The following is a 57,140-nucleotide window of genomic DNA, read 5'->3' as shown; positions in this document are numbered from 1 at the left end:
CCTGGCTTTCAGGTCAGCTCTCTATACAATACCATAATGCCTCTCTTTTCTCTATACACATCCTTGAAATATTTAAGTTAAGGTCTCTGTATATCCACATTAGTCTCCTTTGATAGCTCCTCTTTTTCCATCCACAGATTTCCTCATTTGTGTTTATATTAATAAATATATACATGTGTTTGCATGTGTATTTTTTTTAAAGAAATACAATAAAGTTTAAAAAGATGATAAAGGTAAAATAAATATAAGGCATTTAAGGAGGAGGCCACCAGCTGTTGGGAGGTCAGGAAAGGCTTCATGTAGAAGGTGGTATGAGCTGGCTGTGTCCTGAAGGAAGAGAGGGGTTCTGAGGCAGAGGTAAGGAGAGGGTGCATTCCACGATTAGGGGATGGCTAGTACAAGGGCATGCAGAGAGTAGATGGAATGTCCTGTATGAGGAACAGAGAAGACCAGTTCGGTTGGATCATAGAGTATAGCGAGGAGAAACAATGTATGATGAGGTTGGGGCCAGGTTATAAAGAGACTTAAAAGCTAAACATAGGAGTTTATATTTCATCCTAGAAGCAGTAGGAAGTTTGTTCAGTGAGGGAGTGACACGGTCAGCTCTGCCTTCTGTGGGCCTGGCACAGTGCTAAACACTGGGAATAGAAAGACCTTACATCCTTCTTTAGGGAAACAATATATACAAAACACAGGATGTCGCCAAAATCTTGGAGTTGTTTTAGGCTCCTTAATCTATTAAGCTTAAAACTGCACAAAGACTTTGGGGACACCCTGTATAAATGCAAAATAATATTGGGGTTGGAGAGTGATCAGGAAAGGGATCCTACAGGAGGGGGTGCCTGAGCTGAGCTTTGAAGGAAGCTGGAATTCTGCGTGGCAAAGGTGAGAAAGGAGACTCTTGCAGGCTTGGGAGAGAGCCCGACAAAACCGCAGAGATTTTGGAACAACTATGGAATAACTCCCATTCCAACGTTGCCTGGTGTGGGCACAACACAGACAGAGTCCGTGCAACAGAATCAGCACCACATTCCTTTGGCCGCCATACTTGCCGAAAGCAATATCCTTGGTGTTCTCTCGTTTCTTTTGGCAGCTCTTGAGATGCCTCTCTGAGTTGGCTGTTTTGTTATAACTGGGAACTTAAATCGGTGTGTCTGACGGGAGAAGCCTTTACAAGCATTGCTGGCTCCCAGACAGACCTTTTCTGAACACTGAGAAACAACATAGTGTACTGGATGCTACAGTGTTAAACATTTAACAACTGACTCTCCAAAAACACACAAAAGATCCTCTTAAAATTAATCTCCATTATTAATATTTTCTCCATTACCTTATTGAGTCCAATCAATCAATCAACATTTATTAACCTCGACACAACAAATCAAAGCTCTGATTTGTAGTATGAGTCAATTTCCAATGTCTAAATGGAATTCAACAATCTTTTCTCTCCAGCCAGTATGAGCTGGCTCCACCACATCCCGGGAGAATGTTTCTCTTAGGGTTAGAAAAGTAAGAGTTCAAATTCTGCCTTTGGTACTAGCTGTATGACATAGGGCAAGTCATTTCACATGTCCAATTTAATTTTTTCCCTCTAAAGAACAGGAATAATATCCATCTACCTCACAGGGTTATTGTGAGGTTTAAATGAGATAAAGCATATAAATTAGTTGGTAAACTTTAGAAGACCATGTGGATCAGTTATTATTGTGAGTTGGAGGCTAGTTCAAACTGTTTCCTTTGCTGATCATTTGGCAGATTAGTGCCAAGGTCTAAAGCAAACAGAAGACTAAGCTATCATCTCCAGAGATCTTTAAGCAGAAATCCAGTTATTGCAGGGTTTCAAAACCCAATTACTTACCATTTTCCTTCCAGAGACTTCAGAGACCATCCTGGCTGTTTTTTAGGCAACATCTCTGGAGCACTCTGAAGAACTCATGTTAAAACCAGACATAGAATGTCAAAAATTATTAGTTATTTTTTCACATATACATTTCGTACTTCCTCAACTAGATTGTAAACTCCTTTTGGGTGGCAACTGTGTTTTATATTTCTTTATACTCACCTGTCTCCCTTCCCATTCCCCACACCCTTCTACCTGACATGATGAATTCTGGCATGTGGCAGGTGCTCCATAAATTTTTGTTGATCAATTGATATTCTTATAGAAAATATTTTCAAACAATATAAACTTTTAAAATTTAAATCTTAATATACATTCCTTGGTCTAATTGGAGGCAACATGTCAGGGGCTTGCAGTAGGTAAGGGCTTAAAAGAGGTTGTTAATGTAAATGTAGAACAGCTTCTCATGTAGATTTTGACTCATCATTAAACCTTTTAATGTTCCTTGGGCTCAAAACTTGAATTGGCCAACATCATGGTCCAGTACCCCTTCTTCACACAACACAGGTAAACACAGCGAAAATCACCCTCTTCACTGATGCATCATGAAGAATTTCATCTGAATCACTATCATGCTCCTTCCAAAATAAACATTTGATCAAGAGCAGCAACTTAGGTAAAACTATTATTAGTAGCCAGATGTTCTATTTCCTCACGCTTTTTTATCTGTTGCTTGCAGGAAGCCACAGTGTGAAAGAGACAGTTGCACGGTTCTCACATTATTACCTATAACTATCCTGATGCCCCCGAGCTTGGCTGTTCTGGCTTTCTTAATCGATAATGACAGCACATTGTATTGAAAAGAGTATTCAAGTAAGAGCTGGGAAATTGGTTTGAGCTCCAGGTATGGTACTGTAACCCAGGTTTCAAGCCTGGAGCATTTTGCATAAGAACTAAGAGTGTAACCTTGGCCAAGTTACCTCATCTCCCTATGTCTCAATTTTCTTGCTTGTATGATGAAGTGGTAGGCCTCTGCTATCAGAAAAGCCCTCTTCCAGACTTGTCTATTTCTGTCGAACTCACCACCATTCTTTCAATCTTCCACGTTCATAGCCTCAGCACTATTTTTGACCCTGCATTCTCAACCCCAAGTTGCCAAATGTTATCATTTCTACCTCCACAACGTCTCTCCCATCTTACTCCTTCTCTCTAACCATCTTAGTTCAGGGCCTCCTCCTCTTTCACCTAGATGATTGACTCCCAGCTGGTCTCCCTGCCTCAAGACTCTCCCAACTGCACCCTATCCTCCATATTGCTGCTAAAGTAACTTTCTTTAAGCTCAGGCTAGTCTTCTAGTCAGTAAACTCTAGTGGCTCCTTATTGGTTCTAAGAAAAAATATTAACGCATTTGTTTAGTTTTGAAAGCTCTTTTCAGACTGGCCCCAACCTATTCTTGTAGATTCTTCTTCCTGAACTCTTCTGTTCTAGACAAACCGGCATGTTCTGTTCTTTCTGTTCTTCCCGTGTGATTCCCTCTCTCTCACCTCGGCGCCTTTCAAGGGCACACGTTCCCTCCTCACCTCCACCTCACTTAATTTCTCTTCCTTCAAGACAGTTCAAATACTACTTTCTCTACAAAACCTTCGACCTTCAGTCCCTTTCAGAAAATCTTTTATTGAAGTACTTTGTATTTCCTTTCTGAATATCCATTCTATAAATATGCTTCCGAATGCACTTATCTCTCCAAGTAAAATACAACCTTTTTTGTAAGTAGGGATTGGTTCGTTCTTGGTTCTAAGTGGCTAGATGGACAGAGCTCTGGGACGGGAGTCCAGAAGATGTGAGTTCAAACATGGCCTTAGAGGCATGAACCTTGGCAAGTCACTTAACCTCTGACTCAATTTCCTCAGCTGTAAAAATGAGGATAATAGTAGCACCTACGTCCCTGGGTCATTGTGAGGATCAAATGAGTTAATTTTTGTAAGCATATAGCATAGTGCCTGGCACACAGGAGGTGCTTAATAAATGCTTGCTGTCCCACTTCTATCTCCAGCACCAAGCACAGTGCATCCCACATAGGGCTGCATTTATTAAACGCTTTTTGTTTGACTGAATGAACATGAAGGTTATTTGAGGGGTTTTTCAAGAGGAAGAGAGAGCAAAGGATTTCTGAAATAAGTGAGGCTGTTTTTTTTTTTTGGCTCAGCAATGGGGTTAAGCGACTTGCCCAGGGTTACACAGCTAGTAAGTGTTATGTGTCATTCGACCTTATGTCCTTCTGAATACAGGGCCGGTGCTCTATCCACTGCGCCACCTAGCTGGCCCCCGAGGCTCACTTTTGAAAGAGACTTGCCCCTGAGAAGCTGAGAGGTCTCGCGAGAAGGTAAGAAGTCTCAGACCATCTCGCGGGGCTTGCCAAAGTTCTCCTCTTCCCACCTCCCGCCCCTTCGGCTCAATCCTGAGCTGAGGGAGCTTCCGGGTTAAAAGGCCGAAAAAGTGAACCTTCGCCAGCGACCCGGAAGGAGAGCTGCCCTCAGGCCCCGCCCAGGTGCTGGCGCAGGCGCACTCCACCAAACCCCTCCCAGTCCCTCAGCTAAGCTACGCCCCTGACCACGCACCGGCACGTGACCGCAGGCTCAGAGCTTCGCATCCACCTTCCTTCTATCAGACCTAGGCGCAGGTGAGACTGCCTAGGTGAGAAGCAGTGACGGTTTAGAGGGCCTAGGGGAGACTGAGGAGAACAGGGGCAGTGACAGAGGGCGGGAATGAGCCACAGGCTTCTGTCAGAGTTGGAAGGGAGAGGAAGGGGAAAGGAACGAGCATTTCTATCCGAGCCCCACAGCGACTTTGTGAGGTGGGTGCCGATACTATTCCCATTTTCCAGTTGAGGAAACTGAGGCAGACAGAGGCGAAGCGATTCAGTCAGAGTCTTTGCTAGTGAGTGTCTGAGGTTGAATTTCAGCCAGCCACCACATTTTAAGGAGGACATGACAAGTTGGAAACTGTACCAGAGAGGGTGATGAAGATGGTGATGGGAGGGGCGCTTGCTCCTTCCTGCAGGTGTTTGCAGAGAAGACTTATTGCGACGCAGACTGGACTCAGAAAGCTCTGAGCTGCCAGCCCTGAGATCCCTGCCAATGCCTTCTCTTTCTTGAAATCACTTGTTTATTACTTTGTATATGCTTTGGTTTTTCTTTTTGTAAATCCTAGTAGAAAAGTAAATTTCTCAAGGATAGAGAGTGTTTAGTTTCTTTCTATCGCCAGTACCTAGCACATTTCTTTACATTTGAGAGATACTTAATAATAGCTTGTTGAATTGAATTTGGCCTTTTTCTCTAAATCAGATGTCAACTTCAGGCTTACCTGGTCTGTGATGTTAGTCATCCTCAGGATCTGTACATGTCAGATAAATATCTCCTTTCAGTTTTAGTTTCAAGGTCAGTAATTTGACATGGTGGGAACAAAATTTGGTAGGGCCATTTGGAATGTTTGATGCCACAAATGAAATTCTGCTGAAGTATTTTTGTTTGTCTTGAACGTCATTCTCATTTTCAAGTTTTGGTGGATTCCTTTTTATTTCATCTGTATGGAAAACCCCTCAGCTTTTTTATGCACAATACCACACACTGTGTTTTCTCGTTATATCTTCTCACCCTCCTCCTTCCCTTTATGCTTCCCATTTCTGGCTAAATTTAGGGACCAATCCACAAGTTGGATTGGCTTAGAGGGAAAGAAAGGGTCATGTGGCTGTTTCTCTCACAAGCATTTATTGGAAGTTCATTTGAAAAAGCTACATCACCTCTGTGCCTGTCTGGCCTCTCCCCCCTTTTTCAAATCCAGGTTCATGTTCCACCTTTTCCTAGTGACCTTCTGGGACCACCCCAGCTTCAGGTGATCTTTCCTTCCTGAGAGTTTTGTAGAACTTATTGTTTATACCATTTGCTTAGGAATTAACCACATACAGCCTGAAAACTTTTTTTTCTGTTATTGCATTGAATTTGTCATTTAAATCTCATTGTTCTTTTTAGCCTTTCACGGTTTTCTTTTTATACTCCCTCAGCTGCTGTCACTACTATCAAAACCTGCAGTAGATTTCAAGGAGTCTGTGAACTTGGATGGAAAAAAAATGACATCTTTATTTTCACTAACCTTTGGTTTCTGTTGTAATTCTATGTATTTTATCTTATGCATTTGAAAACGTTATTCTGAGGAGTCCATAGGCCTCACTATACTGGCAAAAAGGTCCATGACACAAAAAGCTAAGGATCCCTGATCTAAACTATTAAGTTTCTCAAGGGCAATGTCTTCTTTATCCTTGTACCCTCATAGGATGTTGCCATTCACATAGTTCATAGTTCATACCCAGTTGAGAGAAATGATTATGTCTTTCTTGTATTTAATAACTAATTATTGAATTAGGACCAAAGATTTTCCCTTTTCCTACTTCATCAGCCTCTGTAGGTTACTCTGGCAGCCTTTGAAGTGCAGGGCTGATACTGAGAGGAAGAACTGTCTGGGAAAATATAGATTCTCCCTTTTGTCAGACAGGTGATAGTAACATAGATAAGTCTCTCTGACTAAGACGAAGTGATCAGAATCAGTACCCCAGCCCTTCATTAGAATAGGCCCACCTCTCATTATGATATTCACTCTATTAATTTTTAACCAATCATAGTTGATTTCCATGCTCAGGAACACCCGCTCTTCAAGGGGCATGTAAGTATTGAGTGGGCTCCATGATTGGTTGCTGGTCCAAGAGAAATGGCAAAAAACCCACATTATTAATATGCTAGCATTATTAATAAAATAATTATCCAGAAACGATGTCTCTTGACCTTTTATATATCACACAGTGAATATCTAAGGTCATTTTTTCTGTCCCAATACTTACCTTGTCCTCTTGTCCCTTCTGTTTGAAGACCTATAACTCAAAAGTTAGGAATACTTTAAGTCTTCCCCAAACAAATCTCAGGACTTTCCTTCATTAGGTTTATAAATTATCCCACCTTCTTTGTTGTTCAGAGACCTTTTATTTGCCTGGATAGACTGTATAACATGGATCTTATACGATAGATGTCCTTTGATTCAGCACTTCCAGTATTAAATTAATTGGTAGAAGCAATGTTTTCCTGGTGGAGATAAGAGAAAATGAGGAACTGATGATATAAAAGATAGAGAAAAGTCCTGCTAGTGGAGGACCTTGGACGCTGGTATTCAGTACCATCCTGGCTTTCCTTGAGGTGTGGCCTCACCTCTAGGATTTTTCCCACCTGTGGACAAGGGATGATTAATAGCCACACTGAAGAAGCCACACCTTAGACCGCTGACCGGAGTCATTGAAAAAACCTTTAAGGAAGGGTAGTGCCCTTTGAAGGGTAATAAAGTTAGAGAATCAGGAATTTTAGAGCGGGCATATAAAGAGATAAAAAACATGTACTGGGATTCTCCAGGGCACAGTCTTTGTCCTAGAGGTGAGAAGCCTTGGGGACTGGAGGATGATAGCTGTCCTCACTTTATTTTATTTTTATTTTATTTTTTAGGAAATGGCCAGTAAGACAGGGATTAAAATTATTTTTCTTGACCTCAGTGGGCAGGATTAGAACCTGTGACTAGAAGAGGCAGATGCAGTTGTTTTATACCTTACTTTCGTTTACAGACTGTACAATCTAATGACACTGGCTTTTTTTTTTAACTGTTTCTTGAATATAATGTTCCATCTCCCAACTCTGCATTTTTATTGGCTGTCCCTGATATCTAGAAATCTCTCCTTATCCTCTCCATCCCCTAGCTTCCCTTCTTTCCTTCAAATCTCAGTTAGAGTCCCATTTTCTGCAAGCAGTTTTTCACAGTCCTCTTTAATCTTAGTGCAGTGCTTGGCATATTGTCATCATCATCATAGGTAGCATTTATGTAGCACCTCTTATGTGCCAGTCACTGGGCTAAGTGTTTTGCAAGTATTATCCTTTTGATCCTTACAACAACCTTGGGAGATAAGTGCTATTATAAATCCCCATTTTACAGACTACATAAAGTTAAAAAGCTTTTCTCAATATTTTTAAGGTGGATTGATGTCTTCAGTTTTTGCATCACCTAAATATCTGACCATAGCCCCGCCCAGCAAGCCATTCTTTGTAATGAGAAAGGGGTTCCTCCGCTTTTGATCTCCTGCAGTACTAGAGGAAGGGTGGGAAATTATTACTATCTAAAAACAAATTACCATTGTAAAACAGTCTGCAAAAAGAGCATATTTCAGATTGATGTAAGGAAAATTACCCTAACAATCAGATCAATCCCAAAGTAGGGTGCATGGCTTCTGAAAGTGGTGTTTCTCCTCATTGTAGATCTTTAAGGTTCTGCTTGAGGATAGACATGGGGTGATATTATTCAAGACTGAAACCACTATCTGACATGATAGTGTCAGCAACAGCAAAAATGATTGTAGGAACTGCAAAATTGTAGTTAAATTCTCTTTAAAAAAGTGTATGTTGAGATAGATTGCCTCTTTTTGTCTTTTAAGATGTCCTCTATCATTTATTTGATTAAGAACTCTTCCCCTAGTCTTTTTTGTAAAATAAATGTAACTTCTAACTTTTTTATGGTGTGATCTTTTATTCTCAGGTCATGTATACATTTTGAGTTTAATGTGATATATAGTAGTTTATTATAGTATACAATATATTCTGATTTCTACCAGAGTACTTCCTAGTTTTCCTAGCAGCTCTTGCCAATTAGGATGTTCTTTCTTATATAATTTCTTTTCAGGTTTGTTGAATACTAGGTTATTTGGTTCAGTTATTTCTGATTCTTCCTTGTCTGCTTTGTCTTACTGATCTACTTTTCTATTTTTTAACCAGTACCAAAAAAGGTTTCGTAAGTACTGCTTTATAATAATATAATAATATAATAAAGGGCTTAAGAGAATTTTGGGATACCCTCTATAATTTGAGGTCTGGTAAAGCTATTATCTCTAAATGCTTTTGCTCATCATTTCTTCCTAGAATCTGTACTTTTTGTTTTTCCAAATGAAAGTAATTTTGAATAACAATGTAATCAAAATAATTATAATTTGTTATTTTGTCTTGTTCTAAAAAGCATCCCTTCATTAATTTGTTTCCTCTACTGCTAAAGCTACAAATTAATTTGGTTAGTATTGCCATTTTCATTATATTGTTATGGGCCAACCCTGAATAATTGGTATTTTTCCAGTTGTTTGTATTCTTTTATGGCCTTAAAAAGTGTTATAAGTTATATAATATTTTTCCATTGCAAAGAAGTTAGTTCTTGGTTTTGAATATATACTTTTGATTATGCTAAATCTTATGTGTATCTTGGTATGTCAATTCTCAGATATTTAATGGATTTATCATTAATATTTATTATTTATTTTGAATTTAATTTCAAGACATTGCTTCTTCCTAGTTTTTGTCAATACTTCATAGAAATGTTGATTTTTGTGAATTATTTTGTATCTTTTCCTGAAGCTATTTGTAGTCTTCATTTTGTTGCTGTTCTGTGGGTTTTTCTTACTATACTATCATGTCATCTATTAATAGGGATAGTTTTTTCTCCTCTTTTCCAGTGTTCATACTTTTTATTATTTTTTAAAATTTCATCTTACTGCTATAGCAGTGTCAAATAATTGTGGGGAGAACGGGAATCCTTACTTTGTTCCAGTATGTCTTAGGAAATCTAGTGTTTCTCTATTGCAAACAATTTGGTTTAAAAATATATATTTATAAATATATGAAAAGTGGACCTTTACAAGCCAATACTTTTTAAGGTTTTTAACATAAGCAAATCTGCTGGTCATAGCACATTCTTTTTCAACAACTCAAAAGGTGGCTCTTCATATGGACATAACCATATGGTCAAGACTGAAATCAGGTTGATAATATACTTTGCAGCCAAAGGTGGAAAAACTATATATTGTTGGTTAAAACAAAACTGGGAGCTGACTATGGCTCAGATCACCGATTTTTTTGTTGCAAAATTCAGACTTAAATTGAAGAAACTAGGGAAAACCATCAGAACATTTAGGTAAGATCTAAATAACATCTCTTATGAATAGATTTAAGGTATTAGATCTGGTAGAGCACCTGAAGAACTGTGGACAGAGGGTTGCGATATTCTGTAGGAGGCAGCAACAAAAAACACTTCAAAGAAAAAGAACAAAAAAGGAAAATGACTTCTTGATGAGGTTAAACAAATAGCTGAGGAAAGAAGGAAGAGAGTTGAAGGAGAAAGGGAAAGACTTGCCCAGCTGAATGTGGAATGCCAGAGAATAGCAAGGAAAGATGAGGTTTTCATAAATGAGCAGTGTAAAAAAAAATAAAATGAGAATGGGAAAGACGAGATCTATTTAAGAAAATTAGAGGTATCAAGGGAATGTTTCAAGCAAAAATATGCATGGTAAAAATGGGAGGGACTTAACAGAAGCAGAAGTGATTAAGAAGAGGTGGCAAAAATATACAGAACTACACAAGAAAGATCTTAACATCATCTATAAGGACAATGGTGTGGTTACTGATTTAGAGCCAGAGAATGAAGTCATATGGGCTTTAGGAAGCATTGCTAACAATAAGACTAGTGGAGGTGACAGAATTCCAACTGAGCTACTTAAAATCCTAAAAGATGATGCTGTTAAAGTGCTGCATTCAACATGCCAGCAAATTTGGAAAACTCAGCAGTGGCCACTGGATTAGAAAAGATCAGTTTACATCCCAATCCTAAAGAAGGGCAATTGGGCTTATTTCACATGCCAGCGTGGTTATGGTAAGGATTCTGTAAGCTAGGCTTAAGCATACATGAACCAAGAATTATCAGAAATTCAGGCTGATTTTTGAAGAAGAAGATGAACTAGAAACTAAATTGCCGGTATTCATTAGATTATGGAGAAAGAAAGGGAGCTTCAGAAAAAAACAAAACAAAACGATCTTCTTTTGCATGACTACACTAAAGCCTTTTACTGTGTGAATCACAACAAAATGTGGCAAGTCCTCAAAGAGATGGGAATACCAGATCATCTTATTTGTCTCTTGAGGAACTTGTGTTTAGGTCAAGAAGCAACAGCTAAAACCAAACAAAATAACTGATTGGTTTAAGATTGGGAAATGAGTGCAACAGAGCTGTATATTGTTACCTTATTTATTTAACTTATATGCAGAGTATATGTGTGTATATATATATGTGTGTGTATATATATGTGTGTACATATACACACACACACACACACACACAGAGTACATATGTACAGAGTACAGTATTCCAAATCTGGAATTAAGGTTGCTGGGAAAAATAATAGCAATTTCACATATGCAGACAATACTACTCTGATTGCAGAAAGTGATAGGGTGAAAGAGGAGAGTGGCCTGAAGCTTGACATGAAAAAAACTAAGACCATGGCAATTGGTCTTATCTCTTACTGGCAAGTAGAGGGAGAAGAAATGGAAGCAGTGTCAGATTTTATATTCTTAGGATGGTGACTGCAGCCATGAAATTGAAGAACACTTGTTCCTTGGAAGGAAATCTCTGGCAAAATCTGTACTAAAAAGCAGAGTTATCACCTTACCAACTCAGGTCCATATAATCAAAGCTATTTTTTTCCAGTAGTAATGTATGGCAGTGAGAGTTGGACTATAAGGAAAGATGAGTACTGCAGAATTGATTCTTTTCAGTTGTGGTGCTGGAGAAGACTTTTGAGAGTCCCTTGGACAGCAGGGAGGTCAAAACAGGCAGTACTTAAATTAATCCAGATTATTCTTTGGAAGCACAAATACTGAAGCTGAAGGTAAATATTTTGGCTACATAGTGAGAAGATGGGGCTCATTGGAAAAGACGCTGATGGTAGGACCCTGATGTTGGGAAAAATTAAAGGTAGAAGGAGAAGGGGCAGCAGAGGATGAGATGGGTGGATAGTGTCATGGAAGCAATGAACATGAGCTTGGACAGACTTCAGGAGAGAGCGTAGTGGAGAATAGAAAGGCCTGGCATGCTGTGCTTGATGGGGTTGTGAAGAGTTGGATGTGACTGAATGATTGAACAACAACAAAGTACCTCTAGGAAAGTCTACAAAATTAATGAAATGGATTTTATAGTAGAAAATGAACACGAACTCCAAACAGTATATAAATAAATATATTTATACATAATGTATATATATAATACATAAAGGTTAGGCTATTAAATGTACAAAGGGTCCAAAATCAGTTCCTTAAATGTATTCCACAAATTTTAAAAACCATATTTTGTTTTCTTTAAAGCTCTATTTTGAAAAAATAAAAGACAAGAAAGTCTATAAAAAGGATTCTTTTTTCCATCAACAACTATATGCTTGTAGCATGTAATCAAAGGTGTGCCGAATGAGGCTAGATCTTATACTGACTGTTTGCATCTTTTGTCAACTTTTCCAGTTTTGGGGTGTGAGGAGAAACCTCAGGGTTGATTTAATGTGCATTCCTCTCGTTAAGAATTTGGAACAAGGGTGTTTTTTTTTTGTTATCAGTTTGCAGTTTTGTTTTGGACACACACATACACGTGTGTGTGTTGTGTGTGTGTGTGTGTGTGTGTATATATATATATATATATATACACACACACATTTAGATACTGGTGTTGGGAAAGATTGAAGGCAAAAGGAAAAGGGGATGAGGTGGATAGATAGTGTCATAGAGATAGTGGAAGATGAAAGGGCCTGCTATGCTATGGTCCAGAGTCACAGAGTCAGACACAACTGAACAACTGAACAAATACATATATGTGTATATGTATACCTATCTATATAAATATACATCTGTGTCTGTATATATATGTACATATATAAATATATACTTTGTATTTATAATAATAAATATGTATTATATAAGTATGTGTGTGTATACACACGCACACACAGACACACACACACAGAATCTACTTCTTTCTGATAGCTCAGCCAGTGTACTCTAGAAACATCTTCTCCTATCATAGGTTTAATCAGATCTGAATCCTAGGATCACAGATATAAATTAGACAGCTTGAAGAGATTTGAAGTGATCCACCCTTCTGCTTTCTACCTTCAGGTAAGCAAGCTTTTATTTTATAGGTGAACCAGATGGGGCTGGGAGAGGCCATCTGATACAACTGTATAATGACATTCACTACCAAAGAGTTTTTAAACTGACCCATTTATAGCTAGATAACCACAATTACTTCTCCGGAAACACAGTTACTAGGAAGTAGCTAAATTAACCCATTTCAATTATAATACTTAATCCTCTGTAATAAAAATATTTTATTGAATGCCCTTTGTTTTTTTATAACAGTTTTTTGTAGTCCAGATATACCCTATCACGTTACTGATCCCACAGAGTTTTCCCTTATAACAAAGAAAAACAGTTCAACAAAACCAGCTACCAGCCTCTGAAGGCTGATTAGGCAACATCTGCACCCATAATTCGCCAGCTCTCCAACTCAGGAAGAAAGGTGCTTTTCTTCATCTCTTTGTTCCAATATTAATCATTATAGTTGCATAGCATTTGAATTTGCTTTAGTCTTCTTTTCATTGACATTATTGTCATTGTTTACATAGTTTTCATGATTTTTCTTACTTAATTCTGTGCCAATTCATGAGTTTTCCCATTCTTTTCTTCATTTCTTACATTTGTCATTACAGCACAATAAAATCCCATTGCATTAGTATAACTGTTTAGCTGTTTCCCAATAAATGGGCACTCACCTTGTTTCTAGTTCTTTGCTATCACAAAAAGTTCTACTGAAAATTGAAATAATTCATTCCCAAACTCTCTGATATCTCCATCTAAAATATAAGATTTAGAGCTGCCAGGAACCTTAGACAGGGGATCGAAATTTGAATCCTGCCTTATGTACTTACTAGCTAGGTCCTGGGAAAGCTGCTTCTCCATTCAGAGACTCTGTTTCATTATCTGTAAAATGGGGATAATAATTCTTGCATTATATCTTCCAAGGTTATGAAGTAAGCCCTTCATAACTTTAATTTTTTTTTTTTGTTTTACATCTGGATCCCAGAAAATTCAAATGTCTTGTTGAACGTTGCACAGATACTAAGTAGGATAGCTGGGTTTTGAACACAGGTCTTCTGATTTCAAATCCAGCAACCTATTTACTAATCCAGTACCTCCAAGTGGAAGCATCCTCTAGAAGAAGTGAAGATCGTCTTCATTCTCCTGCGGACCTTTTGAACCATCACTTTGTACCATGTAGAGGTGTAGTTCTCTAACCCTCCATCTTTCTCCAAGCCTTCCGATCGGATCAAAAGTTTTCATCAAGTCTTCCATCATGTGTCATCAGCATCTTTTTGTTCTTGTGGTCACTCGTTATATTCACCACCCTTCGTGGCAAGCAGTTAGAAATGTGGAAGAAGGTTGTCAAAGTGCATTGACCATTTATGGAAATCAAGGACAAAAATAAGCATTCAGCATGGATCTACGTAAAACTGATGGGACAGTGTGCGGTCCTGGTCCACATCAATTTCAGTTTCCAAGTTCTAGTCCACAGCACATCCCTAAACTCTCACTTCAGGGTGGTAAGAACAAAAACAGCAGCATGAGTAATATTAGTGTGTGGCAAACACACATATTAAGAGTGCATATGCTATGCTGGCATTCTGCGGAGAAGGATAGGTTTTTAACTTATGGAAGAAAGAAGGTGTGTAGTGGATGTTTATATTAGCAGCTAATGTTTTCAAATGCATTTTTGGGCTATAAGACCACTTTCACTGGCAAGCTTTGTCAGTTTGTAATGTTTCTTAGGAAGCATTTTTCAAAGAAATTAGGCTTTAATGAAAATACTCAGTGGACATCCACTGATATCCCTGATATTAAATAAGGAGCGAACAAATAAAAGAAAAGGAGGACACTTCTCTGTCCTTTCACAAGCCTCTCTTTATTCTCCGACTCTCAGTTCTTTGCCATCATAAGGGGAAAAAAAAGCAGTTGTTCAGTGGCTCTCTAGGATTTAAGGGGTTGAAAAGTCTGTCACAAATGTCATTATGTTCCCATTCAGGAAGAAGTAATATGTCGCTTTCTTCCTCCTGTCCTGGTTCTCACAGTTAGTCACAGACAATATCAATATGCCTAGCAAGAGGAAAAAGATAAAACAGTAGCTACAAAAGGGAGAATCAATCATTTCAAAAGTTTTTTCCCCCTTTTTCCAGTGCCATCAATCTTTCATTATTTTCATGTTGTGACTTTCTGAATCTTGGTTGGCTTTGTGATATGGAGTCCTTCAGGTTTTTGCAGGATGGAGAGGATCTCAAGGCTACATTTTATTGCAGATGTCAGAAAGAACTGGGTGTGAATCTCCACTCAGATGTTTATGTGTATACTTCAGTTTCCTAATATTATGAAGAATTTGTGGAATGTTGGTGGCTCCTCTCTCCACATGTCTCTCCCGAAGAGTCTCTGAAACCACATCTGTCTCTCTCTAAAGAAGCCCTGGCACCAACTCCATCTTTGTTTCAGGAACACAGTGTGGTATCAGCATTCTCTATATCAAAGGTGTCAAACTTGAGGCTGGCAAAACTCCTGAGTGGGTTTGTAGTTGAAGTCTATGAAGCCAGAGGATAGAATGAGGAAATCAAGAGAGTTCTAAGGCTGCCATCTAGGCCTAGCTGCTTTGTTCTCCTTTCTAGTGCCCTTAAGCTTTGTATTTCTTGATTGCAATGAATAGGACTACCAGGATCAGTGGGTTACCGGCTTTGTTGGGGAAGTCATATATTTCCATATATTAATTTTCACTCCAGACAAATATGCATGTGCACACACATCCACATCCACACCCACATGCACATATATATATATATGCATACATGTTTGATATGGCTATTTGCTTTCTCTTCCTGAGCCATCTGGGTCCGCTGGGCAGATATTGATCAGGACAACTGGAGATGGTCCAGTAAGCTAAGGTCTTTAATAGATCTTAGTTTGACTGAGGCAACACCCATTCAGGGATTAAGGTTAGGTGAGAAATCCACTCTAGCTCTAGTTGAAAAAGATACCTCTTTCCACTCCTTAATGTTTGCCCACACTTATCTTCTGGCATAGTAAATAGAGAATTAGTCTGGAGCCAAGATTCAAGTCTACCTATAACACACACTTTGTGACCTTGGGCATGTAACTCAACCTCTTACTGTTTTAGGCAGCTCTAACAATATAAGGTGCAGAGATGGTGCCACCTTGCATTAATGGAGGGTTTACTCATCTGGGAGTCCTTACCAGGGAAACCTGAGGTCCAGTCCCTTACCTTTATCATAATGAATGTGGATTCCTTCCCCTGGTAGTTTATGTTTTTGGCTTTATACTGAGTGTGATTGTTTGTCACTGTTGTTATTTATCTAATCTCTTTCATTAATCTGCTCTTCAGTTTTGTAACCAGTATCAAATAGTTTCTTTGATTACTGCTTTATAAAATAGCTTCATAGAAAGTACTATATCTTCCTCATTCCTACATTAAAAAAAATTGTTTCTCTTAAGATTCTAGACTTTATGTTTCTCCAAATGAGTTTTATTATTATCTTGTCCAGTGCTATAAAATAACCCTTATTTTATTAACATTAAATCTATACATTTTGGTAGGTAGTATAATTTTTTAAAAATGTTGGCATGCCAATTATGAGCAATGCATAGTTCTCCAAAAATGTTGGAGAATCTATGTATTTGTTTATGTAAAAATTATTTAGTAACTGCATTTATATAAATTTTGAGCATTTCTTGGTAGTGTGACAATTCTGTATCATTTGTTCCCACTCTTTATTTTGTATCATTTCATTTTACTGAACCTGTTAAGTATCTCATTCGTTTCTTTGTTTATTTTCTAGGGCTTTCTAAATAAATCATATTGTCATTTGCAAACAGAAATAATTTCATTTCTTCTTTACTGCTTATGTCTTTAAATTTTTCTCTTATTTCTGTTGTTAGCATTTCCAGAATTAAATAAAATAATAGTAGAGGGTATAATCTCACATTAACCTCCTTATTTATTTTGAAAGCTTCTAGTATTTTACCATTGCAAATAGGGCTAACATTTGGTGGTAGTGTGAGAAACAAAGTTCTGTGCTTATTGATAAAGCTAGCAGTTACCAGTAAAAAGGGTCTTTAGCTCTTCAGCATACCAAAAGATCCCGAATGAGGGCAGACAATGTTTTTTATTGACAGAAGGAGCAGCATCCCCAAACTAAAAGGCAGCATCGTAGGTTGAGAAAACTATATAATGAGTTACAAAGCTTATAGCATCATGGGCATGGGCTCCTGTGATTGGCTGGAAATTGGGAATGCAGGCTAGCAACAAACCCATCTTGTGGTTACGGAAAGCTCATTGGTGGTGTCTACCTGTGTGGCTAGTGAGTGTCACAGTGATAATAGAGCAGACTTTCTTGAAGGACAGCCAGTGGTGCAGAGATAACAGAGCAGATTCCTTGGCATCTACCTGCATCCTTCAGGGATAACAGATTTCCTTGACACAAGAATAGAATAGTGATTAGCAGGAAAACTGAACTGATAAACTTAACTCAGAGAAGAAAGCTAAAAGTCTGAAATTAATTCAGAGACAAACGTCACTTAACATATAAAATGTAGGCAATGGTACAGAATGGAATCAGTTACAAAAATGGAGACATGTTTGTTTTTCTGGTATTAGATTTATACTGTTTACCAAATTAGAAAAGGTCCCTTTAATGCATTTGCTTTTTAATTTTTCTTCAGCATAAATGAGCACTGTATTTTGTCAAAGGCTTTTCCTGCAGATATTGATATAATTCTGTGCAGTTTAAAAATTATTTGATGTATGTTTAAAGTTTTCAAATAAAATTTTAGATCATGTTTTATTATTTATTCCTACTGTAATTCTGTGTGTATTTGAAAATGATTTGTACTTCCTTGTTTTTCCATTAAATTCTCTCCATGTATTTGCTGCTTAGCTTATTTTACCCTAAGATTTAGATCTGGAAATAATCTAGTCCAACCTTCCCCCCTCCTTATTTTACATATACAAAAGTTGAAGGCCCAAAGAGACAAAGATATTTGTGCAAGGATCTGTCAGTAGTAGTTGTGTAGTATTGGAATTCAGGTTTTTTGACTTCACATGTTATTCTTATGCTAAACCAGACTTATTTAGTGGTCAACTCCATAGTTTGTTTATCTTTTTCTTGATTTATCATAATCTGATAATATGGAATTGAAATGTCACTTATTATGGATTTCTTATTCTAAAATTGTAAGCTTCTCTTTGTAACTCTGCAAATGTTAGATGCTATATAAATGAATTATTCATTTAGTTATAACTAACGTTTATATAGTGCTTATTATGGGCCAGGCACTGCACTATATACGTTATCAATTATTATCCCACTGGATTTTCAAAATGACTCTGGGAGGTAAGGTACTATCATCATGCCCATTCTACAGATGGGGAAAGTGAAGCAGACACGTTAAGTGACTTGCTCAGGATCACATAGCTAGTAAATGTCTGAGGCAGGATTTGAGCTCAGGTCTTTCTCACTCCAGTTCCAGAGCTCTCCATTGCGTTACCAGCTGCCTGTAACTCATCATAATAATGTAACTGTTCTATTATTTGATAGGATTTAAGTACTCTTGAATTTTCATCAGGTGTGCCACTGGAGAACAAGTTTTGGCATTTAGTAACTTCTGGAAGTTTTGAATGTAGCTTGGTGATGGACTCTCACCATAGGACTTGCCTGTGTGAGTTCGGAGAGGATTATAAGGGGTCCCCACTTTTGCATGCAGTTGTGATGTCAGATGGAAGCTATTTGGATGGGAAGTACAAGAAGGCATCCCTCTCCCACCCAGTTCCTACTAGGACAGGAGTGTTACACAGATAGATCACAGGTTTGAGGGTATGAGTTTCCTTCATAAAACAGGTCAGGTCTCACTCTGGTCCCTGGAGAGTTAGCATTCCCCTCATTGACTAATTTTCATTAAAAAAAAAAAAAAACTAAGCCCATAATATTGCTGGTGTAGGGAGTTCCTGGTGAGATGTTCCCTCCACCTGTGCAGACCAACAGCTCTTCTGCTACTCACAGTCTTCATCAGCTGCCTGGGTCACAGAAAAGTTAAGTGATTTGCATAGCTGGTATTTGTCAGTTGCAGAACTTGGACCCAGCTCTGCTGGACCTCACAGCTGGCCTTCCTTCCCCCATGCCTTTCTGAAGCTTTATTCTATTGCTCTGTTTTGATAATCTCCACTAAATATCTTTCTCTTTCTGCGTGGTTATTTTGTGGGTCTGGCTTTGCTGGCTTCACACTGTGAAAAGATCCCCAGGAATCCTGGTGCCCTCATAGATTTGGGGATATAGCAGATTGACTAGCTGGTGAAGTTTGGGGGGCAAATTCTTCTTCTTGCAGCTATTTATTAACAGCTTCCTTGGCTGAAACACTCCTCTTGCCTTCCAAATAATTCTCATTTTCTTTATAACTGTCCTAGTGGACTCACCAAAGAGAAGAACCATTGTAAAAGCTCTTAGCTCCTTGCATCAGATTAGTTACCATCTCATTTCTCAATTCCTACATCTCTTAGAATCAAATAAAAAAACAGGTATTCAGGCATATATATATATGAAAAATTATCTTTATTTAGCAGCAAATAAAAAATGAGGTAATGAATGAAAAGGATGATCACACTTTTATATTTTTACCTTAGATATATTTCCCAAGTATTTATAGTTAATCCATTTATTCCTTTAACATTAAATGTATAATTTGTTTTAAGAATGTTTGTGTACAAATGTACAATCAGTCCACAAAATTCAGAGAATTTTTATTTTGTGCTGATTCTGTTATTATTCCATCTTTGGTCTTGTTATCTGTTTTTCTTGTTCAGAACACACAGTGTGACACTTGCAATGATACCAACGGCTATAACTGCGCCAACCACTGACAGCACTATTATTGAAATGCTGATCCCAGTGGGACTGGAAGGATCTTCTGGAGAAGGAATGAGCAGAGATGCTCGAGCTATGTTCGATAAAGGTGATGTCAAGTTGGCTTTATCAGTTGCCTTAATAGCAAGAAAGATGGTAGTGCCGTTTTCTATTGTAAAATTTTCTGGTTTGAAGACAAAGACTTCCTTGGAGTTGGCATCATTTGGAATGAGGTCAGTAGTGTTCACTTGAAGAGCACTGTTGAAATCTTCTCTTAGTTTGATGATTTCTTTACTCATTCTTATGATATACTCTTGAGCTAAAAAGAGAAGAGACTGTTGGCTCAAGACCAGGACCATGGGCCATGTTGGGCACATAGGGGTATTCACTGGGAAGTTTGTCAAACAGAGACCAGAAATAAGCCGTATGGAAAAACCGAACAAGATACCTCCATGTTCCTCTGGGTAGTGTTTAATATTATATGAGGACCTAACCAAACTGAATGGGTTTGGATCCCCACCTGTGTAGATAGTAGATGTCAAGTAGAGCTACCCCAAATACCCGCCTTACTCTGTCTTCAAAGCCATGGCTAAAGAAAGACCTGGTAGAGACTGTAATTCTGGGATCATGGTCATCTGTCTTCTGCTCTCAGACCCTTCCCACACACGTGCTGTGAGTAACATGAGGGTTGGATCTCGCAACTACTTCCTTGTCAGCATTTCAAGTTGAGCTTGGATTTTTCAGGGCTCAGTTAACAGAAACCTTTTGTTTCAGAGTTCTGGATTGGCCTTTTTTTTTTTTTTGGGCAAGGCAATCGGGGTTAAGTGACATGCCCAAGGTCACACAACTATAAGTGTCAAGTGTCTGGTCTGAAACCGGATTTGAATTCAAGTCCTCCTGACTTCAGGGTTGGTGTTCTATCTACTGCACCACCTAGCTGCCCCGGAATGGCTTTTTCTTAAATCAGGTATTGTAGAGTTAGTTGAAGAGCTGGTTTTAAAATCACAATTTTTAGGATATGTTAATTTTATTCTTTTAAAGCCAATCCCTCATATTATTTTTTTCCTTTTCTGCATTGCCAGTATGAGCCTTTGTCTCTGAATCAAAACTAAAGGGCACACTTACCTCGTCCCTCATCATAGTCATCCCCGGGGGCTGTCCAGGTCAGGTTAATGTGATCATCTTCAATATTAGCCTCCAGGTCAAGAATCTGACTTGGTGGGAACACATCCACGCCACTTGTAATATTTGTTACTGTAAATGAACCTCCTGAGGCTGTTCTGCTGAAACTTTGCATATTTGCTTGGATTTCATCTTCACTAATTTCAGGTTTTGGTGGATTCATTATGATTTCACCTGCATAGAGGGAAAGAAAAACACTACTAGCCTTGTCCTGGACAGTCAATTCCACACAAATGTTGTGTATTTCTGTTGTTTGTTATCCCAGTACCTAGCCTAGGCAGCTAGGGGCATCCATAATGCACAGAGAGGTGGGCCTTGAGTTAGACCCACCTGAGCTTAAATGTGGCCTCAGACACTTACTAGCCATTTGACCCTGGGCAAGTCACTTAACCTCTGTCTGCCTCAGTTTCTTCAGCTGTAAAATGGTGATAATAATAGCACCTACTTCCCAGGTTTGTTGTGAGAATAAAATGAAATAATAATTGTAAAGTGCTTGGCACGTAGTAAGTGCCATATAAATGTTAGCTATTATTATCATTATCATTACCATCACTATCATCTTCATCATTATTATTATCTCACTGTCCTCTGATCATCCTATATATTCAGTCATTTTTCTTCTGAACAAAGCCATTACTCGCATGGGACAAACAGAGTGTTGATCCAGCTTGCTTATATCCAGGGGACCATGCTTCTTCCCCAGAGGGATGTACCTCCTTCTTGGGAGGGCACACTTCCTCCACATAGTCTGCTGTCTCTAAACATCTTGTGTCTCTACCATGTGGCACAATCAACCCCACACTGCCACTGCCAGGGCAGTCACCACAGCGCCCCTCATCTTCCCTTTTCTCTTCATGCCCATGGGACATAACTCTATGGGAGACAATCTACCACGTCTCCTGATACAACTATACCCACTGATGGACTGTTGTCTGCTGTGTTATCATACCCCCACTATCCCCTTTGGCCCCAGTGGTTTTTGCCTGAGGAGAGAATCCTTGTTGAAAGCTGCATTGGCTCTGAGGCAGGGTGGCCCAAAGGTGAGGAAGGGAAAAAAAAGACAGCATTCTGGCTGATGAGCCCCTGGGGATTTCAAGGACGCGGAAATTCATTAAAATCAGTTGTTTGTAACAATTATTTTGTTGGCATGGACCCTAGAATGAGTATGATTGCTGATATCCTCAGGGCCAGTTCAGTATCATTTATTATGTTTTAATAGCCACACCATCCACTTTCTGTTGCTCAGAAACCTTATACTGGCCAAGCTATCATCCAGGGCAGATCTTCCTTTGCCCATTTTTCTGCTAGCTTGACCTAGCAACACCCTGTTCCCCTTCGGTGGTGGTGAGTGTAGAGTGGCAGGAATTCTCCTCGTTTTGATCAATGTGGGTAAGTGTAAACTACAACACCAAAGTTGCAGTAAAGCCATTAAAGGTATTCTGACACAGAATAGGCTTCTTCAGTGGATTGCTCCCATCACCAGAGAGCTTCAAACAGAGGGTAAAGCCATTATGTGGTAGAGGGGACTCTTGCTCCAGGAATGGGTTGGCCTGGAAGGCCATGGAGATCCCTTGTCTTTCTGAGATGCGTGATAGTTAGCCATAACCTTTTTACTTCTACCCAAATATTTGTGTCTGTGGACAGTCCTGGAGTATGTAAGGCTCACAAATCTGATTCTTCTACCAGTTACGCATACAGCGGGACTTCTTCCTTGTGTTATATTGGTCTGTCGGATTTTCTATGTAGGACAGACATACTGGACTTGCAGTAAGAGGTACTTGGTAGGTAGACTCTCAGTTGCAGAATTGCAGAACCTCAGAGTTGCAAGGGACCCAAATGGCCATCTAGCCCATATTATGTGAAAAGAGCCTCCCTCTTTAACAGCCCTGAGTAGTCATCCAGACTGGACCTGAAGCTCTTCAGTGACGGGGAGCCCATCTAGTGAGGAGAAATTCTTCTTATTGAGGCAGCTCATCTCGCTATGGGAGAGCAGGAGGTTTTTCCTTCTGCCTATTCTAAATCTTCCTCTTTGCAACTTGTACCCACTGAGCTTGGTTCTGCCCTCCAGGGCGAAGCAGAACAAGTCTAATCTCTCTTCCTTGGGAGATCCCTTCAACTACTTGACAGAGAAGTCTTCTGTTCTCTGGGCTGAATAGCCCCAACTCCTTCAACAAGTTCTGTAACGTATTATTTTAAGATCCAAGCTGTGTCAAAATTCAATTAGATCCCCTCTTGCCCTTGATTCAAGACAGAACCTTATTTTTGTTATGGGAGTTTCCTTACCATTCTCTACCCAGCCTGGTATATATAAGGCTCCGTTTACTTGGGCTCTTGACCTTTGGGTGTTTGCTCCTCCCAGAGCTCTCACTTTTAAGCTATATCGACCATCTGTTTTGTAGGCTGTGAAATACCTCGAGTAGACACCATCATTCTTGTAGGCATCAGCACCTTTGTGTAAAAACAAAGGAGTTAATAAGCAGTGCCATAATTAATGAACATATAATTTCTCAGAAATACACTTGGACATTGGAAGATAATAGTAGACACTTCCGTGTGTGTGTGTGTGTGTGTGTGTGTGTGTGAATGAGTGTATACCTCTTCTACGCATAAATATACATATTTATCAAATACTTGAGAGTTTTCAAAGTTTATTACAAATAGCATCACATTGGGATCTCCCAACAACCCTGTAATGTAAGTACTTTAACAGTGGTGTGCTAGAATCAATTTGTACTAGAGATAGCTGATTGTTCAGTTTTCAGTGTGAGCATTTACACCTTGAAAATACCTACAAATTAGAGCTTGGTTTATTGTTTGGTTGATTTTCTAGATTTAAGAACGTGATGGAGATTAAACTTAGAAGAGTGTTGTGTGTGCTTTTCCCTCCCAGAAATCCTGTTCTTAAACATTTACCAGCACACCTCAGATGAAAAATATTATTGTACCCATTACATAAATGAAGATACTGAAACTTAGATCAGTTAAGTGACTTTTCCATAGTCAAAGAACTAGTACGTGTAAGAGGCAGGATCTGAACCCATGTCTCTTCCTTCTCTCTCAATCTCCATATCCAATTATTTGCCAAGTCTGGTCAGTTCTACTTCTACATTGTCTCTTGCATCAATCTCTTTTCCTCTACTCATACAGCCTCTACCCTAATTCAGGCATTTGGATGATTATAAAAGCCTCCTAATTGGTCTTCTGCTTTCAGTGTCATCCCTCTGCAATACTCCTAAAACACAGATCTGAATATGTGATCTTACTATGGAAAATCTTCAACTTCCCCCTGTTACCTGTATAGAAATCTTATCAGTCTTTTAAATCCCTCCATAATCTGACTCCTACCTGCCTTTGTAGTATTATTTTCTATTACTCCCTTTCCTGTGCTCTCCATTCCAGTCAGACTGGCAGGCTAACTGTGTCTTGTACATAACTTTCAAGCTCTCACTTCTCTGCATTTGCTTAAGTGACCCACTGGCCTTCCATTTTTGGAATGTGCTCCATCCTCACTATTGATTCTTGGAATCCATAGCTACCTTAGAAGCATAGCTCAGGTCCCATCTCCTCCACAAGGCCTTTCCAAATTCCCCCTATTTGTTAGTTCCTTCCCTATCGTCTTCCACACCCAAAGTACTTTGAATTTACCTTGCCTATACTTTGCCTTTACCTATCTGTGCCCATGTTGTATTCAGCCAGTTTGATTTTAAGTTCCTTGAGGACGGGGATTGCTTACTCTTTGTTAACATATCCCTAGCTTCTAGCATTGTGCCTTACCTTAGTAGCAATTTAACAAATGCTTCTCAAATGCACACATTTTTATTCAATGGATACCACACATAGTACCAAGAGGGTCCCTTCCCCATAGTGCACAGACATTTCAAGGAGTAGAGGAGACATCATTGCTGAAGGCTGTCTACATAGCCCATTCCCTGAAGGGGATGTATTGGAGACAGAGGCAGGGTGATACTGATGTTTGGGCAGTGTGATATTGTTCTTCCTCCCAGGCATCATGCAAAAATTTGGGAGCCACTGCTCTAAAGTATTTCCCTATAGTGAATGACTTTGAATTTGGATTGTACCAAATAACTTTTTGATTTGTTTGATATCTGATTACTGTCTTCTGTGGGCCCCTCTCTACTTTACTATAGGGATTCACCTAACCCAAGTTACTGGATACCTTTGTGATCTAAGGGAGAGCCATGATTGCTTTTCACAGGTTATAGACTTTCCCTTAAACTAAGAGTCTTAGCTGTCTTTGTTAGGTGAGCAGGGGGCCGCTTATGTTTCTAAGTAAACTGTCTTCCTGGACCTCAAGCCTGATGCTGGCATTCATTCAATTCAATTCAGTGAGCTAGAGACATTAATAAGAAGGAAAAAGACCCTGTCCTCAAGCAGATTACATCTAGCTTGGCAGACACAATTCAAACAAAAATAAGTGGTGGAAAGGTCAATAAAAGGCTTATACCAGGTAAATACCAAGCGTTTTGGTGAGGAGGAGATTAGAGAAGGAAGTAGCTTTTAGGGGAAATCAGGAGAAATCTTGTGTAGGAGATGGTACCTGATTTGTATTGTAAAGGAATCTAGGGATTCCAGAATCAGGTGAGGAAGGAGCAGATTCGTTATTCGTGAAAGGGAAGAAAACTTTTGCATAGGCCCCAAATTCCTTTCAAAGGGAATAAAGCATGTTTTTCATGGATCATGAACTGGAAGGAATCTTTGATTTCATTTACTTTACAATTGTAGACACTGAGATCTAGTGAGATTGTGACTACCCAAAATCAAACAGCTAATAAGTTTCAAAAGTGAATGACCAGTGCTCTTTTCACTATATCATGCTAATTTTTGTTTCATTTTGTTAAGGTTTCTCAAATATAAAATCTATAAGCCTGACTTCTCCCTTTTAGCATGAAAAGGTATTATTGATTTCCTGTCAAGAGTGCCACTCATGTAGACATTTTAAAGAAAATACTAGCAAGGAGATTACCTCAATCGATGCCAAAGATCATATACTATGACCAGATGGGATTTATACCTGTCAGCGTTAGGAAAACTGTCAGCATAATTTACCATGTCAATAAAAAAAATAACAAAAATCACATGATTATCTCAATAGATGAAGAAAAAAGCTGTTGCAAAATATAATACTCATTCCTGTTAAAAGCACAGGAAAGTATAGGAATAAATGGAGCTTTCATTAAAATAATAAGTAGTATTGATCTAAAACCATCAGTAAGTAAATATCTGTAATGGGGATGAGCTGGTAGCCTTGTCAACAAGATAAGGGGTGAAGCAAGGATGCCCATTATCACTGCTGTTATTCAGTATAGTACTAGAACTGCTAGCTATAGCAATAAGAGAAGAAAAAGAAATTGAAAAAATTAGAATAGTAAATGAGGGGAAAACAAGCACTTTTTGCAGGTGATATGATAGTATACTTAAAGAATCCTACAAAATCAGCTAAAAATGTTGTTGAAATAATTAACCACTTCAGCAACATTGCGGGATATTAAATAAGGCCCCATTAATCATCTGCATTTCTATATATTACCAATAAAGTCCAGCAGCAAAAGACAGAAAGAGAAATTCCATTTAAAATAACTGCAAGGGGCAGCTAGGTGGCACAGTGGATAGAGCACCGGCCCTGGATTCAGGAGGATCTGTGTTCAAATCCAGCCTCAGACACATAACATTTGCTAGGCCTGTGCCCCTAGGCAAGTCACTTAACCCCATTGCCTAGCCCCCCCTCTAAAAAAATAAAATAAAATAACTGCGAATAATATGAAACACTTGGGAGTCTACCTACTAAGAAAAAATTCAGGAACACAGTTACACAATTACAAAACACTTTTCACACAAAGTCAGATCTAAACAATAAGAGAAATACTAATTGCTCAGGGTAGGCCACGCCAATGTAATAAAAATGACAGTTCTATCTAAATTAATTTACTTATTCAGTGCCATGCCAACCAAACTACCAAAAATTATTTTTAGAATTAAAAAAAACCCAACACAATAACAGTTCATCTGGAAGAAGAAAAGGTCAAGAATATCAAGGAATTCAATGAAAAAAATGTAAAGGAAGGTGGCCTTACTGGACCAGACCTCAAACCAGATGACCAAGTGGGAATTAGCAAAACAATCTGGTATTAGCTGAGAAATAGAGTGGTGGACCAGTGGAATAGATTAGGTGCACAGGATGCAGTGGTAAATGACCATATTCATTTAGTGTTTGATTAAGCCAAAGACCCCAGTTGCTGGTACAGGAACTCAGCATGTGACAAAAATTGTTGGGAAAACTGCAAAGCCATTTGGCAGAGACAAGGTATATTATAGACCAACATCTTACACCATCTATGAAGATAAGGCCAAAATGAGTACGTGACTTAGACATAAAGAACAGTAACCTGAAGAGATTAGGAGAGCATGGAAAATTTTACCTTTCAGAGCAATGAATAAGGGAAGAATTTGTGACTAAACAAGGGGTAGAGAGGATCAAGAGAATTAAAATGGAAAATTTTGATTAAGTAAAATTAAACAGTTTTGCACAAACAAAACCAATGCAGCCAAGTTTATAAGGAAAGCAGAAAATTGGTGGTGGTGGGGAATTTACAGCAAGTATCTCTGATAAAAGCCTCATTTCTCATATATATAGGGAAATCAGTCAAATTTATTAGAACACAAGTCATTCCTCAGTTGGTAAATGGTCAAAGGATGTGAATAGGCAGTTTTCAGATGGAGAAATTGAAATTGTCTATAGACATATGAAGAAATGCTCTAAATCACTATTGTAGAGAAATGCCAATTAAAACAGCTTTGAGATACCACCTCACACCTATCAGATTGACTAATATGATAGAAAAGGAAAATGATAATGATAGATGTTGAAGAGGATGTGGGAAAACTGGGACACTAATGCATTGTTGGTAGAGGAGTGAACTGATCCAACCATTCTGGAGAGCAGTTTGGAACTATGCCCCAAGGGCAATCAAACTGCATACCCTTTGTCCAACAAATACTGTTAGTAGGTCTGTATCCCAAAGAGATCATAAAAAAGGGAAAAGGACCTATGTGTACAAAAATACTTGTAGCAGCTCTTTTTGTGGTGGCGAAGAACCGGAAGTGAAGGGGATGCTCATCAGTTGGGGAGGGGCAGCACAAGTTCTGATATATGAATGTAATGGAATACTGTTGTGCTATTAAAAAAAAAGGTTAGCAGGGAGATTTCAGGAAAACCCGAAAAGAACTGATACAAAGTGATGTGAGCAGAACCAGGAGAATATTGTACACAGTAACAGCAACATTGTGTGAAGATCAGCTTTGCTTGACTTAGCTATTCTCAGCGATATAATGATCCAAGACAGTTCCAAAAGACTCATGCTGGAAAATGCTATCCATATCCAGAGAAGGAACTGCTGGAGTCTGAATGCAGATCAGAGCTTACTATTTTCACTTTCTTCATTTTTTTTCATGTTTTTTTTTCTTTTGCAAATTGTAATTTTTTGCAAACTCTTCTTTCACTACATGACTAATACGGAAATAGGTTTTACACGATTGCATACATATAATGTATGTCAAATGCCTTGCCATCTTTGAGAGGTTGGAGGGGAGGGAGGGAGAAAATTTTGAACTCAAAATTTTATAAAAAATGAATGTTAAAATTATCTTTACATGTAAGTGGAAAAATATTATTAAAAAAATAAAAAGTATCATACTTCTTTCTTAAAAAAGAACGAACTCTAAGGTTTTTATGGGTTATAAGTTACCTGCACCATTATCTAGAAGTTCCAGAGTCACTGTTGTTCCATCAGCTGATTCAATAGAGGCTGTTACAGTGGCTCCTGTAATAGGCAGGGATCCTTGGCGAACTGCTGCATAAGCAACCATTGGACTAGGGAAGGTGCTGTTGTCGTTATTCATTTTAGGATCCACTGTAATGGGGGTTACATTAGAATTTGCAGCACGAGAGGTTACTGTCAGAGTCAGGGTTTGTGCACTTGACGTAAGGCTGTAAGTCCAAATTCCATCCTGAAAAATCCAGTACAAATTGATTAAAGCAAAACAGTGTTAAGAGCTGCCTTGCCTGCCTTCTCTGTTATCCATATCTATCTTAACATTTTATCTGATTTATACAAGTGAGGTTCAAAAAAACCATCTGGTAGAAAATTTGTATGACTTTGCTTCTGTATTAGCTGTGACGATCATTTCAAAGCATTCTTCCCTATGAGTGCAGCATCTAGAATAGAGCTTTCCCTGGGGTTTACATAATACTTATTATTTTTGAAACATTTGCTATGAAAAATGTGACTCTAAAGGTTTGCCCCTGCCATAGTCCTTTCTTCTCAGAAGCAAGGCAAAGATTTTAGGTGTCAGAACACAAGTGTTCTAAAATTTTGGATGGGGAAATGGGGTGTTATAAGTATGTTTACACCAATCAGAAAAGGTTCCATGAGTTCCTGGCCTGCCCTCCTAACCTCTCTTGTGTTCTAGCCCAGATTTTGCCTTCCTTATACTTTTTATAACAGTTCCTTTGTTGCTACAGTATAATTTTTTTTAAGCATTTGCTTATTGTGGCCAATTCATCACATTTTAAGAGAACATGTGGAATAAGAGTATTTTTTTAGTAAAAAAAATACTTCTTGTCACTCAAGAATAGCTACACAGTTATAATACTGATATTAAAGTCTTGGCTCCATTTTCTGAAAGTCTTAAGAACACACAAGAGAGAAAGCTCCTCACCTTGGCAGTGTTTGGTATTTTGAGGTATGCCATTTTGGAATTTGCATCCACTGAAAAATTATCATAGATGTTCCCACTGGGGTCTGAGACAAACATTTGAGGTTCTTGTGCTGTCCATGTGACAAGAAATAGTGTGTCATTGCCTACTGTGCTGTCAACAATAACTGTGCCATTCATCCACTCCCCATCCTTCAGAGTGGCTCCAGTACTCTCAAGCTGTTAAGAAAACAAAACATTTAGTCACTAGGCAAAGGAATAAGTCATACACAAGTCATAGTGTAGTTACTCTGAAGGACATGCCAATGGACAAAAGATTATAAATTGCAGAGAAGGAACCAGCATGCATTGGTAGAGGGAGTTTCCTTACCTGAAGTTCCCCTAAAACAATTAAATTAGGAGCCCCTTCCCTATCCCTCTGGTTACTATGCATTAGGAGATATGGTCAAGAAAGGAGACAAGTGTCATAGTTATGCAGATGTGCGTGAATAGTATTCCTGGCATAAAGGACATGAAAGGCAGGGCTAGAATGAAGTCCCTTATTTTTAGCCCAAGATACTATTCAAGTGTCCCTTATTCTCTCTCTCTCTCTCTCTCTCTCTCTCTCTCTCCTCTCTCTCTCTCTCTCTCTCTCTCTCTCTCTCCCTCCCTCCCTCCCTCCCTCCCTCCCTCCCTTCTTTTTTCTACTCGACTTCTCTTCTAAATCATATTCTCTCCATTGTGAGTGGGGAGAGAATAAAACTGTAGTCTAAGCCAGGTCCTTGATTTGGAGTCAGGTTCTCAGCAGTGAAGACAGGCAGGATTTTTGGGGAGTGGAAGGAACATCTTGAGCAAAAGCACAGAGATTTAGAGTAGTCTCTCCCCACGAGGAGCTCACATTATGACTAGGGCTGGGAGCAACAGTCAAAAAGAAAAAAAAAACTACCTAGAAGATACATACAGTACAAATGGAAGATTATCTCAGAGTGATGGCATCAGCAGATAATGAATCCAGAGTTCTTTCCACTGAACCACCCTGCCTTATTGGTCTGGCTTGGCCTGGTCCTGGTGTCCATTTATTCCTCCCAATTACTCATTCTCCCACTCACCACAGAGGCTCCTCCAAGCCTTTTCATCTCTCCTTAAGACTCTGTTGGCTCCCTCTGAAAATCTTGCCTCATTTACTGACAATAATTGAGGTCATTCTTTGAGAACTCCTTTTTCCTCATCTTCCTTTTTATTTCACATCTCCTAAATGCCTTCTATCACTATATTTTTTGTCCCTGTTTCACATTAAGAGGTGGCCCTTCTCTTTGCCAGGCAAAACCCTCTCCATGCGTTAAAAATACATTTCTGTCCTGTCTTCTTCAGCAGTTTGTCCCTTCCATCATTCTCACACTCATTCATCTTCAGTCTCCTTGTCTGCTTGGCTCCTTGTCCCACTGGCTCCTTCTCTACTACAAACATATCCATGTCTCCTCCATTCTCAGAAATCTTCATCTGATCTCTCCGTCCCTACGAGCTATCATCGCATACGTCTTCTCACTTTTGCAGCTAAGCTCCTTGAGGAGGCTGTCTACAATCAGTGTTTCTTCTCCCTTTCCTCTCACTCTCTTTTTAATACTCTACAGTCTGACTCCCAACATCATCATTCAACTGAAAACTTCTCTCTCCAACGTTACCATAGTTATTACCAGTTTCCTGACTGCCACATCCAATGACTTGCTCTTAATCCTCAACCTTCCTGACCTCTCCATAGCCAGTGACACTGCTCATCAGCCTCTTCTTTATTTTTTTTTCCTCTGTGGTTTTCCATGATACTGTTCTCTCCTGTATTGCTCCTGCATGTCTGATCACTTTTTCTTAGTCTCCTCTGCAGAATCCTCATCCAGGTCATGCCTGCTAATCATGGGTTACAGGGCTCTGTCCTGGATCTTTTCTTCTCCCTCTATACTATTTCACTTAGTGACCTCATTATTGTCTATGGATTCAATTACTGTCTCTTGGCTGGTGATTCTGAAATCTATTTATCCAACCCTAATCTCTCTGCTGACCTCTAGACTTGCATCTTCAGCTGGCCATTTGATATCTCAAACTGGGTGTCTCACAGATCTGAAATTCAACATGTCTAAAATTGAACCCATTATCTCTCCCCCAAAGTCTCCCCTCTTTGTAACTTTCCTATTACTGTGGAAGGCTACCCCAGTCACTCCTCCCAGTCACCCAGGCTTACACCTTTGGTGTCATCCTCAATTCCTTCTTCTCTCTCAGCTTGCATCACAATCTGTAGTCAATTTTTCCTTTTGTAACATCTCTGGCACATAGTAGGCACTTAATAAATGCTTACTAAATCTAAATCTAATATGCCCTGGAGAAGCAGAGCTACTTAGTTTTGGAACTCCCACCCAAGGGCTACACTGTCCTGAGTGCTGGAAGCTGCTCCATGTAGCCAGCCGAAGATGTGATGATGCTTCACTCAATCTTTCTTCCATGCTGCGTGCTATTGAGCACAATGGTTGCTTCCCTTCATTCTCAGCTTATAGGGCCTTCATGTCCCCCTTCTATTTTGTGTATTTCATAAATCTTTTGCATGAAATATATGTGGTCATGTTGTTTCCTCTGAGTAAAATGTAAGCTCATTGCCAGCAGGGCCCATTTAATTTTTTTTTTTTTGGCTAGGCAGTGGGGTTAAGTGACTTGCCCAGGGTCACACAGCTACTAAGTGTTAAGTGTCTGAGGCTGGATTTTGAACTCAGGTCCTCCTGAATCCAGGGCTGGCTGAATGCCACCTAGCTGCCTGAAGGCCCATTTAACTTTTAATTTGTATCTCCAATGTTTAGTACAGTGCCTGACACATACTAAGTGCTGAATAAATTTCTGTTGATTGATTATTGATAATAATTATAATAAGGCATGGAAAAATAGTAAAAAGAGACATATTCTCTTTTTGTTAAACACATTTGACTTTGACATCCATTTTCATCTTCCTAATCCCAACCTGGGAAATCCTTCCTGTTATGGATCTTTGTTGTTGTTGTTGGGACTTTTCAGTTTTGTCTGACTCTTCATGACCCCATTCATGATTTTCTAGGCAAAGCTACTGGAGTGGTTTGCCATTTCCTTCTCCAGCTTGTTTGACAGGTGAGGAAGCTGAGGTACACAGGGTTAAGTGACTTGCCCAAGGTCACATAGTTAATGTCTGAATCCACATATGAACTCACAGAGGAGTCTTTTTGACTTTAGGCCTGGCATTGTGTCTACTGTACCACCTAGCTGGCCTGTTATGGTTCTTTGGAAAAGATTTAAATGTTGGCCTTGGGCTTGGATTCAGATGACCTTCAAGGTGCTAAAATATTGTGGAGTTGTAGAGAAGTCATGATATAGCTAGAGATCCAGTAGAGAGAACCAGTTGGGTGGTCTTTAATAGTCAGGAAGTTGTGGATGAGGGGAATAGGGCATGGAAATATGGAAAGAGTCCACTACTAATAGTGTTATGCATAAAGTTCAGTTTCTTTATCCTCCAAGGCTCTAGAAGGAGCCATCAGGAATGGACAGCTTTCTCAAAGCAGGCTGGGTGAAGAACTTGTTTCATATATCAGTGGGACAGTTAGAGCATCATGTGAATTAGCATCATGGTGTCCACTGCTTTTTTTTTCTTTTAAAAATTTAAACAAGACTGGTCAGCCAATGGAAATGCTTACAGTCTAGAGGTAGCTAGACAGCATAGGAGATATAGTCCTAAACTTGGAGTTAGAAAGACCTGAATTCAAATTTGGCCTTCCGATGCTAATTAGCTATGTGGTATTAGACAAGTCACTTAACCTCTGTCTGCTTCAGTTTCTTTTTTCTTTCTTTCTTTTTTTTTTTGGTGAGGCAATCAGGGTTAAGTGACTTGCCCAGGGTCACATAGCCAGTAAGTGTCAAGTATGTGAGGCCAGATTTGAACTCAGGTCCTCCTGCCCCATGCCTCAGTTTCTTTATCTGTAAAATGGGGCTAATAATAGTACCTACTTTCCAGGGTTTTTGTGAAAATTAAATGAGATATTTGCAGATTTGTGCCTGACACATAGTAGGTGTTTAATAAAATTCTTCAAGTTAAATATATGGATACATATATATGTGTATGTGTGTGTGTGTGTGTGTGTGTGTGTGTGTGTGAAAACCTTTTATTTATACTGTCGGTCCCCATTGATTCTAATATCCCAACCAGTGTGATGCAGTGGAAAGAATGCTGGATGTGGAGTCGGAGAGCTAAAGTTCTTTTCCTTCATGCCCACTCATGCCCTATGTGATCTTGGGCAAGTCCATTCCTCACCTATAAAATATGTGGTTTCAATTGGATGCCCCCGACATTCCTTCCAACCTCATATCTATGGTGTATGATTCCATGAACCTCAGAGGACCTTCTAAACTCTAAATCTCTGACCCTACAATGCTATGATCCTATATAACACAAACATGGGAAATGAGAAATTGAAACTGACCTGGATGGACTGTTCAGTGATCAGTCCATTTCCTGATGAGAGGCCACTGAATGCATCAATTAGCCCGTTGTTCTGCACATTGTCTGAGGCAGCTGTCTGCAAACCTCCTAAAATAGGATTACATTACCAGAAATTAAATAATTGGCACAGGTTAGTGACAAATTAACAGTCTTACCAAAGTCATTTTTTCATAAAGTTTCATATAGTTTCATAAACTGCAGTCATTCTACAACCAGTAAAATTGCAACTTCACTCTAGGAGGTCAGTGTAACATTTTGAGTCTTGTGTATAAAAAGTATACATTATACAACCATTAAAGTCTCATTTACCTGGAACACAACCAAAGCCTTGGGAAGAGATAAAAAATTATTGTTGAGGAGTCAAAGAAGTGTCACAGAATCCATGATTTAAACCAGATCATGTATTTAATTCATAGTGGAGCTTCTTGGATCCTCACTACTTCAAGAATCATCAGTTCAACCATGTAGGGACTGCCTCTGCCGAAGCTGATTATAACTCCTCCAGTGCCTTAGTAGATGTTTCTGTGGCCATAAAAATTCATTGCTTAGAGGACAATCTTCTGGTGAATTGTCTTTCCCGTTTTAGCAATGTTGGTCAATTTAGTTCAGTTAGACCAACATTCATTAAGCCCCTACTATATGTCCACTACAAAGAAACAGTCTCTAACCCTCAAGGATCATACATTCCCTTTTGGAATTGGAAGTGAGGCTAGAGAAGCTATAAGGACACAGATAAGTAAATTCTGGGAAATGAGAGAAGAGCTCCTGAGACAATGGACACACCATGCATAATCAAGCCCTCACCCAAAACCTTTCCATCTTAATAGTGCCCTTGGTGGAATAGCCATTGAGACCATATGGTCACCTTCTGAATAAGGAATCAGAATAGGAGTTTTATAAAGGACTTACTCTTATTTCAAGCAAAATTTAATAAGCTTGATTGGACTTCGCAGCCCACAATTAAAAATAACAAATTATATGAATGATGAGGAAAAAGGAAGATGGGTACTGCTAAGGCAGCCACACTAGTCACATCAGGATAGGACAGTATGACATCAAGGGAGGGGATGGAACTTTATAAAAAAGAAACAAGGAATCCAAGAATACACTAGACAGGGAATCAGGGTTTGATTGAAAACCCCTAGTCTGGTTTCTAGCCCTGGTCAACCACTCATAGCCCTGTGATTTCACATGAGTACCTTCATGTCTTTGACCTTTGACTTCTGTGGTTAATGGACAAGGCACTAGATCTGAAATTAGAAAGGGCTGGTTTAAATCCTGCCTTTGACATACATTCTTATTAGAATTATCACAGAATCGGTCTCTGCCTCTCTTCCCTCATCTGGAAAATGGAGTTGGGATAGATCCATTATTCTATTATCCAATGACTAAATGATCTCTAAAGATCACTTGTGTGTGAGGAAACAGACCCATATACAGCAATGTGCTAGTAAGTGTTTAATAACTGGCTTATTGAAAAAGTATGTATTCATGACACACTTTAAAATGAAACAACCATTATGAACATTTTCTTTATGTCTTTCTTAAGTGGAGAAATCAATAAAACAATATATCAAGAACTGATTTGTAGCATTTGCTGATTTGTGAGGTATAAATACTTGTAATGAAAATTTAACAATAGATTCTCACAAGCTGGTACAATCTGGCTCTAGCATACCCCTTCTTACATACCTTAGTAGTACAATAACATAACTGATGATGCTGAGCCATCAATAAAGAGGTTCGGGGGCTCTGCTTAGTAATTTAGGGAAGTACATAGTATATCTTAGACAGCTTTTCATCCAAATTGGTTCCGATTGAAAAGCAGTTCCTCAAAGAGGTAAGCTTTAGTTGTCTGGAAAGTTTACTCATTCCCCAATGATGCTGGCAGGCATTGATTGACTTAAGAGAGTCAAGCACTACTTTATTCAGTATCTGCTTCTTATTTCTCCTCATCAAGGGAATGATTTGGCCCTTGGATTAGGAATAACAAGTCGAATCCTTTTGGCATCTTCATGTCAATGTCTCATTCTCTTCCACATCTCCCATTAAGACAGTTAAGTGATTGATGGCAGTATCATTTTTCATCTATTTGGTACCCATAATTCCTAACACAGTGCCTTAAATGTAGTGGGCTCTGAATAAATGGTTGCTGAATTTGTTCAAATTGAATTTGACATTTTTGTCATAGTCTTTGAAAAACCTGAGATACCACAAAACTATGACCGTTTCTGGGAGGATTCTTTTCTTGGGTATAGGTTGTACTAGATGGTCTTTGAGGGACCTCAAAGGGCAGCTGTGAGATGCTGTAATTCTGTCATTGGTTAGACAGCCTTTGAGGCTTACTTTAGGGAAAAAAATCATCACAGAGAGAATATAACGATGAATCTCTCTCTGAATGTAGCTCAGCATGTTCTCAGATGACAGACATTCAGGCTGTTGTTGGACTTTATGTGAAGTCTCTCCAGTTTGGTAAGAACAGTCATTTTATTCCTTTGCCACCTGGCTGCCCTCCTCAGAACATCTCCATGCTGCCCCAGGAACCTCATCAACTTCCAAGTTCACTTCAATTCTGGAACTTGAACTTCATTGGTCTCCCCTGCCCCAGGGGCTTCTCCCCTTCTCTTATTGGAGGGGTGGAGCATGGAGGGCAGAAGGGGCAGAGCAGAATGCTTCTCATATCTTCAATTTATGTGAGGCGCCCTCACCAGTTGTCTCTTCATTTCCCACCAGGCTTCACTCCTCTGGACTCCATCACACTCCTGTTCTGGGTACCCTTCTCTCCCCTTCCCCCTTTCAGCTCCTTTTTTGTGTGTTATCTTGCCCCCACTGCAAATGGATGTGAGTTTCTTGAAGGCAGAGACTTTCTTTGCCTTTCTTTGTGTCTGGCACATCGTGGGCACTTAAATGTTTATTGACTGAACTTCCACAGTCTGTGCCCCACCTCCATGATAGCCTTTAGAAACCCCTGGTCACCTGTAGATCTTAGAGGAGAATGTGAGGGGAGGTTTACATAGAAATAATCTTTGTGCCTATTGAAGAAATGTATTCCCCAGGTTGTCATTTACCTGTCATCTCTGAAAGCTTCTCCAGGTCTTTGGCTGCAGAAGGTCCCAGAGCGACTGTGTGGATGATGGCCCCACTTTGTTCCACTTCATCAAAACATGTGTTGATTGTATTATCTTCCCCATCAGTCAGAAGGACGATTTCTGAACCATCTGTTGAGAATTTGTTTCCTATTACCTAAAAGCACAGATTCATCCCAGACCTTGGTAAGCAGACTTAGTTGTACCAGGTAACCCTGAATGAGTGGGTCTGGCCAGGAATGAAAGAAGAAAATAAAGGAAAGACCCCAGGAACCCCAGGAGGATTTTCCTGTCTTGAGATTTTCAAATACGAGACGTGCAACTTTCAGAATCTCAGCCCAAGCCCTTTTTCTCTTGATCTAATGCAGGAAATTTGTCACAGCTGATGCTGCCATTTGGAAGCAGGGCTGTTCTGGTGAATGCGAGTGACCCGGCTTCTGTACACTGGTATTCAGTCCCAGCCAGGGTATCTGTTCTTTGTGGCTCTAGCACACAAAAGGAAGGTGAGGAGACACTGGACAGATGAACACCCACTATGTGCATAGAATTGTTTCTGATTCTTTTGTTATTTCTGGGAGGGCTAGAGAGGAGGAAGCTTAGGAACCTTAGAGGAGACATGATATGGTGGGAAGAGTCTGAGGCCCTGTGGGTCTCAGTTTCCTCATCTACAAAAGAAGGATACAGGTGGCCTGTGAGGTCTCCTCCAGCTCCAACTCTATGCTCCTGTGCTCTCTCTTGCCTGCTTTATTTGGCTAATCCCCTTCATAAGAGAGAGTGTTCTCCAACAGAGGCTTTGGGAAACCATGCTCTACATGAGCTGCCAAACTGGACACTCAGAAGCAAAGGCATGACTAATAGCACTCAATTCAGGGAATAGTATAGGAGTCCTGGGGTAGGACCTCCCTCCACTAAACCAGATGATAAGCCTCAGGGAATTTTCTGAGATACTCTGATGTTCAATGACTTGTACAGGGTCACACCTAAAATGTTCAGTAGCCGAAGTTGAGCTTTGGCCTTTCTCAGTGTTCTATCTGTGAAGCAAAGCTGGCTTTTCAGGAAATGTTATATTCCAATACACCAGTGGATCTGGAATTCCATCTACATGAGTATCCCCTCCAATGATGCAAATCACAACCCATCCTTCCTTGTCTGTCCTCTCTATATCAGGCAGGTAGGTAAGGCAGTGGAGAGAGTTGGGCATAAGTTCAAATCCGACCATCGTAGCCATCTTAGTTGTGTGATCCTGGGCAAGTCATTTAACCTCAGCCTGCCTGAGTTTCTTCATCGGTAAAATATAGCTAATAATACCACCTTCCTCCCAGGGTTATTGTGAGGATCAAATGAGATAATATTTGTAAAATGCTTAGCACAGTGCCTGGCACTTAAGAAATGCTTATGGGAGCCAAGATGGTGGAGTAAAAGCAGTGACTAGCTTGAGCTCTCCCCCAAACCCTTCCAAATACCTGTAAAAAAATGGTGCTAAACAAACTCTAAAGCAGCAGAACCCACAAAAAGACAGAGTGAAACAAATTTCCAGCCCAAGACAACCTGGATGGTTGATCAGAAAGGCATATTGTGCCACATGGAGAAAGGAACGCAGTACAGCGTGGGTGCACAGGCAAACCAGGCCTCAGTGAACCTGGAGCAGGCCTTATGGAACTGAATCACAGGCAGCTGTGGCGGTTTTCAGACTTCTCAACCCATGAATGCTAAAGACAGCTTAGAAGGTCAGTAGGAAAAGTGTGTCTGCAGTGAGAGAGAAGCATGGTCACAGCTCCAGTCTTTGAGAGTGACTCTGGGTGGCGGCTGCTTCCAGACCTTCCAGCCCACCTACTGAGGGGGAATCGAGTGGCTGATCAGAGGGGGATTGCAAGGATCTGCTGGTGCAGGATTGTCTTGCTTTACCCGTGCTTGGATCTGGGTCACAGATCTGGGTGGCGGTACTGGGGTGAGGAGGAGCACTGGCATGGTGGAACTTGTAGTGGTGGTAGAGAGGATATCCTCCTCACAGTTCCAAGACAGAAAAGAGTGCTTGTGGCCACTCATAGACCAGAGCACAGGCCAGGGAACGAGTAAACACCTCACCCTTGATCATAGCCTTGGAAGAACTGAAAATTTACAGGTTCCTAGAAGTATCTCTGAAAAAAGCTGCACAAACCCCACCAAAGCTTAGGACAATACATTCTCCACAATGGAAGCAGACCTTTACCTTAACAAAAAGTTTATAACTCAAGTAATTGGCTAGGATCATGAGCAAGCAGCACAAAAAGAGTCAGACCATAGAATCTTAGTTTGATCACAAAGAAGATCAAAACATACAACCAGAAGAAGACAACAAAGTGTAAGCTCCTACATCCAAAGCCTCCAAGAAAAATATGAATTCATCCCAGGCCATGGAAGAGCTCAAAAGGGATTTTGAGAAGCAATTAAGAGGAAAAAACTGAGAAGAGAAAGGAGAGTGATGCAAGAAAATCATGAAAAAAAAGTCAACAGCTTGCTAAAGGAGACCCAAAAAATACTGAAGAAAATAACACCTTAAAAAATAGCCTAACCCAAATGGCAAAAGAGGTCCAAAAAGCCAATGAGGAGAATGCCTTAAAAAGCAAAATTGGCCAAATGGGAAAGGAAGTCCAAAAGCTTACTGAAGAAAATACTTCCTTAAAAATTAGAATGGAGTGATTGGAAGCTAGTGACTTTATGAGAAATTCAAAAGAATGAAAAAATAGAAAACAACATGAAACATCTCATTGGAAAAACAACTGATCTGGAAAATAGCTCCAGGAGAAAGAATTAAAAATTATTGGAGTGTCTGAAAGCCATGACCAAAAAAAAAAAGCCTAGACATCATCTTTCAAGAAATTATCAAGGAAAACTGCCCTGATGTTTTAGAACCAGAGGGCAAAATAAAATTGGAAAAAGTCCACCAATCACCTCCTGAAAGAGATCCCCAAAGGAAAACTCCTAGGACTATTACAGCCAAATTCCAGAGTTCCCAGGTCAAGGAGAAAATATTACAAGCAGCCAGAAAGAAAGAATTCAGGTACTGTGGAAACACAATCAGGATAACACAATATTTAGCAGCTTCTACATTAAGGGACTGCAGGGCATGGAATATAATATTCCAGAGGGCAAAGGAGATAGGATTACAACCAAGAGTCACCTACCCAGCAAAACTGAGTATAATCCTTCAGGGGAAAACATGGTCATTCAGTGAAATAGAGGACTTTCAAGGATTCTTCATGAAAAGACCAGAGCTGAATAGAAAATTTGACTTTCAAGTACAAGACTCCAGTGGATCATGAAGAGGTAAACAGGAAAGAGAAATCATAAGAGACTTATTAAGATTGAACTGTTTACATTCCTGCATGGAAAGATGATATCTATAACTCATGAGACCTTTGTCAGTATTAGGGTAGTTGGAGGAAAAAAATTATATGTATGTATATGTAGATAGATAGATAGAGGGCACAGGGTGAGTTGAGATTAAGGGGTCATATCTGGAGAATAAAATTAATGGATGAGAGAGGATTATACTAGGAGAAGAAGAAAGGGAGAGATAGAATGAGGTAAATTATCTCACAAAAAAAAAAAACAGAAAAGTCTCTTACAGTGGAGGGGAAACAGGGGAAGGTGAGAGGGAATGAGTGAATCTTATTCTCATTGGATTAGGCTTAAGGGGAGAATAACATACACACTCAATTGGGTATGGAAATCTATCTTACCCTACAGGAAAATGGGGGGGGGGAAGGGGACAAGAGAGTAGGAGGATGATAGGGGGAGGGCAGATTGGGAGAGGGTAATCAGAAGCAAACACTTCTAAGGTGGGAAAGGGTCAAAAGAGAGGATAGAATAAATGGGGGGAAGGATAGGATGAAGGGAAATATACTTAGTTTTTCACAACATGTCTACTATGGAAGTGTTTTGCATGACTACACATGTATAACCTGCATCGAGTTGCTTGCCTTCTCAATGAGGGTGGGTGGGGAGGGAGGAAGGGAGAAAATTTGGAACCAAAAGTTTTAAAAATAAAAGTTGAAAAAAAAGTTTTCACATGCAACTGGGAAATAAGATATACAGGAAATGGAGTATAGAAATCTATCCTGCCCTACAGGAAAGTAGAAGGGGAAGGGGATAAGAGGAGGGAAGAGATAGAAGGGAGGCAGACTAGGGGAAGGGGTATTCAGAATGTATGTCATGTTGGCGTGGGGGGAGGGACAAGATGGGGAGAAAATTTGGAGCTCAGAATCTTGTGGAAGTGAATGTTGAAAACTAAAAATAAATAAATTAATTTTAAAAAATAACAAAAAAAATCCTTATTACCTTAACTATCTGTATGACTCTTATCTTTATTCTTCTCCTTCTTGTTTACCATAGGGGAGCCATTCAATGTGCTAGAGGCCTTCTTTGAGTGCTTGGGACATTGGGATGATACCAGTGGAGCACAAGGATTGCTACCCCTAACTGTACTTGTGTGACCAGGGCATTTGACCATAATAATGATTGGCATTTGCATAGTGCTTTCAAGTGTGCAAAGCACTTTATGTCTGTGATCTCATTTGAGCTTCCCATTGATGCTATGAAGTAGGTACTGGTACTATAGGTACTACTATCTATATTTTACAGGTCAGGAAATTGAGTCTCATAGTGGTTGACTGACTTGCCTGCAGTCATTATGGGGTCAGAAGCAGAGTTGAACACACTGAGATCAATACTGTGTTCACTATGCTCATTGCCTCTTATGGAGAATATTATGCAATAGAAAACAATATATTTATTAGACCCAAGTATTTAATTTCTTTTGTTTTCTATTTTTTTTTTTTAGGCAGTTGGTGTTAAGTGACTTGCTCAGGGTCACACAGCTAGTAAGTGTCAAGTGTTTGGTCTGAGGCCGGATTTGAACTCAGGTCCTCCTGACTTTAGGGCCGGTGCTCTATCCACTGCGTCACCTAGCAAGTGCTCCTCCTTGCCCCAGGACCGCCATCCAGAACTGTGACCCAGATCCAAGCACGGAGAAAGCAAGAGATTCCTGCTTGGATCTGGGTCACAGTTTTGAGGGGTTTGGGGGAGAGCTAAAGCAAGTCACTGCTTTTACTCTGCCATCTTGGCTCTGCCCCCACCAAGTATTTAATTTCTGTCAAAGTGGCTCTAGATGTTTCCATTGTTTGAAATTTCTCCATGTAAAAACCCCCTCAGATTTGAAGATTTTTGTTTAACCACAATCTCATGTACTTCCACATCATGGTCACTTCTCCTAACCCTGCTCTTTTTCTGTACTGTGCTCTCTGATCTCTTAATCCCTCTCTGACTCCCCTATCCAATGCTCAGCAATCTCTTTCCCCTTTGGCCTTCCACTGTCATCATCCTTTTACTTGCCAGCACTGACTAACTCTCAACATTTCTGCTCCAGCTCCTGAGCAATGGAGAACTGGGACAGACAGCCCTGAGACAGTGGTCCCCCCTTACGAGCATATGCCACATGCACTTCAACCAGGCCTTTACTATGCTTGTTGCAATTACTCTTTCTTGATTCTCCAGCACATCCCTCAGAGCATCTGTTCCAACCATTTTCCCAACTCTTTGGGACCCCAGCTTTTCATCTATATCTCTCCAGTTACAGTACATGACATCGTCTGCAGAAAAAGTTGAAGCCGTCTGGCATGTTTTCTGGTCTCTCACCCATTTCCTTCCTCCTGTATCAGAAGAAACAGCAGTGCTGTCATGTCAAAGCCAATCTGTCCTCAATGACCTGGTTGCCTTTCCTTTCCTTTCCTCCAGAACCTCGTTCCATTGACCCTCTTTCCTTCTATACCACTCAAGTTCCTATGATCAGGGTTCCATCTGTTCTTCTCTATTGAATTTTGTATCTATAAAATCATCCATGACCTCTTAGTCGTCATTCTTCTTGACCTTTATCCCATTCTTTCTATGTACAAATTACTTACTATGCAAATATATATTATACTTACTATAGAAATACCATGTATGGTATGTCCAATTCCCACCCACTAACATACCTTTTGTTTCTTTCAGCTCCCTCATTGGTAAAATGAGACAGCTGGGCTGCGGGATCGCTAAGATAATTCTATAATTTTATTTCATATCAAGGGCAACAATCTTTAGACAGAATTAGTGCATCAAAATGTGGAAAACCCTCCATAATGGGAGTAAAAAAAACAATTCATCACTCTTTGTCTGTGTTATAACATTCCCTAAGTGAATAACTAACAGCTCCTTATCTCATTGTGTTTAAATAAATCAACAGAAATGTCTGGCTTTGTCAGAATGGAGCCCACATTCAAGATCATTGCACCTGGCTGCCCTGCATGCTTCTGCTGCATATCATGCTCCTTTTTATATATTATTAACAGTGCCTTTCGCATTGGTTTTATAACTGCACAGCCTGTATGGGTTAGAGTACTACAGATTTAGAGCTAGAAGGGACCTCAAAAGTCATCAACTCTACTCTGCTCATTCTACAGATGAGGAAACTGAAGCCTGCACAAATGAAGTGTCCTGCCCAGGGTCACACAGCTAATAAGTTTGTGAGGAAGAGTTTGAACTTGGTTCTTTCTGACTCCACATTGATGATTGTATCCACTGTTACTTTGGTGCCTCAGGAAGGATTTGAGCCCAAGTTTCCCTGAGTCTAAGGTTGACTTCCTTCCTTCCTTTCTTCCTTAGTTCAGCGCTAAGTGCTTACTGTTTGTTGGGCTGAATTTAATTAGGATTTCTCCACGTCTCCATTTGTTGATATTCCTTACCCTCCCTGGAAATACATTCACTTTTTAGAGGCATCTAATTCACACTAGACAGTAGGCATTTGTAAGTAAGGTGGTTTTTAGTATGTGTAAGGAGGATTTTTGTTATTCTTTTTAGATAATAAGTCCCAGGATCCATGGCCAAAATAGATAATATTTCTCACTGTCTTAGTTTGTAAACATCTCTACCATGCTTGCACGGTGAGAGATAGAGATGACATAATGTTTACCTGCACTGTCCTAGGTCACGATAATATTGCTAAAATTAAGCTGTAAGCTTACTGTTGGCAAGATGCCTTCTTTGTCTGCTGCCCTATAAATAAAGTGGGCAATGGTCAGTAAGTGGGGAATACATTTTGGGGATTTGGTTAATGCACAGAGGAATGCATGTACCTGCATTGATTGTCCCCCATCACAGCTTGGGGGAAATCTGTGTTTGCCTCAACTGGCCCCCACTGAGGCTTAGAGGATGAGGAGTTGTATTCCTATTCTCTCCTGCCCTTGTGAGAAGAGTGATGAGGGAATGCTGTAGGAGTTGGAGCTCCCATTATCAGCAACTGTTTTGGGAAGACTAGATTAGAATAAAGCTTATTTAACCCCTCCAAAACTATCTTCCTATCTGGCTGGCTCGAGTGAACTTGTGCTAGAACACCTGTTAGTGTTAGGAACCCTCCTGTGTTCTCCTGTTTACCTGTGAAACAGCATGGGAGGGACAGTCAGAATAGAAATTCACTTTCAAAATACCCACTCCAGTAGAGACAGTGGAGGGGAGATGATTTCACCTGTAATGCTGATCTGAGTCCAGAGCAGATGGATGTTCCTCCGGAAGCCTTAGTAGGTAACTTGGTAATGAGGGTGTCCCTCTCAGCATCGGTCTCTATCTGTACCAGTTCACTTTGGACAGAGGCTGTACTGTCAAATGTGACCATCCCAACCCAGGATGCTATTTCAATGATCTGAAGCAGGAAGAGTTTGGAGGCTTGATTCAGGCGATTTAGCCGATCCCCACTCTACGCGAAAAACATAAGTCCGATTGGCGAGTGGTCTTCTACAAGCAAGCTATAGCAGGATGGACTAAGCCCATATATGGAACTCTAGGGGCTCTGGGAACCGTGGTGGAGACTCTGGGTTGTCCAAAGGTAGGACAGCTGAATATAACCTCTTCAGTGTTCTCCTAAACTAGAAAGGATTTTAGGATGGGCCTGGGGATAGGCTGTATGTTTGCTATCTGAGGTCAAGGCCACCTGAATTTGGAGAGGCACATCACCAGGTGACTAAAAGGGCAGTGCATGTTTCAGCCACAGTAACTCTGAAAGCTTAAGTGGTGGAAGGGTTTGTCTGTGCATTGGTGGACCCTCATTAACAAATTAGCAGATTCTGAAAACATTGAAGCATGGGGATGTTAAGTGGGAGCATGGTTGTGAATGAGCTGGTGTTGGGCTTAGTAGATGAAAGAAGTTGTATGACATATTTTTGCCTTTTAATTTGAGCCACGTCACCAGGGATGAACTACCATGTAGAATAGGGATAAGACCTGTGATTTCATTGGTATAGTAGACTCCCAGATGAGGAAACTTTCCCATCAAGGCAGGTTGGCACCTTCTCTGACACTATAAGTTTCAGAGAATTTTCTAACCGGCACATACCAGATGTGGGAATTGAAACCAGATCCTTCTGACTCAGAGGTTAGCTCTCCATCCTCTGTACCACATCATCTCTTAGTAAACAATTTTTGACCAAGGAAACAAATGAACATGTCTGTTGGGACTACTAAGCCATTTTGATCATTGGCGAATGGTGGGGTAGGGTAGAGAGTGCCTACATTAATGAGGTTTCTGGTCTTTTAAAGTATAGAATCTGAGCTGCATTTTTAGGTAGGATGTTTGATGACTTTGCACAGTCATCAACAAATGAAGAAAATATGAAATCATATAAGATTGATTGTTTAGTTTGTTAACAGGGACTACAGATTCTCATGGGCTGGGAAACGAATTGTAGAGCGAATTCTTAGCTTAGTCACTCTTTGATAATCAAAATGTCATCTTAATTCAGGGGACAATTCACCATGAATCTTTATTGGAGAAAGAGGAGGAGAGGCAGTATGAATATGAGCGTTTAAAGGGAAGCTTAGTGAAGGGTGAGTGATTCCCTGCTCTTTGTTTCCTTTAAACCATGAGATCAATGTGGTTTCCAACAAGCCCAAGATTCTGTGGGTCCATCAGGTGCTGTCAAGACACCCCTCCCACCGCCAGGAGAATGGGGCAGGTTTGGCTTACCGCCATGCTTCCAGACTTATCCAGAACTAGGCACAGGATCCTTTCTCGGATCTGTTTCAGTGAGAAGCTGGGCTGGGGTGGCTGGGCTGCTGTCATCGGAGTGGAAGCCTTGTAGTCTTCAGAATCTTGGATCACTTCCCATGTGCTCCTGAGGCCGCACTTCTGGTTTTGAGTATTTGGAGCATCTATGTTATGGTTCTTTTCTGTACAAAATTCAACCACCTGAAAAAGCCCAATTGCATGACAAATATGAAAACTATGAACCAGGGCTTCCTAACCTGGGTCTGTGATCTAGGTTTTGAAAAGACATTTGTATACTTTCTAAAATGCAATTGGTTTTGTTTGTCATCTGGATTATTTTATTTTGTGCATTTAGAACTTGATTATGTAAAGGGTTCCAAAAGCTTCACCAGAGTACTGAGGGGTCCATGACACAAAATGGGTGAAGGACCGATTTTGTAAACCATTAATACAATAAATCCAACTAGCAACCCAATGATGATTTAGGGAGGCAAATCAACTAATTTGAAAAACTCTTCAGCACTCCTGGGATTATAGGCCTGCCCCTTCCACTATCTTGATGAAGTCATTTAACCTTTGTTTCCTCACCTGCATAGTGAAGAGTGGGATTCTTTTATGCTAAAATATTATTGAGGACTTTTCCCCCAAGAGCTTGTGTTTATGTTTGTTTTACCTATTTATATTTATCAGTTAGAAAGTAATTGCCTTAATATTATTATGAAATAGTTCATACCTGGAAGACCCCCCAAAAAAGGGTCTCAGGGGCTACATGCTGAGTGTGCTGGAAACAATTTTAAGGTGCTGTCAAGAGCTAATAGTTGAATTTTCAAGATGAGCATTTATACCTCAGAAATCAGCAAGTACTACAAATCAGGGCTAGGTATGTTGTTTCACTGATTATCTAAGAGTGACAAACAGCCAGCCCATCTCCTTGGAAACCAGATAGGGAAATATTCAACAAAATAAATAAAAACCAACAAAATGTGGATAAGGTTACATTTTAAAGCTAAGTTATTATGCAGGTAAAGGGAGCCTTCTGTATGGATCAGTGGATTCATTTCTATTTCACACTGATGTAGACTTAAGAAAGTGAAGGAGACAATGTTAGCAAAGCAGTTAACACTTAAAAATTTGTCTTGGGTGTATTTTTTTTTTCAGAGAGCTGGTTTTTAAACATGTACTAGCATACCTTTTCCCACATTGTTCCCCAGTCCACAAATTCAGAAATGGACTGTGTGATTTCCAGATTCCCTTCTACTTAGATTCTTCTCTGAGTCTAGGATTCTGAGTTTGATTTGAGTATAAGCACTTAGAAGAAGAGACAATGACTGAAAGCTAGCAGGGGCTCCTGAAGAGCCAGTCATGTCAGACTTTGATTCCATTTTTTACCAGCTCACTAGCCAGATAGATCATGGCAGCATCTCAGGTAGGTGCATTTCAGAATAATGTTTGGCTAAGTTGTTTTGGGAAATGTTGAAATGTAGAAAGAATAGTAATGTAGCTAGGGGTTCAGCCTTGGTTGAATGATTCCATAAGTGGAGAATAATGTAGTGATACAAAGGTATCAATATGGCAGGCTCCATTTAGTAGAATGCCACAGGGATATTTTCTTGGTCCTATTCTAGTATATTTTTTTAATCAGTGACTTGGATGAAGATAAAGAGTATCTGTGTCTGAAAATCAGATGTTTGTAAAACTGGGTGGGATAGCTAATATGTTGAATGGCAGTATCAAGATCCCCCTAAACCTCAACAGGCAGGAACAGGGAGTGAGGTAAATCATGTAAGGTGAGGAGAAGTGGAGTACTTTGTGTGGGTTCAGAAATTGCAAGTACAGAATGGGGAGATGTGTCTAGAAAGGAATGATTGAAGAGAATAAAGGAGGAAGCGTTTATCAAGTGCCTGCTAGGTGTAAACTTCCGTGCTAAACACCTTATAATTATTATATCATTTGATCCTCATAGCAACCGTGGGAGGTAAGTGTTGCTATTATCCCCATTTTACATATAAGGAAACTGAGGCAGGCAGAGAATAAATGACTTGTTTAGGGTCACCTAGCCAGGAAGTACCTGAGGCTGGATTTGAACTCAGGTCTTTCTGAACTCCAGGCCCAACACTTAATCCACACCACTACCTTGCTGCCTCAATGAGAAAAAAGTCCTACTGCATGTGTTATTTAGTTGTTTCAGTCATGTCTCTTTCTGACCCCATTTGGGGTTATATTGGCAAAGATACCGGTGTGGTTTGTCATTTCCTTCTCCAGCTCATTTTACAGATGAGGAAATGCAGGCAAACAAATTTATGTGACTTGCCCAGAGTCACACAGCAGCTAAGTATCTGAGGTCAGATTTGAATACAGGCAAACGAGTCTTCCTGACTTTAGGCCCAGCCCTCTATGCACTGTGGTGCCACATATTTGCCCCCATGGTTATAGTGAACTGCAAAGTCAGCATGAGGAATCCAGAAGAGAGGCACCATACTTATAGAGAGAGTGTTGGGTTTCTATGCAGAGGTCCTGAGTTCGAATTCTGGCTCTGCCATTTGCTACTATGTGACATGAGTCACCTAATCTTACTTAATCTTACTGTTTTTTATATTTAACATCAAGATAGATAATTTGGTCAAGATCACTTCTCAAAAGCATGTAAGTTGAAACAAAAGAGCCGATTTAAGAACATATCTTTATGTATGCGTATATATGTATATGCACATATGGGCATATATATATGAAAGTTAAATATTAAAAAAGAGCTATTGAGGCTATCCTGATACCTCCACTCCACCTTACATCCAAGAAAGCATTCCCCCTCAAAGCCCAAAATTTTATTTTTTTATTTTAGGGTTTTAGAGAGTATTTAGAGTAATTTAAAGATCATAAATTCAAAAAGAATGGCCCAGAGTACATGTGTGGGAAAGTGGTGTTATGAGAGGATTGGCATGGTGAAAGGGACATTCCCTTCTGTTCTCTTCTTTATCCTCAGCCTTCCCTTTTAGAGATGTAATGGCTCACTAAGGGGCTGCCCAGCCCAAAGGACCTGCCTCAGTTCATCTGGACAGATGTTCTGATAGGGGATATAATGGAAGGAGTGCTGAGCTAGCAGTGGGAACATGCACCACTCACCTCATTTCTCCAATTCTGTTTCTCATGTATGATATAGGAGTGACAGTTATAGGTAATGAGGTCATTATAAGCATCAAATAAGAAGGTAGAGGCAAAGTGTTTTGCAGACTTTAATACTAATAAATGCTGTTATTAGGGTTAGGATAGACACTCTGTCTTCTGTTTACAAATTTCAGAACCAATGATCTAAAATTCTAAATACTTACAGAATCAATGCTTTGCATGAACATGATGGAGGCTTTCTCATTCTGAACTTTATCAGGTATAAATAAACATTCTTCGTTAAGTTTTCCCGTTTTGGGGTCTGTTCTGCAGTTTCTGATTGAACAACTGCCTCCAGAGCATGAATATGCCTTATTTGTACCAGTGATACCTTCGGAACATCTGAAAACATATTAGGATTAGAATTAGATTTTAAAAACATAAACTCATTTAAAACCACCCCAACCTATGTGTGTCCCTCATGTTATCACATTAATTATTTCTTCGTCACAGAGAGCATGTATCAAGCAACCCATTTAGGCAGCAAAGGGTCAGTCAGCAAGACACAATCTGTTAGGCAGAGACGCCTGCAGGGAATTTCAGGTGGGCTTCTTGGAATATCCTAGTGCTAGCCTGTCTGCAGGAAGTACCAGGTCAGGTTTACTGGTGTCCCTGACTATGCTGCTCACAGGGATGGGCTCCGGGCTCCTCACTGTCAACTTCATTGGAATTAAAAGGGAATCCTCCACATTCTCAGCAGCTATAGTAGCTGTTCAGTGTTGTTATTGCCACTAAGTTGTGAGGCAGCTAAGGTTCTTCATTTCTGTTCCTCAAAATCAAATTTGCTTTCCATTGATCTTTTTTATAAGGTTTATTCTTTTGATGAAAAGTGCTCAACAGAGTATCTCTCAGAGCTCTCTGGCCCAGCCAAGCATCTAGAGGAAATAAGAACACCGTGAAGACTCGTGTCCCTCCCAATTACCTTGCATTTACTTCACATCTATTTTGTGTATATAAGCACATACATGTATATGTATATAAGTATATGTTATTTTCCCCCAAGGTATTTGAGAGCTGAGACGTTCACTTTTCACTTTGTATCCCCAGCACCTAGGACAACACCCAGAACATACCAAATGTTTCATCAATGCTTGTGAATTGACTGATGCTAAAATTTTGTGAACCCAGCAGGGGGAGCAATGTAGGTTTCCTGCAGAGACAGGAAGAGAGCAACAGTAGCCTGCACAAGGAAGGATACTGGCATTTTCCCTCCTTGAGAGCTGTAATTGTACTTAAGCTCTGAGAAATAATAGAATGTTACTTGTGCTTCCTCCTAAAATCATTCAATACTCTGAGGAAATAGACTGATTGTGTATGAGGAGAAAGAGGAAAAGGACTAGGTAGGTTCTTTGGTGCAGTGAGGATGTGATATTCCAACATTTGGGGGGCTTCTTCTATCTCTGTCTGTCAGTGTGTACTGCTAATGTCCTGAGGAGGCATCAGGGACATGTGCTAGGTCTATCTTTCTAGGAATAGCTTGTATCTGACGCCATGTTTGCAAGTCTCTCTGTTCCAGACACATGTAGCAACACTAAAGAGTTGATCTGTGATGATTTTGTGTCTCAGATTCAGAAAAATTCCTGTGCTTTAATATAACTGCCTCTGCTTTGAAGTATGCTGGGGTAGGAACCTGTCACCTATTATATAAAAAAGGTTATAATGAAATTGATGATACACACAACATTATTGCAGTCTATAGATGAAAAAAAAATCTCAATAACCAAAATATTTTAAAAATTAACTCAAGAGAAGATGATTTCAATCTGATGTGGTTCACAAAAAAGTTAAAGATAACCATACTTTACTGGTACATTTTTTCCATCAGACTGGTAGAAATGCTCCTCTTCATTGTATTCATCAAACACTCCCCACCTCAAATGGGCCCATTCGTGAACTAAAGTTTTACCTGTGGGAATACATTTAAAATGCAAAAGTATAATTGCTTCTACAATTGAATGGTTCTGTGGGTATTCCCTCAGATCTATGTGGGTATTCCTTTCATCAATGCAGATCTCATCCTAGTCACACTTTCTTCTCCTGTGCAATTCTTATTCATGGTCTTCCACAGATCAGTTGTAGATAATTTACCTAGTACACTGAGGCCTTTCTCCTAGAGCTTTTATATTTCCTGACTACAGGTGTGCTATTCAAAAGAGCTAGGTGGTGCAGTGGATAGAGTGCTGTGCCTGTAGTCAGGAAGTTCCAAGTTCAAATCTGGTCTCACACCCTTACTAGCTGTGTGACCCTGGGCAAGTCTTTTAACCTTTGCCTTATTCCCTCAGCTATAAAATGGAGATCCCAAGAGCACCTACTTCTCAAGGTTGTTGTGGGGAGCAAGTGAGATGATATTTGTAAAGCATTTAGCATAGTGCCTGGCACGTAATCGTTCATTTGTTCCTTCCTTCCTTCCTTCCTTCCTTCCTTCCTTCCTTCCTTCCTTCCTTCCTTCCTTCCTTCCTTCCTTCCTTCCTTCCTTCCTTCCTTCCTTCTTTCCCTGTTATCCCTTACTCTTACTTAAATAATTGGATGGATCCATGATCTCATTGATTTAGTTATAGTCATCAGTGGTAAAGATTTCAGTTCATCCATGTCTGATCATCTTATGTGTCTCTAGTCCACATCCCCCACACGAGTCTATCAGAGGGAGCCTAACACTCTGAGGGAGGAGTTGGTGTTTTCATAGATTTCTTGACGTTGTATAGATACCAGTAGGCTACTCCTCTGTTTTCCGACACTCAGGACATGCTACATGGTGTCAGTGTTTTCATTCCCTTGGGTATTTTGTGTTCTGTGTTGGCCCCTGGTACATTTATTACATTTAATACTAGTAGTCCTCCATGCCTAGAATATCCTCCTTCCTTATCTTTGCTTTTCAAAATCTTTATCTTCCTTTCAAGTTCAGTTCAAGCATTCTCTCTACTATGAAGCCTTCTCTGATCTTTTTCCCTGGTTGCTAATCCTCTCCCTCTCCTCACATTACTCTGTATTATACTTTTCTAGGGACAGGTTGACTAGCAATGTGTTATAGTAGAATGAACATTGGGTCAGAACCAGCTACTTATGTAACCTTGGACATATCACTTGATGTCCCTGGGCCTTAGTTTCCTCATATGCTGAATGAAATGATTGGATTAGGGGAATGGCTGAACAAGTTGTGGTATATGAATGTAATGGAATACTTTTGTGGAATAAGAAATGATGAGCAGGCAGACTTCAGAAAAACTTGGAAAGACTTGTATGGACTGATGCTGAGTGAAGTGAGTGGAACGAGAAGAACACTGTACACAGTAACAGCCATTGTGTGATGACTAACTTTGACAGACTTAGCCCTTCTCAGCAATGCAAGGATCTAAGACATCTCCAAAAGTCTTATGATGGAAAATGCTATCCGTATCTAGAGAAAGAACTACAGAGTTTGAATGCAGATTGAAGTATACTATTTGCTCCTCTTTTTTTCTTCTGTTTTGTTTTGTTTTGTTTCCTCTTTCTTGTGGTTCCTCCTATTGGTTCTAATTCTTCCTTACAATGTGACTAATGTGAAAATATGTTTAATAGGAATGTATATGTAAAGCCTATATCTGGTTGCATGCCATCTTGAGAAGGGAGGTGGGGAGGGAGGGGGAGAAAAATTTAAAACTCGAAAGCTTATGGAACTAATTGTTGATAACTAAAAATAAATTAATAAAAAATTAAAAAAATAAACAATGAACAATCTAAAAAATAAATAAAATAATATGAATCAAAGGTAGAGTCCTTATGATCCAAAAAAAAAAAAAAAGAAATGATTGGGCTAGATTACCTCTAAGGTCCCTTCTAGTGCTAAATCTACAATCCCATGATCCTATATCTGACCATGTCACTCCCCTGCTTAAAAAACTTGACTCCCTAGTATACTAGGATGAAATTCAGACCACTGAATCTGATCTTTAAGGCCTTCCAAATTCTGACTCCAGCTTATCTCTTATTACTTCCCTTTGTGCCCTTTTTCTTCCAGTCAAATTGAATAATTTGCTGTTCCCAGAGTTCAACATGTAATCTCTTGTCTCTGGATATTTGCCCAAGCCCCGCCCAATTCCCAGTATGTACTTCCTTCTTATCAGTGCCTTTCAGAACCCTTATCTTCATTCAGAATTCAATTTTAGTTCCACCTCTTCTGGGAAGTCATCCTTGATCTCACCACCTATTAGTCCACACTCAGTCTCTTTTTCAATAGTCCTAGAGCTCATTGGCTGATCTCTCTTGTTCCCTCTTTACTCCTTGCTCTGTTTTCTAATTCTCTGTGTCCATCTTGTATCCTTCCAGTAGACTGTGGGCTACCTGAGGGTAGAGAATGTTTTATTTTTATCTCTGTATCTTCTATACATTATGCAGTACCTCACATATGGTAGGTACTTAGTAATATTTGTTGGATTTATTAAAAATAAAATTAGTTCTATTTGACTCCTATCGTTTTAATAACTGGTTATACTTAGATGTCCAAATCTATGTGGAGAAATTTTAGATTCTTATATTCACATTGGGTGTTACACTGATTCATAAAGTTTTGATGTGAGAAGTATTTTAATTGAATATGTTCTCTAGATGAGTGGGCTGTAAGGTAGAGGCCCAGATCCCAGGGCAGCTAAGACAGCAGCACAAGAGGTGATCCTCAGGGTTCTAAGGTGGTCCCCCTTCTCCCTCTATACTATTTCACTTGGTGATCCATTAAACCCTCAAATTTAATTACCATCTCTTTGCTGATGATTCTCAAATGAACTAATTCTGCCCTAATCTCTCTACTGACCTCCAGTCTCACTGCCTTTCCAACATCTTGAACTAATATGCAGTGGACATCTTTAACTCAATGTATCCAAAACTGAATTCGTTATCTTTTCCCTTATGCTCTCTCTTCTTCTTCCTTTTATTGTAGAGAGCAATACTGTCCTCCCAGTCCATCAGGCTCACAACCTAGGTGTCATCCAGGGTTTGTCCCTCTGTCTTACTTCCAACATCCAATCTATTTCTAAGACACATTGATTTCACCTTTGCAGCATCTCTTGAATATGGCTCCTCCTCTCATCTGATGCTTTCAGCACTCTGGTGCAGACCCCTTATCACCTCATACCTTGACTATTGCAATAGCCTGCTGGTGGGTCTGCCTGCCTCAAATCTCTCCTCAGCCCAATCCAACCTCCATTCAGCCACTAAAATGATTTTTTCTGTAGCACAGGTCTGATCATGTCACCATTCACACCCTGCATCTTTCCCTCCAAGCCCTCCAATAAACTCCAGTGGCTTCATATCACCCCCAGGATCAAATACAAAATCCTTTGTTTGGTATTCAAAGCCCTTCATAACCTAGCCCCCCTTACCTTTCCAATCTTCTTATGCTTTACTCCCCAACACATACTGTTCAGTCTAGTGACACTGGCCTTCTGGCTGTTCAACCAACAAGACTCTCTGTCTCTTGACTCCAGGCATTTTCTCTGGCTTTTCCCAATGCTTGGAATGTTCTCCCTTTTCTGCTCTGACTAATGGCCTCCCTGGCTTCAAGTCCCAAATAAAATTTTATCTTTTACAGAAAGTCTTTCCCAAACCCTCCTAATTCTTTTGCTTTCCCTCTGTTAATTATTGCTTATTTATCCTGTATATAACTTGTTTGTGCATATTTACTATATATATCTTCTCCATCAGATTGTAAGCTTCTTGAGAGCAGGGACTCTTTTTTTTTATATCCCCAGTGCCTTAGTGCAGTTCCTAGGACATAGTAGGCATTTAATAAGACTGATCCAGAAAGAGTTGTGACCTGATCCTAAGTGGTACAGAATCAGCCAACCTGAGGGTGAGGAGATAAGTCACATCTCACCTTTTTTGCTATAGTTGTATTTCCAACAGAACTATACCCACCTAATCTCCCAAAACTCCCCTACTCTACCCTTTCCCTCTGCTGTTCAAGCTCTCAGCCTTTACTTTTTTGAGCAGGGTATCAACACCCTCTAAACAGTTTTAAGCTAAACTAACTACACTACCCACATCGGCTGTCCAGACATCATTGGAAAAATTACACCCACATCCTAATTCCCCCTCCATTTGGGGGTAATGCCCAGTGAGTAAGAGCCCCACCTCCCCCCTTTCCTTTTTTGGTGGTACAAAGCCCACATAAGATGAGTGGGGATTGGTCAATCATATTTTGGCTCGAATATCTTCATTACATTAGCTTTTCTCCCAAACCAACTTGTCTTTGAAATTCTCCTGTTCTTTCTTAGAGATACCAACACATCCACGTATATGGTCAGTTGTCATATATTGTCAGTTCTATCTCCACATCTGTCCACTTCTCTCTACTAACACTGCTGACACTCTGATTCAGACTCTCATCACCTCATATCTAGATTCTTGCCATAATAGTCTTCTGATAAGTTTCCTACCTAGCCTTTGATTTCTCCCCACTCCAAATGATCCTCCACAAACTCTCAGTGATCTTCCTAAAGTACAGGTCTGACCATATCATTCCCATACTCAATAAACTCCAGTGTCTCCTATTCACTCTGGGATCAAATATGGATTAATTCTTCTCATCCTTTAAAAATGTCTATTTTATGTAAGTTTTTGAGTGCACACAATTTCTGCAGTTAATTTGCAGTTAAGTACATATATACATGTTGAGGGTTATGCTCAAAAGTTTTTTACTGATGGGGAGGACAATCAAAAAACTTTAGAGACCACTGGTCTAAAATATTTCCAAAGGAGAAGTGAAATACTGCTATACCTTTTTAGATGAAAAGAAGGGATGCCCTTACAATCTTTTTGTCTACTCTGTATTTTCAAATCAAGAGAACCATATTCTATATATGTATTGTGAAACCTCAGTTATGAAATATGCTGCAGATATGATACAATACTATACCTGATGGTCCATACTCGTTCAACTTTTCCCCCGATATGATGTCGGGAGTTAAATAAATTCTCTCTCCCATCTCTCCACACTGTCCAAACTGGTCAGTTCGTGGAACATCATTGCCTGGGGGATTAGGGACTTCAATGATGATGTCTGCCTAGAAATATTTTTTTAAAGCATCTTTGTTATATAGAACTTAAACAAAACTTGCAATATTTGGATTGAAAGATTCTGAAAAAAATTTCATTAATTATCGAAGAGTTGCATTTAGAAAATTAGGTCACACATAAACTAATGTTTAATAAAGATGTCATTTAGTAAAAATAATTCTTAATAAAAAGGAGAGTTTGATGATCTTACATTTTTGTAGGTCTCAAGTTTTGGTTGCTCATAGTCTGGTTTTGTCTGCCATATCTTAGGAATCAAGATGGACACTCCTTTGAAGTAAAATCTTTTTTCTGTGGCCTCATACAAATAAGTTGAAGCCTCTGACACCATATCCTGTGTGGAAAGAAGAAATCCATTAGGAAATCTGACAGCTGATGGAGGGATAAACAAACAACAATCATTTAACTTCACAAAGAAAATTGCTAATAAAAAAAATGACTATAGCATTTTAATCAAGTGAAAATGGAGAAATGTGGACATGCTTGTACTGTTCAGTCTGACTTACACTATCACCTCTTTAGTGTCCTGGTCATGTATGCTGTTTAAGAAAAGGCCAGAGTACACATGTCCTCTTTATGTTAAACACATACTGACATAGTATGTATAGGAATCTGAGAATCAGGGCTGTACCATGACAATGTAAGGCTTTTGTTAAAAATTGTAA

At 39.7% G+C, this 57,140-nt stretch overlaps 1 protein-coding gene and 1 long non-coding RNA gene across 2 annotated transcripts; one reads left to right on the top strand and one right to left on the bottom strand.

Moving 5' to 3' along the window:
* Positions 1-4,425: 4,425 nt before the first annotated feature.
* Positions 4,426-16,358, top strand: LOC110209960 (uncharacterized). Its single transcript, XR_002324985.2, has 3 exons — positions 4,426-4,520; positions 12,806-12,897; positions 13,865-16,358. It is a non-coding gene; the product is annotated as an uncharacterized LOC110209960 (long non-coding RNA).
* A 3,167-nt stretch (positions 16,359-19,525) lies between these two features.
* LOC110209958 (calcium-activated chloride channel regulator 1-like) lies at positions 19,526-56,821 on the bottom strand. The gene is made up of 13 exons (XM_020988752.2): positions 56,669-56,821; positions 56,318-56,465; positions 51,232-51,337; positions 49,596-49,773; positions 46,249-46,470; positions 44,755-44,982; positions 37,197-37,371; positions 34,109-34,215; positions 29,649-29,864; positions 28,676-28,937; positions 23,196-23,360; positions 20,856-21,086; positions 19,526-20,049 (listed from the first exon to the last, which is right to left on the bottom strand). The coding sequence occupies exons 1-13, from the start codon at positions 56,804-56,806 to the stop codon at positions 19,670-19,672; spliced, it is 2,556 nt and encodes an 851-aa protein (XP_020844411.2). The 5' UTR covers positions 56,807-56,821; the 3' UTR covers positions 19,526-19,669.
* Between the last annotated feature and the right edge of the window lie 319 nt (positions 56,822-57,140).

This window comes from Phascolarctos cinereus, unplaced genomic scaffold, assembly GCF_003287225.1.
Source record: "Phascolarctos cinereus isolate Bilbo 61053 unplaced genomic scaffold, phaCin_HiC Scaffold_5;HRSCAF=322, whole genome shotgun sequence".
NCBI lineage: Eukaryota > Metazoa > Chordata > Mammalia > Diprotodontia > Phascolarctidae > Phascolarctos > Phascolarctos cinereus.
This window is presented reverse-complemented; position numbering and strand designations above follow the sequence as displayed.

Bases quoted from the DNA above. Each gene is read 5' to 3' on its own strand.
- LOC110209958 (XM_020988752.2), bottom strand. From the start codon at position 56,806: ATGGTGTCAGAGGCTTCAACTTATTTGTATGAGGCCACAGAAAAAAGA. The intron at 37,372-44,754 runs GTGAAATCATCT...CTGTGCTTTTAG, and splicing joins GACTCAGATCAGCATTACAG to GTAATAGGAAACAAATTCTC. The intron at 20,050-20,855 runs GTAAGTGTGCCC...TTCTCTTTTTAG, and splicing joins TGACTATGATGAGGGACGAG to CTCAAGAGTATATCATAAGA.